The sequence below is a fragment of the Gopherus evgoodei genome, chromosome 2 (assembly GCF_007399415.2).
Source record: "Gopherus evgoodei ecotype Sinaloan lineage chromosome 2, rGopEvg1_v1.p, whole genome shotgun sequence".
Lineage (NCBI taxonomy): Eukaryota > Metazoa > Chordata > Testudines > Testudinidae > Gopherus > Gopherus evgoodei.
The window spans coordinates 234,173,358-234,240,266 of NC_044323.1; the positions used below are offsets into that span (position 1 = coordinate 234,173,358).

Genomic DNA, 66,909 nt, shown 5'->3' on the forward strand with positions numbered 1-66,909 from the left:
CCAAGACTTCAAGTTGACCTTAATAAATAAAAATCCACATACAATTTTCCCCCTAGGAAGAATGAAGAAAGAACCACATTACATATGCTAGTCACATTGCCTAATGTATCACTGAGAAGTGCTTAGATACCATGGTGATGGGCACAGAATAAAAACCTTCAGAGAAGAGATCAAAAGCCCTTTGAAATTTCTACCTACATTTACTGCTGGTAAGATAAATGGTGGTGTCCAAAGTGTCTGAAATACCCTAATTAGACAATATGGAAAGGTATTGAGGGATCAGAACCACCATTTAGGGGAAATCATGGAGAGTGGAGTGGCTGTTGCCACAGATTCTTCCCTCCATAGAGCTTTAACAGCACAAGTGTCTGATTTGAGAAGAAAAGACTGTTACTCACCTTTGTAACTGTTGTTCTTCGAGATGTGTTGCTCATATCCATTCCAATTAGGTGTGCGCAAGCCGTGTGCACATTCGCTGGAAGATTTTTACCCTAGCAACACTTGGTGGGTCAGCTGCATCACCCCCTGGAGTGGCGCCGCTATGGCAGTGAATATATACCCCTGCCAACCCAACCGCCCTTCAGTTCCTTCTTGCCGGCTACTCCGACAGTGGGGAAGGAGGGCGGGTTTGGAATGGATATGAGCAACACATCTCGAAGAACAACAGTTACAAACGTGAGTAACCGTCTTTTCTTCTTCGAGTGCTTGCTCATATTGATTCCAATTAGATGACTCCCAAGCCTTACCTAGGCGGTGGGGTCGGAGTGAGAAGTCGCAGAATGTAGAACTGCTGAGCCAAATGCTGCGTCATCTCTGGACTGTTGTACCAATGCGTAATGTGATGCAAAGATGTGGACCGAGGACCAGGTAGCTGCATGACATATCTCCTGGATGGGTACATGAGCCAGGAAGGCGGCAGATGAAGCGTGAGCCCTAGTAGAATGTGTGGTGAGGTGGCTCATTGGAACATGAGCCAAGCCATAGCAGGTGCGACGTCACCCAAGATGAAATCCTCTGGGAGGAGACAGGTAGGCCTTTCATTCGATCTGCTACCACGATGAAGAGTTGGGGTGTTTTACGAAAGGGCTTTGTTGGCTCGATATAAAAAACGAGAGCCCTACAGATGTCTAGGGAGTGCAGTTGCTGCTCTCGGCGTGAAGAGTGTGGCTTCAGGAAGAAGACTGGAAGGAAGATATCTTGGTTGATATGGAAGGCCGATACCACTTTAGGGAGGAAGGCCGGATGTGGTCGCAGCTGTACCTTGTCCTTGTGAAACACTGTATACGGGGGGTCAACTGTGAGAGTGCGAAGTTCGGAGACTCGTCTTGCCGATGTAATGGCTATGAGGAATGCTCTCTTCCAGGACAGGTACAGCAGCGAGCAGGTTGCCAGCGGCTCAAAGGAAGCAGCCATAAGTTTGGCTAGAACAAGGTTGAGGTCCCAGGTTGGGGCGGGGTGGCAGACTTGTGGGTATAAACGATCCAAGCCCTTGAGGAACCTCGAAACCATGGGGTGAGAGAAGACCGAGCGGCCGTTCTCCCCTGGGTGGAAGGCAGAGATGGCTGCCAAGTGCGCCTTTATTGATGAAACAGCTAGGCCTTGTTGTTTTAGGGACCAGAGATAGTCCAAGATGGTAGGAACCGGTGTCTCGGTAGGAACAGTGTTACGCTGCTCGCACCAGCAGGAGAAACGCCTCCACTTGGCTATATACGTTAACCTAGTGGAAGGTTTCCTACTACCCAGGAGTACTTGTTGTACCGAGGCAGAGCAGCGTAGCTCGGATTGGCTTAACCATGCAGCAACCATGCTGTAAGGTGAAGACACTGCAGGTCTGGGTGGTGAAGTCTGCTGTGGTCCTGAGTTATGAGATCCGGCCAAAGAGGTAGGGGGATTGGGTTGGCCAGCGAGAGGTCGAGCAACATGGTGTACCAGTGTTGCCTCGGCCACGCTGGAGCGATCAAGATCAGGTGGGCTCTGTATCTGCGGAGCTTGAGCAAGACCCTGTGGACCAGCGGGAATGATGGAAAGGCATAAAGGAGATGTCTCGTCCACGGTATCAGGAACGCGTCTGATATGGAGCCCGGGGAGTGACCCTGGAAGGAGCAGAACACATGGCATTTCCTGTTCTTGTGGGAGGCAAGGAGGTCTATGCAGGGAGAACCCCATTTCCGGAAAACAGAATGGATAACATCCGGGCGAATCGACCACTCGTGAGACAGGAAGGATCTGCTGAGGTGATCCGCCAGAGTGTTCTGAACCCCTGGGAGAAAAGATGCTACCAGGTTGATAGAGTGAGCTATGCAAAAGTCCCAGAGCTGGATGGCTTCCTGACAAAGGGGGGAGGAATGTGCGTCGCCCTGCTTGTTTATGTAAAACATGGCCGTAATGTTGTCTGTGAACACTGAGACACAACGGCCTTGTATATGGCTCTTGAAACACCTGGCACGTGAGGCAGACTGCCCTCAGCTCCCGTATATTGATGGGCAAGGTCAGTTCTTGAGCTGATCAAAGGCCTTGAGCGCGGAGATCCTCGAAATGGGCTCCCCAACCCAGAGATGACGTGTCCGTGGTCAGGGCCATTGAAGGTTGAGGCGGGTGGAAAGGCATCCCTGCGCAGACCAGGGCGGGCGATAGCCACCAGTTCAGGGAGTTTACGATGCTCGAGAGGGATCATGAGGATCATGTCTATGCTGTTTCTGCCCGGGTGGTATAGCGAGTTGAGCCAAGATTGAAGGGGACAGAGGCGTAGTCTGGCGTGTTTGGTCACGAACGTGCAGGCCGCCATGTGACCTAGGAGGCCGAGACAAGTGCGAGCCAAAGTTGTTGGGAAGTTTTGCAGGCCTTGGATAATTGATACTATCACCTGAAACCGGGGGTGTGGTAAGCAGACTCTGGCTAGAGTGGAGTCCAGGATGGCCCCAATGAAGTCTATTCTCTGAGTGGGAACCAGAGTGGATTTTTCTATATTGATTATCAGGCCTAGCTGCCTGAATAGGTCCTTGATGATGCCCACATGATGGGTGACTTGTGTCTCGGAGGTCCCTCGAATGAGCCAATCGTCGAGATACGGGAAGATGTGTACTCAGCGACGATGGAGGGAGGCGGCAACTACACCATGCATTTTGTGAATACTCGTGGGGCCGTAGAAAGGCCAAATGGAAGGACCGTAAATTGAAAATGTTGATGGTTGATCACAAAATGGAGGTACCGTCTGTGTGGTGGGTAAATAGTGGTGTGAAAATACACGTCCTTCATATCGAGGGTGGCATACCAGTCTCCGGGATCAAAGGATAGGATGATGGTCCCCAGGGACACCATGCATAACTTCAACTTTATCATGAATTTGTTGAGTCCTCGCGGTCTAGGATAGGTCTCAGACCTCCCTTTGCTTTGGGGATTAGGAAATAGCGGGAATAAAACCCCTTGCCCCTCAAGTCTTTTGGTACCTCCTCTATAGCTCCCATGGTTAGGAGTGTCTCTACCTCTTGCAAGAGGAATTGCTCGTGAGAGGGGTCCCTGAAGAGGGACGAGGGGGGGGAAGAGAGGGAGGTGAAATAAATTGGAGGTGGTATCCCAATTCTACTGTGCGTAGGACCCAACGATCCGATGTGAGTCGGGTCCACGCAGGGAGGAAATGAGAGAGGTGGTTGTAAAAAGGCAGAAAAGGATCCTGGGAAAGAACTGGTATGCCATCCTCGGGCATCCCTTCAAAAGTTCGATTTGGGTCCCACGGGTGGTTTTGGTGGGGCTCTGATTTTGACCCCCTTGGGGCCCAGACTGCCTTCTGCGATTCCCCTGGCCTAGTGCTGTCACGGCCTAGGCGGGTGGTAAGCTCGCTGAAGCTGAGCACGGAAGGACCTGCGCTGAGTTACCAGAGTGTGCATTCCCAGCGAGCGCATGATCATCCTGTTGTCCTTTAGGCTCTGCAGCCTAGGGTCAGTCTTTTCAGAAAATAGGCCTTGGCCCTCAAAGGACAAGTCTTGTATAGTCTGTTGTAACACAAGTGGGAGGCCTGACACTTGAAGCCATGATATTCTCCTCATGGCCACTCCTGAGGCCAGAGTTCTGGCTGCTGAGTCGGCTGCGTCCAGTGAGACTTGGAGAGAGGTTCTTGCCACCTTCTTTCCTTCCTCCAAGAGGGCTGCAAACTCCTGGCGGTAGTCTTGGGGAAGTAGCTCCGTGAATTTGCCCACCGCCATCCAGGTGTTGTAGTTGTATAGGCTAAGTAGGGCTTGCTGGTTCGCCACCCTGAGTTGGAGGCCTCCAACAGAGTATACCTTGCGGCCCAATAAGTCCATGCGCCTAGCCTCCTTAGATTTTGGAGCAGGAGCTTGCTGGCCATGGTGCTCCCTCTCGTTAACCGATTGCATGACCAGGGAGGAGGGTGCACGTACAAATACTCGTACCCTTTCGAGGGTACCATGTACTTCCGCTCAACTCCCCTGGCCGTGGGCGGAATAGAGGCTGGAGATTGCCAGATGGTATCGGCCGGCGCTTGCCTGAATCGTACGAATAAAGGGCAAGTCTACTCTTGTGGTGGTGTCAGCTGATAAAATATCCACCATAGGGTCTTCTATCTCTGGGACCTCCTCCACCTGAAGATTCATATCCTGGGCCACCCGCCTCAGAAGATCCTGATGGGCCCTCAGGTCAATTGGGGGAGGGCCAGAGGAGGATGTCCCCACCACTGCCTCATCTGGAGAGGAGGAAGAGAAGAGGCCAGGTACAAGAGGGTCCTGCGTGGGCTCTTGTTCTTGGGCGGTGTCAGGTTCAGATGGGACCTGAGAGTCTGTCGGTGGAACAGACGCTTCATCCGTACCTGCAGGAGGGGGGGGCTTACAGTTGCCTCTGGCATCCGATGTTCAGATGGCACGGAGCGTGGGGCTTCTGGGTGTGCACCTTGGGCTTGGTGATATGCCCAAGGTGTCCAGAACGACCACTGATGAGGCCCTTCTTCTTGACCTTGGGTCTCCTGGAAGACTCGACTGGGCATGTCTGAGTCACGGTCCTGTGCATAGGAAGCACTGTCCACATGAGATGACACTGAGGTGTGTCTAGACGGCCAAGGAGGAACTGAGAAACTCTGAGAAGGGACCACATCTCTAAACAATCTCTCTTGGTGCGGCAGCGGGAAGCGGTATTGGGCGCCATAACGGTACTGTGAACAAGACCGGGACCTGCGACCATAATGGTGCTGGGAGGTCGACCGGGATCTCAAGGCTCGTTGCCTGGAGCGGCTGCAAGAGGTGCGGTGCCGGGAACGGTGCTAGGAGCTGGATCGGTACCAGGAGTGCCAGGCCAGCGAATGGGACGCTGAGTGGTGCCGTGAGTGCAACCGGTACCGTGATGCAGAGCGGTGCCAGGACTGCGAATGGCATCGGGACCAGGATCGACGACGGAACCAAGAATGCTGGTGGGACCAAGATCTTGATCGGTGTCTCTCAGCGGCGCCGACGGAGGGTGGCCTCAGCAGGGCAGGTTTGTCAATAGACTGAATAACCCGCACCGGCGGTGCCAGGGATTGAGACAGTGCAGACTCCATCATTGCAATCAAGTCCCTCGCCGTGGAGAAGGTTTCAGGCATGGATAGGATAGTGAGCTCAACCATAGCACGCGCTGGGGAGCTTTCAGGCACTGGACTCAACGGTCCTTGCGGGACTGGAATCGACAGTGCTGAAGCTGGCAGTGCTGCGGCAGGTGTTGGTGCCGGGCGGTCCGACTTAGGTGGGTGCTCCGACTGTGGTGCAGGTGGCACCGAAGCAGCAGGAGTCTTATGATGCTTCTTGACCCGTGGTGACAGGGAACGGTGCCGAGCTGACATCGGTGCCAGTGATGGTCGGTGCTGAGAGGCCTTAGCAGTACCGGGCGATCTGGAGCCGAAAGAGCACTTCTCCCTGATACAGACTGTTCAGCGCTCGGTGCTGAGGGCATTGGACTAAGAGCTGCCTCCATCAGGAGCTGTTTGAGGCGAAAGTCCTGCACTTTCTTCATCCTTGGCTTAAAGGCCTTACAGATCCGGCACTTATCTGAGAGATGGGATTCCCTAAGGCACTTAAGGCAGGAGTTGTGGGGATCTCCCGTTGGCATTGGCTTATGGCAGGCCGAGCACAGTTTGAAGCCCGGTAACCCGGGCGTGAGCCCCGGTACCGGGTGGGGGGAAGGGGCTAATTCCCGATCCCCTTGCTACTATATACACTAAATATATTATAGAAACAACTAAAACTAACTACAACTATAGAGATTATAACTATATACACAACTATTAATAAGGAACTACGAGTAGCTAGGGAAGTGGAGATCAGCTAAGCCGCGCTCCACTGTTCCAACGACTGATACAGGCGGTAAGAAGGAACTGAAGGGCAGTTGGGTCAGCAGGAGTATATATTCACCGCCATAGCAGCGCCACTTCAGGTAGTGACCCAGCCGACTCCCCGAGTGTTGCTAGGGTAAAAATCTTCCAGTGAACGTGCACACGGCGTGCGCGCATCTAATTGGAATCGATATGAGCAAGCACTCTGTCAAGGTTCCTTCCCCACTCTGAACTTTAGGGTACAGATGTGGGAACCTGCATGGACACTTCTAAGCTTAATTACCAGCTTAGATCTGGTATCGCTGCCACCACCCAGATCTTCTATCTGGAACACCCCCTTTCCTCCCAAAACCTTCCCCTCCCAGGCTAGCCTTGAGAGACATTTTCACCAAGTTTCTGGTGAACACCGATCCAACCCCTTGGATCTTAACACAAGGAGAATTTAATCATCCCCCCTCCTTTCCCCCACCAATTCCTGGTGAGTCCAGATCCAATCCCTTTGGATCTAAAAACAAGGAAAAATCAATCAGGTATTAAGAAAAAGGCTTTTAATTAAAGAAAAGAAAGGTAAAAGAAAACCCTCTGGGAGAGATTAGCATACCAACTACTCTCACAGACGACAGATTCAAAACACAAAGGAGGTTCCCCTGGGCACAAATTTAGTTACACAAAAAATACCCAAATACCCAATTTTGATCATTTCCTTAATGGTACCAAGACATGTTACAAAGAAAAAAAAACATAAACATAGTTATCCCTTTCTAAAACTTACTACTCTGATAAGAGGCTGGTTCCTTGATCTTTTTCACTCCGGCTGAAACAGAAACTCTAAACAATGGAAAACTTCCCTCCTTCCTTTTGAAACATCTTGTTCCCCCATTGGTTCCTCTGGTCAGGTGTCAGCTAGGCTAGGTGACCTTCTTAACCCTTTACAGGTAAAAGAGGCATTAACCCTTAACTATCTGTTTATGACACACTCGAAGAAGAAAACTAGCTTTTGAGCAAGTCTGTTTTGAAATGCAGCATACAGTGATAATTCACTAGGAAACATGTAGTCAGGCATACCAGTAAATGAATTTTTTCACCCTTGGCTTGAGTCTTCTGGGAAAAGTGAAGAAACCTAGGCCCTTTACATGGGAGATTGCCCAGTCCAGTAATTAAAGCACAGAACTGGGAGTCAGAACTAGCTTAATCTTTGATAATCTCTAAGGTTTCTGTGTGATCTTGGGTGAATTTCTTTAGGTACCTCAGTACCTCCATCAGTAAAATGAGGATAATACAAAAAGATGATTGTAAAGGACTTGGAGATCCTCAAATGGAAGGTGCTACATTAAAAAATAAAAGTATTATTGCATACTGGACCATTTCCCTATTCTGGGTATTTATGGTATGTTTATGACTATGCTATCTGAGCACCTGGTTACAAGATCAGTCAAGATTAAGGTGACAGCTGAAGAAGGCAGTGACCCCACAGAGGTATTATGGAAGGTTTTTGCCATGTTGAGTTCTGCTTTGTTTCATGTCATGCATTTAAGAGAGCCTTTTGGGGAGTCTGTGCAAATTTTCACCATTTATTGCTCATATTAAAAAATGTTTTCTATATATTAAAATTGGTGCTAGACCTATTTTCATTATCACTCCCTGGAAATCCGTAAGTATTGTATGTCATACTAGCATAAGCACTGAGTATTGGCTACAGCCATTTGTATTAGCCCAATATTAAAATTAGGATAATGTTGTAAATTATTTAGATGTGGAGGCATTTATAACTCTCTAACAAAACAAAAACTATTCTGGGCAGGGACCATGTCCCTCCTTCTGTTTGTACACTGCTCGCTCCAGATTGTAGCCTTTGGGAACAACCCCAATAAAAACAACCTGTACCATGTACTTACAAAAAGAAATGTGGTACAAGTTGGATATCCATTCACAGCTGTTTTTCAAGGTATATCTTCAACCATCCCCACTGACTAATTCAGCTGATCTCAGATTTGGCAGAGGGGCTCAGGCTCACTTCTGCTCACTCAGGGCTTGTCTACACACAGAGAATTGCGCTGGTTAACTTAAATCTGTTTAAAAATGGATTTAATTTATTAAACACAAACCCTTGTGTTGACACCTATATCACTTTAAACACGGCTTATATAACTTGCACCTTAAAAGGCAGATATAAACTGATACAAATGTTAGCACACAAAGTTATACTGGTTTAAAATCATGCTTTTAATTAGACTGCTGCAAGTTTGTGTGTAAATTAGACATAATATCAATGGTGTTTGCTCTATGTAAACTAAGAAATAAGGACAGATGTATTTCATTCTTGTTTTAACTTAATGGAAGGCTACTACACTAAGTTTTAGAACAGAGATTTAAACAGCAAGTCTCACCCTTATTCTAGTCAGATACTGAACCTCACCGAGGCAGTGACCCTCCAACTAAATAATGTGCACTTAACTATCCCTGGAGAGTCACAGCCATCATCCATGTGAAAGGGATTGGGGGTATTTTCTTCTCCCTCATTTGTTTTCAATGCTGTTTTAATAAATTTTTGTTTGCATTTCTGGACACCAAAAGGTAGTTAGAAATAGGAGAGGATGCATGATTCAGGCCTCCGCAAGGGGAATATAGCAAAGGCTGCTGCTGCTGCTGCTAATTTTTATTAGATGTATTTGTAAACTCCACCAGTTGACAGCTGGAGAGTTGTTCAGGGGCAAAAAGGAGAACCCACATTTTATTTTTCTGTGTACACAGTTATAGAATATTTCACACCTGCCAGTTTATATCTGTCCAGGTATTCAATATTCACTTTCGAATTAGCCCCACACACTCCTCTCCTCCTCAGCTTACATACCCTATGGCAAAACTATGCAACATCAGCTATTTTTGTATAAAACAAGCCATAGGTGTTTGGGGAGTGGGGAAGCAACAGCCTATATTGTACTTCATTGTGCTGTAAACATGCTATACCATTTGACAGCTATCTACATGGAGGCACATTTATGGGTCTTGATTTTGCCTCTACCTATCCTATCAGCATTTATTCTCATTACAAAAGAATATGGTAGTGATTACTACGCTACGCTCTACATAGGGCTACACTTTGAGACAACCCAGGCTCTTTAACTACTACAGAAGGTAGCAGCCTGATTGGTAAGTAGTGCTTTCCCAGGGGAGTACATGACACCTATACTCCTCAGTACTTTTCCAAGGCCCCTGATTTTTCAAGCTTTTTATTTTTATTTTAACTCCTTAATCCAGCTTTGAAGGACTTTCTTATCCCTGATTTAGGTCCAAGGCAGTACAGGCAACAACTCGTGACTTCTAAAAGTTGGCAACTTTACTCATTTCTTGCATTTTGCCAAAACTAGGGATTGGAAAGACTATCCAAACCTTTTATGAATTAAATGTGTTCTTTTCTGATTTCCTGTGTCTGCTCCTGAGCTTCTCCCCATTATCAAAATCCTGGTTTAAAACGAAAAATGAGTTCCTTGAGCCCATGTCCTTACACTAGCATGTGCCTGATTACTCTTTACAAAAATGAAGGTTACTTACTTGTAACCGGAGTTCTTTGAGATGACTCAACATATTCACACTTACACATTTTAGCCACCTGGTGCAGCTCACAGGTTGAACCTACTTCTAGCAATGCCCGTTAGAACACTTGTGCACCCACTCCTGTCCCTGTCCCCTCACATCCCCAAATGTTCTGAGACTCGGCTATATTATGGGCAGTGCATACTCTACTACCTCAGCTCCTTCCACTGCCAACCCAGAAAAACCACAATAAGACTTTGAGAAAGAGGGGCATGTTGGTGGGAAGTGTGAATATGCAGTCATCTCAGAGAACTCTTGGTACTAGTAATGTTATTTCTTCTTTGAGTGGCTCTGCATATTCACACTTATGGATAGTTTGGCAAGCAGTGCTGAAAACTCAGGAGGGAAAGAGTTCTAATTAAATGACTGAACCAACAGTTGACCAAATTTAGCAACTGCTCTTGAAGGTAAATCCAAAGCATAATGCTTAGTAAAGATATGTATTGACTTCCAAGTTAGCAGCCTTACAGATTTCTTCAGTAGGAACATGCTGCTATTTGCTGAGACCTTACAAGAGTAGGCACAGGGACAGCTACTAAGTTGTTATAGTCAATGACATTGTTTAACCCATCTGGAAATAATCTGACCAGATATAGTATAGAAACAAAGTGAGGGAGGCAGTATCTTTTATTGGACCAACTTCTAGTGGTGAAAGAGAAGCTTTCGAGCTCTCTTCTTCAGGTCAGTGAAAAGTACTCAGTGTCATAGCTAATACCAGGTGGACCAAATTGGTTAGCATAACTAGTTAATACATATTATAAGAGACCATTGAAAGTGAAGGAGCCCTCTGCAGTTAACTCCTCTCCAGTCACAGGACAAAAAAAGGAGGGCTAGTGGATTACAGATTGTTGTAATAAGCCATAAATCCAGTGTCTTTGTTAAGATCACAATGTTTAGTGTCTTGCAAAGTTATGAATTTAAGCTCCCAGGCTTGTCTTTTGACAGTGTTGTGCAGGTTTCCTTTGAGGAAGACAACTGAGAGGTTGGATATGGAGTGATCAATTTGTGAAAAGTGTTCATCCACTTGTAACAGGATCTTTTATCATTTTTCTGTGTGAGTTCATTCAAGAACATAGTGATTGTCTAGTTTCATCCACATAATTGTAGCAGGGGCATTTAGTCCACTGGATGAGGTACATCACATGTGACAGGCATGTGTAGGACCCTTTTCAAAAGACAAGCCTGGGAGTTTAAATTCATAACTCTGCTAGACATTAAAAATCATGCTCTTAATGAAGAGACTGGATTTATGGCTTATTATAACAATCTAACTTACTAACGCTCCAGAGGTGTTAACTGCAGAGGGCCACTTAACATATATTTTAAGAGATCATTCAAGGTGAACTACTTATGCTAAACAATCTGTTTTACCTTGTACTTGGCTGTGAGAGTGAGTACCCTTCTCAGACCTGATGAAGAGCTCTATGTAGCTCAAAAGCACGTCTCTTTCACCAACTGAAGTTGGTCCCATAAAAGATATTACCTCACCCACCTTGTGTCTCTAATATCTTGGGACCAACACAGCTACAACACCACAGCAACCAGATATACTATGATGCATATGATTCTTAGCATAAGAAACTTAGATGATTCCTTAGAATTCTAGTTCTATTTAGACAACATGCTAGAATTTTTCTATCATCTAAAACAACAAAGATTCCCATGTATTAGTATGCAGCTTTGGGAAAAATACCAGTAAATTAATAGTCTAATATGAAACTCACACTGTTTGTGGTAAAAAACCTTGGATCAGGTCTAAGAACCCCCTTGTTTGTATGGAAAATAGTAAATGGCAGATTAACCATCAAAGAATGCAATTTGCTCACCCTTCTGGCTGATGTTACAGCAATAACAAACACCTTTTTAATAGATAATTATAATAAAGAACACTCTGCCTAGGGTTCAAAACATGGCTTCATAAATATAGATAAAACCAAATTAAGGTTCCATTTGGAACCAGATTCCTCAAAGGGAGATACATGTTAGACAACCCCTTCATTAACCTTTGAACTATATCACATAAACAAAGATTAAAACATGATAAACTAAAAGAGCTATCCAATGAATTCTTAAGAATTAGATAATACTTCAGACTTTAAAATCATTAAATACTATAAAAACACAGGAACTGAAGCTTTAACTGGTTAATCAGATTTTCCCCACATCCAAGAAACAAATTTACTCCATTTCAAATAATACATTCTTGCAGACTATTTCCTAGAACTGAACAATACATTTTGAACCAGCAAGGAATAGGATTATTCAAAATCAGGCAAAGTCCGATAGATCAAGCTGTCCTATGGAAAGACTATGGATCTGGATGAAGGACCCTGCTCACTGCTGAAATATCAGGTGTAGAGACAAAGGGAGATACTTGCAGATTCTGTCTGACATCTGAAGCAGGTCCATGTACTCCTACTATGTTGGCCAACCCGGGACAATCAGGATAATCCTTTCTCTGTCATGATTCATCTTCTTCCCTGCTTTCTGAATTAATGGAAAAGGAGGGAAAAGCATGTAGATGGCCCTTTCCCCAATGCAGCAAGAAAGCATCTGAGATGGACTGATTGTCCCTTATTGCTCTTGAACAGCACACATGACACTTTGTATTGAACTTGGTTGCAGCCAAGTTTTCACTGGGCTGACCCCAGCTGGAAAAAAATTAATCCTTCAGGAACCATTCATGCATCTGAGAACTGTCCCTACTGAAATGACAGCTAACATATTGTTCTCCTCTGCTAAATGCAGGGCTACCAGATAAGACATTGTTAAGAATGCACCAGTGCCATAAGTTGACTGCCTCTGCACATAACATGGAAGAATGAACATCTCCTTCCTTGTTTATGTAATACATAGCAGTTGTATTGTTCACTGTTGTCTGAAAAACCTTCCCCTTTAGGTGAGGAAAAAAAGATCTGAGAGCCTAATAAATGGCTCCTAATTAAATAAATATATGTACTTTTCTTGAGACCTTCAGTGGGCTCGAACTGTAAAATGATGTGGATGAGTTCCTGTATCCCTTGCTGGATACATTGGAAATTATTATGACAGATGGAAAAGAGAGATTGAAAAGATATGTCTGAGACCATCTGATCTGTCTGTCCACCATATCAACAAATTTAGAACATCCTGAGACATGAGTGATAAACATCTGAAGCCTGTTCATATGGGTTCTGTAAACTTGTGACATCCAAATGCTGCATTAATCTCATTCTGAGGTGTGCAAACAGAGTAATGTAAGTAGTCACTGACATAAGACTTATTAGACCCAAAAACACGTTGGGTGAAACACACCGAATCTTTGAAACAGGCGGTTTTATGTCCGAAAAAAATCTTTCTTCCCAAAGGAAAACTCTTCCAGCTCCTGAGTCCAGTATACAGCCTATTCAATGAGTTCTCTCAGTCAAGCAGAGATTTGACTTTTGACATTCAGAAACAGTCCCAAAGCCATAAAAAGGGACATTGTAAATTTGATGTGAAATAGGAGATCCTTCTGTGAAGGAGACTTTAGCAGACAATCATCCAAATATGGGTAAACAAAGATACTCTGTTCTCTTAAATGTGCTGCTTCTACTACAGAAAGGTACTTTGTAAAGACTCAATGTTGTAGAAACATAAAATAGTAGGACTTTATCCTGAAAACATCTTTGCAAAATTACAAAACAAAAAGATACTTCTGATTATTTGGCTGGACAGAAATATGGAAATATGCATCCTCTAAACTGAGAGTTGTAAACCAATCATAACTGGACAGTGAGGGAATTATGGAGGCTAGAGTTAGCATTCAAAACCAAAAATTTCTGAAACAACCTGTTCAATCTTTTGAAATCTAAAATTGGATGGAACCCACCCCATTTTTCTTCTATACCAGGTAGTACCCTGACTAAAACCTTTGACTCAACAGATGTTTGAATACCTCTCAACAGCACCTATCAGGAGCAATTTCTGAAATTCTGATAGAAGAATAACCTCATGAGAAGGTTCCCTGAAGATGGTAGGATAAGGAAAATTGAAAGGGGGTAACTTTGACTTGTATTGCATCGTCCTTTTCTATAACTTCTAGGATCCTCATGTCTGATGCAGTAAGCATGCACCAATAAAATCAGCTGGCATGTCTCCAAACGAAGAAAGGGATGCATTCTCACTAATTGGTCAACAACTGTTGATCCTCACCTCAAATTTGAGGCCTTGTATTCAGCAAAGATGAAGAGGAAGGAACAGATTGTTTTGTTTTAGGTCTGGACTGGAGTTATTTATTTTTATGCTGAGACCGTGATGAAGATGTGGTGTGTAGATGTTCTCCTTCCATCAATAATGCATTTGCCAAACTCCTTTTATTTAAGAGTTCTGTACAAATAGAGCCATCTTCTCCCACAGATGGAATTGGTAATGGGCTATCACCCTTCTGGTAATTAGTCACACTAATTTGAAGAGATGAGGAAGAACAAAAATCTCTCCCCTCCCTAGAGCATCGATATTATTTTCTTCCCTTCTCTGTCCACAGTTGAATGGGCCTCACCAGACTGGAGCCTATTATTGGCAGCAGCATCCACTAGAGAGTTTGGCACAGGGTGAGAATGAAAATACAATAACCCTTATAAAGGTATCTGATACAACTTTTCAGCTTTCTAGATACAGGCTGACAAGAAGCATGGGTAGCCCAAATAGCTTCAGCAGGCTGCAAAAGACCATCCAGCACAGATGGTAACACTAATCACCTGAAAATAGCACCAAAAACATTGAATACTAGATGTGATGTCTTTGCAGCAACAAATGAAGGTAAGTTCAAAGTGGATGGCACAGAATCCACAAAGGTCACAGAACTGCAAAATGGTCTCAAAAGGAGATGACACAGAAGCAATACCCATATGTTCAAAGTCTGTATCCATCTGATAGCTCCTCTCGTTGAACTGTATCTCCTCCTCCTCTTTATGCTGAGAATCAGGCACTATTGCTGAGCTGTACATGCACTCTAATGGGCACTGCTGGGAGACGGTTCTACCATTTGGCTGCACCAGGTAGCACAAAATCTATGCTAATATGCACAATCACTCAAAGAAGAATACTGTTTAAATAAAAGCACATTCAAAAAAAATATTTGCCACACGAAGGGCATAATATACTAAAGAAATGGTTGAGCATGGGTCATTTGATATTATGATAAGGCATTTGTGTTTCGCTCTTTTGAAATCCAAAAATAAAGAACATGAGCTTTTGGAAATAGAAAACCCAAGAACATAACAGAAGGCAATTGTCATTACTACATCTCAAAAACTACAGAACACAGGAGTATGTTTAGATTAGTTATATTACCCTTTATTATTTTACAATATATTTCAAAAACTCGTACAGATGCCTTAACTGTTCTACAAGACCTGCAATACTGTCAAAAAATAGCATACCTAAAGATTGAACACACAAACTGTAATATCTACTTGTACTGAACCATTAATATCCAAAGGGGTATACTAATTTAATAAGTAGATGTGCAGTAATGCAAAATGCAAACACATGTTAACAGAAAAAAGTAAACTTTGCATTCATGGCTATAGAACAGAGGGCTTTTGAAACACATTTGGTACTGTAACATTCTAGATAGCAATATCAGTAATATTACATATTTAAAGCAATACATGCCCTGGAAAGCTTGTATTTTCAATCTGTGCGTGTAAACCTGAATCAAAATGAGCTAGATACATTAAAAAACAGACAGAGACATCTAGTCTGCAAGTAAGCTTTTTCGTCCCCAAATGACACTGAATTTGAGTGGGCCAACTCTGACTTTTGTTACTGTTGCTATTTTACACCATTCTTTCCTGTACACTGTGCATTAATATGACAGCCTGTGAATGATTTTTATTCTCTGACTATGACACTGGGGAGTGACTTTTATGGACCAAATGTTTGTCTCACTCTCCAAATTGAAAAATGTAGTCAATGTTATAGCATGGATGTCATCACAAAAACCACGTTTTTTCGTCAGTTTTATAATAGCATTACATATTTTTAGCTGTATTCCTGTGAGGCAACAAAGCAGTACTGTAGTTTTCAGAACACTGGAAAATGCTTACTAATATTCCAATATCTAATTTCATAGATTCTACCTACTTTTGTTATCTTTTCTGGTCACGAAACAGATAGATGTTAATGACCAAGACATCTTTAAACTTACACTGTCTGCAAGCAACAAGGCAAAGCCAATTGTTCAGGTATGGTTTTTGTCTTATCCAAGATGATATGCTTTCATGGGAAAATCATGAAAGGCAATATGAGGAAACAACTACCGATCAGATTTCTACTAAGCAATAAAAGTTGAAAGACAAAATTTATGAGAGTGGCACTGTGGTGGAACAGGCATTCAATTTGTTTTATTTTTCAAGTTTATAAAGTTTCAGTTAACACTATATACACTTACAGTGGACACTATAACTGAGTAAGGCCAACAACCCACCTTCTATCTCAGAAGAAACTGCAATAAACCATCACCTGAGCAGATCACAGCTGTGGGACTATGATCTTCTTAACCAGCCTAAATGGCAGTCTGTAGCATCTGGTACTATATACACAAAGTCACTCATACCCATCATTGAAATGATTTTCCTACAGCAGTTTATTCACTGTATAACATATGCATACATATTTCTTTCTGATCATTTAATCCCTTATCTCTCATAGCTCACCAGTGGTTTAAGGGCTGAAAAATATTTCTATGAACATGAGGGGTTATAAAGTTCCAATGTGTAGCAATTTTATTTTAACACAGAAAATTAACATGAAATGCTGGTTCTGAACATGATTGGCAAAAATAAAAGGCAAAACAAAGGCAGGGTATATTTTCATCTGGAATCAATGTCTAGAAAACCAAAAGAAATAAATCTGAAATAAGGCAAAACAAAAAAGGCATTTTGATTCATGCACAACTAGTAGTAATAAGAATTTCCTTTCAGAGGTCCTGAGACTTGAGTTGAATGGGTTCTCCCTATCGCTTGCTTCATGTGAAGTCAAACTTAAAGCTCCATAAGCATAAATGTTTGGTTTTTAATAATGGACCCATTTAAAAAAAGGAGACAATAAAATGTACATGAAAACAAACAAAAGCGACTTGATCTGAGGCCTCTGTCCTTTGACCCGCCTAACAGGCTAAATGGCCAATAAAATGTAAAATGCAGCATACATTTGTGTAATCTAAAATCTTTTCATGATAATTTATTGCAAATTGCACTTGGCAGTTCACCACACCAGTGGAAAACTGGCCACCCTGTCGGTTGTTCATGCAGTCCTTTAACCCCAAACGCAAGTCACCAGTAGAAAGATCTGGACAGAAAGTTGGCTGCTGTGCTGAGCCAGCTGGCTGCACCTTCTGGGTGTGACCCAACCCGGGATACTGCTTTGTCTTGTTCCTTTGTAGGGCTTTCATCCTCTGGCAAATAGTCAGGAAGATCTGTATTTTGCTCTACTTCTACTGGAGTATCTTGGAATGGAACCAGCACCTGATGAATAGAAGAGTTCAAGAAAATGTCAAATGATGTGAATCAAAATGAATTAAAAAAAAAAAGATAAGGACCTCATCCTGAGAGGCAATGAACACCTCTCAGGGTCACTCCCTAAATAACTGCCATGGTAGATATTAGGTATTGTCAAATCATTTTTTATTTAGACCGTATGCAAGAAAAGTACAGGTTTAAGGTAAAACAATACCACCAAAAAGTCAGACCATCTCTCCCTACAGCTGCGAAATAAAGCCACATCATTCGTTTCTGTCAAGAAGGCAAATCTCTGTTTCCAGACTCATCTCTCCACGTCAGGAGATTCTACTGTCAGAAAGAGACGGCTGTCCTGTACAGTTACATCCCTTGCCAATAGTTCAACAGTAATTTCTAGCAATACTACTATATGGATACACTTTAACCTCTTTACGTTGTGTATGAATCTCTGACAAGTACAACGATGTATGTTCCTTAGGGACAGAAACGATTGGCATGGTAGTACAGGTATCAAAGATCCAAGCCAGATCCACCTCTATTTAGAATGAACTGTATCTCACCTCCTCTCCACTTTCACTTTTCACAACTTGCTGTGCTTTCATAACTTTGGTTGATGCTATTGCTGTTGCCAAAGCCTACAAGGGGGAGAAAATACATGGAAAATAAAGGCAGACTTTAGTGTTATAGAACTGCAACAGATGCATAGGCCTTAAAGCAAGCACAGTTGTAAGTACTTACTTCTGCTTTTAAGTCTGAGCGAATTCGTACCACACATCTTTGAACCGCCATTTGAAATGTAAAGCTAATAACTCCTTTAATTTTCAGCAAGGCTTCTTCACAAAGATTCCTTCGAGACTAAAAAAAATAAAGTATTAACATGCAAAGGCGATATAAAAATACTAACCATTGATGCTATGACAAACTACTGCATTTTTTAAGACAGCTGGTAAATAAGGTAATTTTGCAAAAGAAAAAAATAGTGCAGGTTACAATTATTTTTAATACACATATACTGACATTTAATATTGCTACAAATCTTGTCATAACAAAATTTACAACATTTTTGCTTACATTTTAAAAGTCAAATAAGGATGGAATCAACTGTAAATAATCAGGAAAAAGTGCTGAAAAGCAAAGAATGTTTTTCTCCGTATGATCAGCTAAACAGTCCCCTGAGGTTAAGTCCGGATTGAGTGGAGTGCTCATTGATGTGTAGTTAGTGTTTAAGTTGCTATTTATCAGACACCTTGTATCCAAACTGACTGAATGCATCAAAGCAGCTGTTGTATCCTTCAGCTACCTCATCTGTGGCAGCTCATGGGCATCAAAGCACAGCATAATCTTAACTCTGATTTCAAGGGAAAAAATGTTCGGTTAAAAAAAACAATGGAATGTTATGTTTAAAGCAAGTGACAATGCCTACCGTGCAATAAATATTACATTGACCTATACTGGTTGCATCTATTCCACTTGTTTTATTACTTTTTCAATATTTAGAAAACAAGATGGTTATTACAAAGAGAGTAAAATATCTATTGGAAGACTGCTATCACAAACAAAAAAAGCTACATTGTAGTGGGTTACCAGATTTTATTTTTATATTATATCTACACACACACACACACAAATACACACACACCCCTTGACAGTCTTATAGACTCAAGTGTTAGGTTCAAAATCAGATTTCTTTATGGCTTAGTATTTAATTTTAATTGAAAAGTGCTGTGAGGTCTTTGAAAGAAAGGCACTATATAAGCATATTAATATTATTATACAGTAATAATTGAGTTACTGCTCAATACTTAGACAATAGTGGTTTCAATACAGAAAGAAACATTCATTTCATTGATCTGCTAACAAACTGGTTCGGCTAGATCAGGGGTGGCCAACCTGCAGCTCCGGAGCCACATGTGGCTCTTCAGAAGTTAATATGCTGCTCCTTGTATAGGCACCAACTCTGGGGCTGGAGCTACAGGCGCCAACTTTTCAAAATGCTGGGGGGGGGGGGGGGAGGGAGTGCTCACTGCTCAACCCCTGGCTCTGCCACAGGCCCTGCCCCCATTCCCCTGCCCCCACTCCCCTTCCCGCCCCCACTCCCTCCCCTGAGCCTGCAGTGCCCTTGCTCCTCTCCCTCCTGCCCCCAAGTCTCCTGCACACCACAAAATAGCTGATTGGGAGGTGCAGGGAGGAAGGAGGAGGCGCTGATCAGCAGGACTGCCAGTGGGTGGGAGGTGCTGGAAGCAGGGTGGGGGAGCTGATGACATATTACTGTGGCTCTCTGGCAATGTACATTGGTAAACTGGCTCCTTCTCATGCTCAGGTTGACCACCCCTGGGCTAGACTACATAGGAGGCAAAACTCAGTTTACTTCCATGCACGTATGAATGTCAGAACATTTTGGACTATATTAAAGAACATTAATAATTAGAATTGTAGCAATATAGCAGGCCTAGGCTAAATATCTTTACACAAAACTGTGTGTGTGTGAAAGAGATAAGGCAAACAGCACTGTACAAGTGAAAAACAAATAAAACCACCTCTGGCCACAAGGACGGAAGGCACAAGAGGGTGAGAGGCAACATGCTTTAGTAGACTAAACAAGGGATGATTGCATGGATACATACATCAACTGACACAGTCTCCCCTTTTGAGAGCTTGATCAAATCATACAATCTGTGCCTCTGTTTCCCTAAATAGGATAATACCTATTCCACAGATAGTTTACTACTTTAAGTTGTAAAACACTATATGAATGCTAGCTAAGCCTCACCAGAGTGTGTACAAATCCCCTTCACTAGCTGGAAACTTGGCAACCTCCATCTATTTGGACAGCTGTCCTTTGCATTGACAACTATGAACAAACCTCAGCTGGCCAATCCTTCTGTCACAGCATGGAACCTAGGGGTGGGGAAAACAAAACCTAAAGGTAACTCAGGTATCCATGTTTTACATAATGAGTCAGTTAAGTCTGAGATGCATATCAAAGACTCATCTTGCCAACTGTTCCTAAAACCATCAGGCCAACTCTGCGTACTGTGAAGTAATTATTGTAGATGAGTCATTTACAGTTGGTGGGGGAGTGGGAGAGATAACAAAAACTGGGATCAAAAGTGCTAAGGTTTCCTCTAGTGTAGTGTTCTTAAAAATTAATAAAAAAGATTCTGATTATTTGGAGCTGACAAAAAAATCCTGCCAACTCTGGCTAAATTTATACAGAATACCCATTTGTTACCACTATAAAGTCTTATTGGGAAGATTAGACCACAGTAGATCAATCAACAGACTTCCGTAGTACTACACTTTGTTTTTTGATAGAGATCATTATCAAATTCTATAGAACGTAGCTTTATTTTGAATGAACTGATCAAGAACTACCTGAGGTCTCCAACAAGACATGAAAGATTTACAGGATTTCCAATTACTCCTACAGAACATGAACTGCTAAAAAGACTTAAATAGATCAACTCTGACATGAATTCATAGGCCCAAAAAAACATGAAAGTCGATTCAAAACTTTGAATTCCTGCAGATGTGTTTGATAGATTGAGATAGTGCTTAAGTTTAAAAAGAAAAATAATTTAATAAAAACAGACTCTTATTTATTTCACAGGAATACACAGAGGTAGGTGATGGATCATCACTGCAGACAAGAGTCAATTATTGGGGCAGGGAAGAGGCATCGGAGACATAAGTTGTTTGGTTTGCTTTAATTTTGGCAGGGATGAAGTTAGTTATTTGACAGCAATAATGTTTCACAGGCCTGGAAAAAAAAGCCAAGGGCAGCCATGTATACATACACATACACGAAGTTACACACTTAAAGATTAGGTCTCAGGTAAGTGCTATATAAAGCTAAGTTATTGTTATTGTTCACATCCTCTGCCATTTTATAGTTCCCAACTTATTCTAACACTTAAAACTGCTTTGTAGGGATGTTTTACTGCTGCTGTGTTATACCAGGCACCTAGACTATCACTAGGGTTTCTTTGATAGTCTCATAAAACTCAGAAGTATGTATATTAGCTAATCCAACCAGCACACTGCCAGATTCTTCTTTTCCTTTAATAATGAGCTGAGAAAACATACTGGTGTACTCCAGGCAACCGGAGAAGCCTGAAGTTCTGCTTTCTGGATTCAAACATCTAAATACTTTGTTATACACTTTTTACTATGATGGCAATGAATATCTTTGCAATTTCAATTTTTAAGTGCAGGGCCGTCTGGGGGCAGGAAGGGGAGGGAGGAAGCAAGAGGGGCAATTTGCCTCAGGCCTCCATGAGAATTTTTCGGGGCCCCTGGAGCGGGGTCCTTCACTCGCTCTGGGGGCCCCAGAAAACTCTTGCAGGGACCGGGCCCCCGGAGCTTCTTCCGCTCCGGGTCATCGACAATTCGGTAGCAGATCAGGGGATCTGTCGCCGAAGTGCCCCGAAGACCTGTGGCGGTGGGTCCTGGGGCAGGTCTTTGGAGGCGGGGCCCCCCCGCCGCCAAAGACTCCAGGCCTTCTGAATCCTCTGGGCAGCCCTATTTAAGCATTGTGGAAAAAAGCTGCATTAGCTCCATTTGTCAGGGAACACAAATAAATGGTCTTCAGACCTGCTGGCCTCAGTCCATTTACAGGACTGCATGTACTTGAATTGGCAGACAAAGGAGAAGTGGATAGAGTTTATCTGGGTTTTAGAGAAGTTTTAGAGACTCTGATGCACAAATGAGCTACAATGTTAGTAAACTTCATAGGAGCATACTATTGGAATGGATTAAAAACTGGTTTGAAGATATAAAAGCAAGTGGTGCTGATAGAGTTTTGCTTGTCTATATCACAAACAAGTGAAGGGTTCCAAGATAAGTATTAATTTCTTTACTACCCATATAAATGACTTGGCATACAATCTAATTTCAAAAGGAGCTAAATGTACTCACAAGAAAACATGAGGAGGGAATGCTATTGATAAACTAGGTTCCCAGACAGGCTTACTTGGCAAAATGTAAAGTAACAAAACAAAGGATCAGGTTTGATCATTTAAAATGGGTACAAAGCTGAAGATACAGAGACCTGAGGGCACTTGTGAAGAACATGCTTAAACAATCTACATGCTGTTTGGCAGCCGTAAAAAGGCAAACATAGCCCTGGGGTGTTGTACACAGGGGTATGCTGGATAAATCTGTAGAAGTCATTTTGACATTACATAAAGATGCAGTGAGATCTCACTATCTCAAGTGCCAGTCTGGTCACTATAGTAGAAAACATCTCGGACTACAAAAAGATGTAGCACAAGGGAGTTAACAAAATTCAACTTTCCTTACATTAGAGTTATAATAGCAGATTAGTCAGTGTCTAGCATCTCTCATGCTGTACAGGCAATTGTGAAAAGTAAGGAATGGTTCTGATTCCAATTCTCTGATCACAGAGCGATATCATGAATTGAGATAGATAAAAGGCAGTACCTCATTTATTCTAAAGGTGACTGAAACAGGAAACAAAACTGGCAAAGATGGAAATGGAATTATTTAAAAATACAAAGTTACAAAGCAACTAGCCATTAATATTTCTTGTATTAAGCATCTTGGGTGAATTTAAATTATATATCAATATTTCAAAATATGATTCACAGGAGTTGCTGGCATACATGAAAGTAACACAAGCATTCCTTGAATGCCCTTCTTTTTTGGTGCAAAGTATGTTTTGAATATAATACGCATGCACATTATCACAGTATTTTCCTATCATTTCCAGTCTGATTCCTAATGATTACAAAGTACTTAAGATTTACTTACTGAATCATCAAGGCCATCTATATGTAAAACCACTGTTTTAGCACGTTTATTTGTACTGCCCAGGAAAAACTGAGCTTTCCGCCGGCAAGAATTCATTTCATTCACACCGTCCATGTCTGCCATGTTGGAAGCTTGAAGGATGTCATAGATTTCAGAAGCTAAAAGTTTAGTCTCTCCTGGTGTAGTAGTCCTTAAAGAAAAAATAATAAATTGAGATTTATAACTATCTATTTTCACAGTGTTATTTCAAATAGCTGCCACATTTATGACTCGGTATCTTAAATGATCAGCACACTACAGAAGCATTTTATATAGCTAATATGCAGTTAGAAGAAAAGATTTCTTAATTAAAAATAATAAAAATAAAAAAGAGAGAGGGTCTACCAAATCCACTTCCATCATCCATAGGCCAATGCTATTACCTTAAACTGAAGCCAGAACATGTGTCTATGTTAATTTTATACCTGTGAGCTTATTTTTAAATGATGTATCAGAACTCTTTTAGTTTTTATTTCTCTCTCTGCTATGTGTCATATCTATTTAGAAATCTGCAAACACAACAATTAAACTGATTGACAAACTTTGATACTCCCTCTCCCCACAATATGTTGATTAGGATACACAATGCAACCATGTTGTGTTCTAATTCCCTATTTGCTTAATAGCATCATTGATTAATCTCAGTTCCCAGAGCTATGTTGCAGCACCAGCTATGTCAACAAGAAAGCAAATGCAGCTGTAGATGTGACCTAAACAGTTGCACCTTTAATCTTCTGTAGACCCTTGTAGGAGAGGCTATCAAAATGCCTTAGAGATAAGTATCACATCTCTTGCCTACCTTGCGGGGTACCATTCCCATTTTACAATTTACATTTTAAATAGAAACACAGAGACTGAGTAACGAGTCAAAAAGTTATGCAGAAAGTCAACAGCAGAGCAGGGACTAAAACCCACAAGTTCAGACTCCCAGGTCTCTGCTCTAACCACCATTTCACACCCCTTCTTGACTGTCGATCTTTAAAAATTGCATTGTGGGGATATTCCCTATTAAATAAGTTAAAAGTAGGTCAAAATTGGTGGTATAAGCTACATGGTCGTATTCCTTTAAAGGAAATGGATTGAGATATTAGACTGGACATCTTTCTTTTTTTTTTTTAATACTTAATCACAACTGAATTTAATGGGCTAAATTAATCACTGAAGTAATTTCAATGAGCTCAATGAAGGGCAAGACTTAACTCATCATTAATAAACTATAATATTTGGAATGAATAAAAACACTACAGCAACATCATACAATTCATCTTATAGTGGGCAATCAGTTCTGCTTGTAGGCATAAATATACTGGAGTAAATAGCTACGTTTTGCCTTTGAAGCTTTCCTCCTTACTATTTCATCCCAATAACTAGACTGGGTCAAACATCACCTCCATCCTAATTTCATATAATAGAAGAATAATGCTGGAGCAAAAATCTTAGTCAATTCCCTCCCTCTGGATCTCCTAATGAGTCTTGTCTTCTCTTCCCTGTGACTGTCTTTTAGATGGTAAACTCTTTAGAGAAGAACTGCCATATTTGAGTGTATGTACAATGCTCAGCAGGCCTGCGCTTAAAGTGATACTGTGAGGTTTGTCCTAAAGATGATAAAAAACAAGACACTGGGGCCTGAACCAGTACAGCATTTAAGCAATAACTTAAAATTAGGCATGTGCTCAAGTCCATCCCTCTACAGGGAAGCACATACTTAAGTCAATCGGGGTCATATAAAAAAAGCACACTTTTTTTCATAATACTCAAATTCATTGGATAAAATGTGTACACGTGGTTCACAGCTTGAAGTTGAAAGATGGCGTCTATATTTAGGTGCTAAGATTTGACAGCAGTGCCATGTGAGCTGATGCCTCAAGGAAAGATAAGATAACTTTCAAGAAAATGACAGCGTAATAGGGCGCCATAACACTAAAAGCCATTTGTTATGTTAAATTGTGTCGATCGAAATTAAAAGACATAGAAGCAAAGTTTTCTATAATACCTATTTCCTTTCAAATACAATTTGTTTTTCCGGTAAACTTAACTGGTCAACTCACAATCAGTATAACTTTTTCCCAAAAGCTTTTTCCTAAATGCAGTAACTCCTCACTTAACGTCATCCTAGTTAACATTTTGTTATGTCGCTGATCAATTAGAGAACACACTCATTAATGTTGTGCAATGTTTGCTTATAACTTTGTTTGGCTGTGGGGGCTTGGACCTAGAGTGGGTCAGCAGCTCCCCTCCACCCCCATTAGTGCCTCCTACCAGCCAGCAGCCCTGTGGATCAGCACCTCCCGCCTGCAGCAATCAGCCATTTCACAGAGTTCAGGAGGCTCTGGGGGAGAAGCAAGGACGAGGCACGCAGTTTTCCTCCCCACCCGGCCACAGCCTCCTGAACGCCCCGAAACAGCTGATTGCTGCGGGCGGGAGGCGTGGGGAGGAGCGAGAATGTGGCATGCTCGGGGGGAGGAGCAGGTAGAGCAGGGGTGGGAAAAGGCAGGGCAAGCTTGGGTGGAGCAGGAGCTGGAAGAGTTGGAGGTTGAGCACGCCCCAGCACTTTGGAAAAAACAGCAAGGGGAGCAGCTGGATGATCCACCTTCTTTCATCCTCTGACTCCACCACCTCAACTACTCTTCACAATCATGGTCGCTGAATACAGCATTGAATTGTTTGTTTAAAATTTATACCTGTATTATATTGTTTGTTTAAAACTGTTTAAAATTTATACTGTAAATGTATATAATGTCTTTTCTCTGGCTAAATTTTTTTCCCAGGAACCTAATCCCCCCAATTTACATTAATTCTTATGGGGAAATTGGATTAGCTTAACGTCATTTGGCTTAAAGCTGCATTTTTCAAGAACATAACTACAACGTTAAGCGAGGAGTTACTGTACAAGTTTCTTATCTTAGCCTTAGAGTACATCATGGAACACAAAATAATCAGTTCAGAAGAGACAAAGACCACAATAATAAAAGTTACTTTAAAAAAATCCCACTAAAAACATTAGTCATAAAAAGGCACAGAAAAACTTAAAATTCAAAGTTGAATGGTATGCTATCTAATAATGAAATGGGACTTAATGTATGATGTAACAGTAAGCTGCATATACGTTTAGTGCTCCCAATATCACAGCTGGCAGGAATTCTGGTATAATTCCAGCTATCTTCATATAACTTCATTATTAAAATAACCTGCTAATTTGACAGTGGAAAAAGCAAAACCTGCTATTTTTTACAGACACATTAAAAAAGTATTCTCTAGGTTGTCCCCCAAACAATCCTTTTTAAAAAAGTAATAAAACTGCTATGGAAAAACATTGAACAGATGTCTGGTTTGCAATTTCAGACAATTTATTATCATTAACTTCTACTCATCGCTCTGCAGGGGAACACAAACCATCTTCCCATTCAAGGTAATGGGAGTTGGGATTGGGTACCAGAGTCTCTGTTCACACAAAGATGATAAAACATGAGAGTTACTATTTTTCAGAAAAAGTTTAGACACAATTTTAATAATGAACTGTAAATCAGTGCATTAAGAAGGCTTATTAGTATAAATTGCAGATAACTAATATTCTAAAAATGTAAAGGGTTTGTAGCAGGTTTCCCGCAAAACCTAAGTATTACTCGATGGAGCCAGTTGCTCACAAGATTCAGCTAACATCACATATGTCCTATAACTGTAGCAATAATAACAAATAGTTAAAGAGAGACAAACTGAAGTGATACCACCGTAATATAAAAACAGAGACACAAACCAGAAATAGGAATATCAGTCAAAGTAAAGTTATATGAAGTATCCATCTATATAATGCAATACTGCCAATACTTACAATAACTAAGTTATAAACAAAAAACAGCATTATGCCAAATACGTTACAATTTCTAATGTGCTGGCAAAATAGAGTGAAATCTAAGCCTTGCACCAACCCGTTGCTGTTTCAGTTAAAAGGGACTAATAATATAACATCATCACATAATTAATTAAGGATGAAAGTATGAAAAACTAATACAATCATTAAAACTTTCAACACTTTTTGGCAGAAAAACAGGATCTGGGAAATACACTCCATAAATTATAAAACCAGCACCATATTTAAAACTTCTATGTTTTCTGTTTGTATGGAGCCTAGCACACTGTGGGTGCTACCGGAAAAATAAAAATAAAAAACAAAAATGTAAACCACTAATACACAGTATAAATACAGTAAAATGTAAACAGGCAAGACAGTCTAGCAAAGACTAAAATACAATTAAGTTAAATCAAAGCTCTAGCAGTACCGCCAACACTGGATCAAAGTAGCATGTGACATGTCAGGAGAGGATGTGTGAGATAGATCCTGTGTACTGTATTTGCAACTAAGCTATTTTTTTAAACCCCAGAGCGATGGTGTATGCCAGAGATGGGCAAACTACAGCCATCCTGTCCGGCCTCTGAGCTCCTGGCCTGGGAGGCTAACCCCGGTCCCTCCCCTGCTGTTCTTTCTCCCCCCGCAGCCTCAGCTCACCGCACCATCAGCGCAATGCTCTGGGCAGCAGAGCAGTGAGCTCCCGGGGCAGCACAGCTGCAGAGCTAAGGCCTGACCCTGTGCTCTTTGCTGTGCAGCATGGCTGCCTGTCCTGGTGCAGTCGCACCACCAGCCACCGATGCGCCAGACAGCGCAGTAAGGGGGCAGGGAGCGGGGGAGGGGAGGGGTAAGGGGGATAGAGGGCAGGGGAGTTTGGGGTGGTGGTCAGGGGTGGAGATGGGGATAGGAGTTGGTGCAGTCAGAGGGCGAGGAACAGTCAGGAAGGAGAGGAGAGGTTGGATGGGGCGGCGGGGGACAGTTAGGGATGAGGTGGGGATAGGGGTTGGTGCGGTCAGAGGGCGAGGAACAGTCAGGAAGGAGAGGAGGGGTTGGATGGGGTGGTGGGGGACAGTTAGGGGCAGGAGGCCTTGGGGCGGGCAGGGAGAAGGAGTGGTTGGATGGGGCAGGAGTCCTGGTGGGGCAGTCGGGGGGGGGTTGGATGGGATGGGGGCGGGCGGGGGACAGAGAACGGGGGGGGGGTGGATGTGGCAGGATTCCCAGTGGGGGCTGTCAAGAGGTGAGCAGCAGGGGGAGGAAAGATGTCGGATGGGGGTGGGGGCCGGACCACGCCTGGCTGTTTGGGGAGGCACAGCCTCCCCTAACCAGCCCTCCAAACAATTTCAGAAACCCGATGCGGCCCTCAGGCCTAAAAGGTTGCCCATCCCTGGTGTATGCGCTCAACTGAATTTGTACAGTTCATCACAGGGTTCTTATCTTTCACATTGTGACGGGCTGTATCTAATTCACCCAAATTTTTCAAAGCCATTCATTCTACAGACGGATGCCTCAGAAGTGGGGTTTGGGGCCATACTGTCACAGGAGCTGGATGGGGAGGAATGTCCCATGCTCTACCTGAGCCGGAAGCTGTTCTCCCAGGAGACTACATATGCCACCATTGAGAAGGAGGGCTTAGCAGCAAAGTGGGCAATTGAGGCCCTAAGGTATTACCTACTAGGGGGCCCCTTTCACCTCATCACAGACCACGCACAGATCAACACCATGAAGGACTCGAATATCCAGATTATGTGATGGTCAACCTCTCCTTCCAGCACTATGCATTCACAGTACTACACCATATAAGTAGAACTCATGCTAATGCAGGCTGCCTTTCCTGAATAGGAGGGGAGGATGAAGGAGAAGGACCCTCGCTGGGTCCTTGCTTGAGGGATAAGGTGTGTGGCAGGGTGTACCTACCGCACACAGATCCCACTCGGGTTAACCACCAAAGAGGCCACGCCCCCTTGCCACTGCCAGGCATGCTCAACCAGGAGACAGGATATAAAAGGGAGTAGTCTAGCTCAGTCTGGGCTGGCTGAGGAGGAGAGTGCACACACATTGCAGGCTCCTGCCAGAGAGTTGCAGGGGCTATCGATCATGGAGGCCAAGCTGCTGGGATCAACGGTAGAACCACTAGACCCTAGAGGATGAGAGTGAATCGGAAGGCTGACACCCCGAGGAGAACTCACAAAGCAGGAATCAAGGGTAGGAAGCAACCATGGGAACACAACTGTTAAAACAGGAAACTGATCCAAACTGCAGAATCCTGGTTTCACAGGGCCCTGGGTCAGTACCTGGTGGAGAAGGGTGGGCCAGGGTCCCACTACCCACCTCGGGGTGCAGGCACTACTCAAGGGCTTCAGCTGCGAGGCCACACAGCCCTGTGGGCTAAGGCAGCCCCATGGGCTCTGTTTACAGGGCCATGCTGTCCTGCTTTATAGGCTAGGACAGCTGGATCTACTCTAGCCACTTGAGCTGTAACCCATTATTTGTCGCATACAACCTGACACCTCGTATTAGGGTGTATCTACCCCATGACACACCAAATATTTAAGAGGTCAAAAACAGTGAGTAAATTTGAAATATAGAGCAAGTAACTGATTCTACAAACATTGCTGTCAATGGAATAACATAGTAATCAAAGCTATTCCAATGAGAAGTGTCTGGAGAACTGGATCCTAACATTTTAAAGATAAGTTTCATTTAATGTAACCCCCTCCTTTGCTATTCCATGAGTTTACATATTCATGGAAAACAGCACCTGTTATCAGTCCAAGGGAAACTGTTTACGTTCATAGTACTGAACTGACTGAATTACTGTCTTAACCCTAAAACGAGAGCTAACAACTGTGGTTTCTGCACAGGTCGATTTACAATCCATGTTACATATGGTCTGAGGAATCTTACTGAAAAGTCTGAAGCACTGATATAAAAACCTCACATTTATCACTGAATGCTTCAGCTGAAATCAGTAAAGAAATCATAACATGAAAGGACTCAGTAAAGCATTCTCTCAATACATCTATTTGGAGAAACCCATTCTTACAATGAACCTCAAGAGTCTTTCCAAACAATGTTTGGGAAAGTGTTTGTTTTGGTAGAAGTCAACATTTCCTGAGGGTCACAATGAGTATTTTTATATTGAAATACAGTAATTAGAGACCTCAGGAATGGAGGTTGTTCATAAATCTGAAATGTTCATAATTCTGAAAAAAGTTATGGTTGTTCTTTCAAAAGTTTACAACTGAATATTGACATAATACAGCTTTGAAACTTTACTATGCAGAAGAAGAATGCTGCTTTCACTTTTTTTTTAAAATAGTTTACATTTAACACACAGTACTGTATTTGCTTTTTCGTTTGTTTGTTGGTGGGGGGGGGAAGGGTGGTGTCTGTGCAGCTGCCTGATTGTGTACTTCTGGTTCCAAATGAGGTGTCGTAACTCTAGTGCTCATAACTCTGAGGTTCTAATGTATAAATATGCTTGATAGAAGCACTCTCCAGTTAAATATATGTATATAAATGTATAAACCAGCACTTCAAATAAGGGTTATAACTTTTTTTTATTAAAATAATATAGAAATCTTTCTATATACACTTTAAATATATGCTTATATCAAGTATACCCAACAGTTCCTCAATCTATTCATTTTCAGATGGCCAATTTCTCGTAAGCTTCACTATTCTTATGTTCAAGATAGTTTCAGTCAGTAGGATCATTTTGATCAGCACTAAGGTGCACAAGACTGAATACTCCAGGGCATATTGATGGCAAATCAGCTAAATAGGGAAAAGTTGCCAACCCTTGTTTCTAGAAATGGATCTGTCACTAACATCAGCTTGGTGAAAACTTACAGTACAGATGACAATCCAAAAGGCAGAGCACAATACTGAAAAAGACGTGCAACACAAAACCAAAAGGTATTACTTCAGCCTGGGGATTATGTAAAAAGTAAGCAAGTGTTTTGGAGGCTAAAATATTATTTGGTATAATTGCTAAGGACATTGAATTGGTGGACTCCATCTGGGGTCCAAATGGAACTCTAAGATAGGACAATCATTTTGAGATCTGTTTTTGATCAACAAAATTGATCAGGATTCTGAGAGTTGCTCATCATTGTCTCTACTGCTGAACAGATATTGAATAATCTCTTTATATTGGATTTCTTCTCCAGGAGACAAGGAAGCAGGACAGCAGGGAAAGATGCAGGAAGTAACTGCTTTTGAAAACTGATCTAACTCTTCTGTCTTAAGAAATGACCCTTCAACTAGTGTTGAAAGCAAAGAAATACGTCTTCAATTTGAAGTATCCTCAGGATAATAAAATAGTCAAAAGGATGTTATGAAGGCCAAGGCTAAAACAGGTTCAAAAAAGAAATAAATACGTTCATGGAAGATATGTCCATCAATGGCTATCAGCCAGGATGGGTAGGAATGGCGTACCTAGCCTCTGTTTGCCAGAAGCTGGGAATGAGCGACAGGGGATAGATCACTTGATGATTACCTGTTCAGTTCATTCTCTCTGGGGCACCTGGCATTGGCCACTGTCGGAAGACAGGATACTGGGCTAGACGGACCTTTGGCTGACCCAGTATGGCTGTTTTTATGTTATGACTTTTGATAGGACTGGAGATGGACACTGCCACCACAAGCAGTACCTCCGACCTGATAGAATAAAAAGCTCCTATTCCTTTCTGATATATCAAAAGATGAGGTATACTTGAAGTCTCGCTGGGCATGAAAATAAGAACGGGAAATGAAAGCTTCCAACTTTTCCTGGGTGATAGGCACATTATTCACCTTTTTATTTTCTTCAAGTCCTAGTCTAAAGGTTCCCTGAAGAACTGGCTGCCACTATATGGGAGGGTCATGATGTCAAATTTAGCACAACTCAATGATACAGTTATGACTTGATGTGGGCTATCAATGATACAGTCATGATGGTGGGCTATCATGTGCCCAGCAATAAATCAGGTGGATACATGGATTCCATCCTGCAAGCCATCAGGGTACTCTACAAAGGGAAAGAGCCTCTTAGGACTGTAAAGAGCAGCTTTTCAAGAGGGTTGATCTCAGCAACCAAGCATCCGTTAGAAAAGAACAACTTTTAATCCCTAACTGCAGTGGGCTAGTGTAAAGAAGGAAGGAAAATATATATTTTGTAGTTTAACTAAAACAAAGGAGCTTTTAGCAACCATGGAATGCTTTGAAAATGGAGGAGTGGGGTGAGAATGTAACAAGGTCTTGAAAATAATGGGTTTAAAAGGCTAGAAGGAATATGGCATCTAGCAAGACAAGTTTTGGGAAGAATGCTGACATTAAAAGGTAACTGATAAGATAGGAGGAAAAGTCCTTGAAAAACAAACACTCTAAATTATAGAAGATGGTCATGAACTGATTAAAAGGAGTTCAGTAATGTACTGATAGTGTCCTTTAACATACTGATGTTATCTTGAAGAAAGCGACCCAGTTATAACTCTTGTCTAGTCCAGGCCTCAGAAAAGAATCCAACCCCAGAGTGCCCAAATCTGTTTCATAGCTAAGGTCAGCAATTGGCAATGACATCACTTGTTTGTTAAGTATCAGAGGGGTAGCCATGTTAGTCTGAATCTGTAAAAGCAGCAAAGAATCCTGTGGCACCTTATAGACTAACAGACGTTCTGGAGCCTAAGCTTTCGTGGGTGAATACATGCATCCAATGAAGTGGGTATTCACCCAAGAAAGCTCATGCTCCAAACCTGTTAGTCTATAAGGTGCCACAGGATTCTTTGCTGCTTTTACTTGTTTGTTAAAGAGTGAACTCTTGAAGGGTTTAAGCACTCAAGTCTAGCCCTTTGAGTATCTTGATCAAATGCTTATGAATGATTGTCACTGTATGGAGGTAGGCACTACTTATTATATAGGATTTTTAGACATGTTTGTATAGATTTCATTTGAACTTTGGATTTAATAAAACAATTTATGGTTCAACTAGTTTTTGCTGATATCCTGTATTGATAATTCCAGTGTCTGGATTCATATTGGTGACCTACAGGCAAAAGTCTCTGAAGCTCATTAGCAATGCCCAGAGCCATCCAGTGCCCTAATAAGTGCTACTATTATACCTTCAGGAGTGAAGTTTTCTGGAAAGAATATTTATTAAATCAAGATCTGACCTTTCCAGAGCTTACCCGGGCAGGGTCTGCACACACCACCACCATCTCCATACACTGCTTTCAGTCTTCTTCAAACATATCTTTACGCTCTCCCCCGACCCTGTTCTTAAAAGCACTGCACTCATTAACCAAAAACACACTAAAAACAATTAACTCAACATTCAAATATGTTTTGCAATGCAAAATTATTTTAAAAACTATACCAAAATCCTCATACTAGCATATATATTTTTTCCCCACGTGAGTCTGTCATAAACGTGTACTGCCAACTGCCTGTGTTGTTCCTTTTTCACAGATAAGTGACTTTGATCTCCGACACTATCAACCTTTTCTGGGTACCAAATTCACTAAAAAAGAATCAGCTGCCCCTTTTTAAAAAAGTATCGTGGTAACCTTTGTTCTCTCAGTCAGCATATCACAGAAGCAGTGTTGCCAACTCATGATTTTGTCATGAGTCTCATGATAATTCTTTCAGCATGGTAGCCGTGTTAGTTTGTATCAGCAAAAACAACTAGGAGTCCTTGGGGCACCTTAGGAAACTAACAAATTTATTTGGGCATATGCTTTCATGAGCTAAAACTCATTTCACCAGATGCATGGAGTGAAAAATACAATAAGCAGAATATGTATTATAGCACATGAAAAGACGGGAGTTCCCTTACCAAGTGGGGAGGTCAGTACTAACAAGCCAATTCAGTTAAGGTGGAAGTGGCCTATTCTCAACAGCTGACAAGAAGGGGTTAATACCAAGGGAGGGAAAATTACTTTTGTAGTGCTAATGAGGCCAATGCAATCAAGGTGGCCCATTTCCAAAAGCTGTCAACATGGTGCGAGTATCAGTAGAGGGAAAATTATTTTTTGTAGTGACCTATCCACTCCCAGTCTTTATTCAGGCCTAATTTGATGGTGTCCAGTTTGCAAATTAATTTCAATTCTGCAGTTTCTCGGTGGAGTCTGTTTTTGAAGTTTTTTTGTTGAAGAAATGCCACTTTTAAGTCTCTTATTGAGTGTCCAGGGAGATTGAGGTGTTCTCCTACTGGTTTTTGAATGTTACAGTTCTTGACATCTGATTTGTGTCCATTTATTCTTTTGCGTAGAGACTATCCTGTTTGGCCAATGTATATGGCAGAGGGGGACTGCTGGCACATATGTATTCTATATTTTTTACTCCATGCATCTGATGAAATGGATTTTAGCCCAGGAAAGCTTATACCCAAATACATTTGTTAGTCTCTAAAGGTACCACAAGGATTCCTTGTTGTTCTTTATGATAATTATTGTTTTTCTTAAAGCCCCAGCTCCTGGAGTCAAGTGGATATGTGATGATTTCAGCCTTCATTCTTAAAGAAAAAGTAAGTTTCTAGCCCTTGCGGCTGTGAAGAAATCTTCAAAATGTGACCTTATTTCACCCTAAAGGCTCAAAAAGCTGAAGGCAAATAAAAAGAACACCAAATCTATTATTTTGACATAATCTCATGATTTTCGGTGAGCCTGGCAATACTGCAGAAGAACCTGCCTGCTTCAGCATTTTGTCTTGTAAACTGAACAGCTACCAAGGAAGGACACTGTATTTCTAGAATGTATTTGACATATGCTGACTGCAAGGTTTAATTAGTGTTAAAGACACTCTGTGTTCCTGTTATTAAACCTTCCTCTCTGCCAAGCTACATGAGTCTTCTTTTCTCTTCCACATTCCAATGTTGAGTGCGCAACCTTCCTTCCCCCGACACAGACAGACATAATGGATGCAGGTTTTGGAGATGCAAATAAGTCTTTTCCCTGGAATGCCTTTTAAAGTGAATCTTGACACATTAAATTCAGTACATTAGCAAAATGTTTCTTATATGATCAGCAATGAAAAGAGTTATTTAAATTGTTTGGTATCAGCTTTTACACTATAGAGATGAATGGATTGTTCATATACATCAAAACTATTTCTTCAGTCTATCCCTGAAGATTAGGTAAAACAGTATTGCACTGATTACATGTAGAAAGAAAACTTCACAGATAGAAGCGGCAGACACTTGTTGTGATGTAAAATGAAAGATTAAATGCTGAAGAACACACTGAAAATTCCAAATTACATGGAGATCCCCTAAATTAAGCTACTGGTTGGCCCTTGTCATCCGAGTTCCTAAAACACAGATAGAAATAAACTTGTTGATGATTTCAATTATACCAGTTCAGATTTAGTACTTTCTCACAATACATTTAAAATCTCACTTTTCTATTTTAAGATTATATTTAACCGCTTCACAAAATTATTTGATTGTGACCAAAGGATTACGTTTAGGCTGCTAGTCCATTTTGCAATTCTGTAGTCCTCTTTACATTTAAATATGAAGGCACAGAGCTCAAACTAAACAATATTAGCTTTTCTCTGCAATAAGCGAAGAATAATGTCCACTTTTTTCAGTAACCAACACAGAAAAAAGTCTTTATTAATGTAGCATCATATGGCTTGATAAAATGGCTGAGCACCAGCTGTTTTGACCATAGGCAGTGGATCCTCACAAACTGTTCCATTTTCAGATTTTGCGCAGTGATCACCTCTAAGTTTCAAACCTTGCTAATTTTTCCATTTATTTTGAGATGCATAATTCAAGATATGGACAATAATGAAGGCAACTCAGATCTGTTATAATAATCCTTGCAAATACAAATAAACCTATTTTAATCTTTACGAAGATATTAAATGAAGATCTGAAATTTCAACCGTCTGCCATTTTAATGTGATTGTTCTTGCAGTCAATCTTTTATCCATCCATCCTTTTCTTTTTCAAATCCCTACTCAAAAACCACACTCCTTCCATGAACGCTCCTAGATTTGGCTATCAAACCCTGAACTGTTAGGATTAACATAACACCTGTTGCACTACCAGGAATCTTCACTGCTTGGCTATTCAGTCAGTTACATATATAACTTTAGCTCTGTCATGTGTCTGCTTGAATTGTAAATGTGCTAGGGCAGAGAGTGCGATTTTTGTATGTTCTGCAGAAGCACTGAATGCAGACATAGCACACTGACAAGACATACTACAAAAACAACACTCTCCATATCTCCAAGGAGAGATACTGAACAAACTGATGCCACATATATTGCATGATATTTCACTGGGCTTTTGCAACTGAACTTTAGCTTTGCAAAACAGTTTTTAAAAGTCTAGCTATAAAATCTACTCTACAATGCTGACAGAAACAGAAGTATTAGATTCACTCTTCAAAACAGTTGTTCATTTCAGATTCAGTGAGGTTACTCTGCTTATGGTAAGACAGACTAGTCATAGCAGCATCCTGGGAATACTTGACCAGACATTAAATAAATGCATCTTAGGCATACCGCTGGATGAAAGGAGCCTTACCTGAATTGATTTTGCCAATGATATAGCACTAGTTGTTGAAATAATGCACAAGCTGGTTGTGGCACTTTACCATGTGAAAAGTCCATGAGCAAAAGTCTGCCTGAAAAATAATTAGGGCAAAACCACAATTCTTTTGGTCAGCGAATTTTGAACATGTGACCACACAGTTGAGAGTGCCAGTAATTTCACCTACCTGAGCTCTGTTACGGATAACACTGAGAAAGAATTGAAAGCTGCATTGCAAAACCCTTGTTAATAGGACAATTCATCAACAGTGTCTTTGCAAACTAAAGATTTTTATAAGCAGAGGACAAAATTGAGAATAATTCAAGGCTTCGGTAGTCAAGACTGAAAAGAAGTTGGACACTATTTAGATGAAGCATCTCTGAGTGATTTAAAACATTCTGTGGTTCAAATTTATGCCACATGCAGAGATCCATCTTCTAACAAAACAAGTCCAGTTCTCACTTGCCCAAGGCTCTCTAATGTGGTACGGTCATTTGCTAGGAAAGTCTACCAACTTCCCTGCAAGAATCATCTTTGACTTTGACCCAATTAAAGCATGATGGAAAAAGACCTGCCAGAAAACCTAAAACATGATGGTTGGAAGACATCGCCACACACCTGTTCCCTGCAAACAAACAATCTACAAGTACAATCTCGTAATGAACCAGTTTATGATGAGACAGATCATCATAGAAATGCCTAACACGTTTGCTGTCCTCTATACTGTCCAGACAGCCTGAGAGCCAACTAGCTTGGAACATAACTAAATTTTAAGTCTTGAAAAACACTCTTTTTAATCTAATACCTGCCATACTCAGTAGGCCTAAAATTTGACTTACTAGAGGTGGTTCCAATTGAAGACCAAACAAGTATACAGAGTGTCTTTCCAGCTCCTTGCTGTGACCAACTATTATTAACAGTTATGCTGCGACAGTACCTAAAGGCCTACTAGACAGGCTCTTCCATTTTGGAAAATGATTGTCTCATCCACTTATTTGGGACAGAGATGAACAAACAGCTTAGAGTGCGGACCACGAAAGGCAGAGTAATACGAATAGGGCAGTAGTTCTCAAAACTTTTGTACTGGTGATACCTTTCACATAGCAAGCCTCTGAGTGTGATGCCCCTTATACATTAAAAACACTTTTTTTATATATTTAACACCATTATAAATGTTGGAGGCAAAGCGGGGTTTAGAGTGGAGGCTGACAACTCATGATCCCCCATGATTCCCTGAGGGGTCCCAACCCCCCAGTTTGAGAACCCCTGGAACAGGGTTTGCACATCTACATTATGCTTGTACAAGGTGATATGTTGTAATTACAAAACTTCAGCTTCAAGCATTTCAGAGAGTAGGTGCTTCATCAGTTTCCATATTCACAAGAATACCGATGATGGAGATTTACAAAAATGCAAGCACCCACACAGAAAATGCAACAGTTTGTTAGTATATGCCCACAACCACTGCACAGTTTTGCTTTATCACCAACTAATATTTCAACTTTACTGTTTCTCTGCCCACAGCGTTCTCCTGTTTTCACAAAATCAAGAGGAAGACATTATACAATGAACATAAATAAAACCAGTGTGATTCTGCACCTCTTACTGTATTCGTTTCAGCAAATATTATGTGAATTACTTTGATTTTTTTTTAAGCTAAACATAATACATCTAAGCGTTGCCAGTTCCAGAGAATAAATTAAATTTTCAAAAGCCATAGGTAATTAAGACTACCCAAAATTAAAATTGAATAAGAAGTCAGGAATTACAGAAGTGCATGCATTTCACCATATCTGCAAGGGACTCTATGTAATTAAACACATATTAATTGCCCCAATCTTCTTAGGCAAGTAATAAATTGGAAGAGCTGATTAATACGCTGGATTTAGTTCGGCTTGTTAAACCTGACACCCTGGCAAAGGAAGACTATCTTGAAAAGCTCTTTTAGCTAAGTAATTGGAATTTTACTCTCAGCGATTTGCCATTCTGTAATAAGAGCTATTTGGGATATTGATTCCCCACCAGTATTTTTTTTAATACGTCAGTTATATTGTAAGAGTACCATCATGATGCTCATACAGCTTATGAAACAATTGTGACCTTTAATCTTTACTGTCCATCAAGAGTCACTTTCATTCTGAACATAAAATGAGTATATTTTCTTGTAGGCTATAAATCCTAATTAATTCTAGAAGTTATTAATAACATTTTATAAAGTCCAAGTAGACACATTAAGTTCCCCAGACCATGAAGCCAATGACTACATCAGTATGTAACATTAAAGAGCTGCTGATGCCTCCTGGAAAACTCTGAAACACTTCGTTTTGAGACAATTCTCCATTCCCCACCCTTTTAAATTATTATTATTATTACTATTTTAAACACATACACACACTCTCTCTCTCTCTCTCTCTCTCTACTTGGTAGAGATTGGTAAAGCTTTCCAGGACAGGAATCATGTCTTCCTATGTATATGCATAATGTACAACACAAGGGGGCCCTGGTCCTGATGAGGACACTACCACAACAAAGAATAAACAAACTGAACAGAAACAAGATTTTCATTTAAAAGCGTTTGCTCCAGCTGTTTATTAATCACCTGAAAAGACCTCGATTTCCAATTATAACAAAACTGGTTGCTGACGTAAGAACATCACCACAAAGAATTAGGGTTACAAGGGCTGGATTCTCATCTCACTATGCTAATTTAAGTCCATTAAAATGAAGTTACTCTTGATTTACACAAGCATAAGAGAGTGGAAAATCAAGCCACAGTGTAGAACAATCAGCAGGAATAGAAGAACTACTGAGAAGCTAAAATATTGTTTTCATATAAATCTTGCTAATACAGAAGAATGTAGAAAATAAGGGACATGTAGACAGAAGTGTTTCTAAATAAAATGGTTCTTCATAAGTCTTCTATGAAAACATGCAGTTTTAACCTGGATTTCCCACATGTTATTGCAACAAGCAGTATTTTATAACAACCATCTTATGAAATATCCCAGAAAGCTTTATAAAAATATTCCAAATCAAAGTAAGTCTGAAAGAACCTAATAAACCCCAAACATGTCAACCCAGTGGAATAGTAAAGTTGAGTTTAAAGACATTTAGTGTTTCTGCTGACACAGGACTCTAGAGCTGAATGACTTTAGTCCCAAACATTTACTATTATTTCTATGCTAGCAAGAGACTAGCAATTATGTACAGTGCGAAACAAAATAATAGCGAACCTAAAACTCCTTTCCAGTTCCTTAATTGTGATGTAATATTAATAGTGAATCAGTACACTAGCCAGTTTAAGCAGTGGAATAACCTTAACAATTGAGATATAATGCCTATTATTAAAAAAAAACAACTTCAAAATCTGAGCAGAGAATTCTAGAGGCCCCATAATTTGTGCAGTGAAGCATAAAACAGGCCTCTAAGCAAAGAATGACAGTAAGCAAACTTGGATGTCTTACAAGCACACGAGTGCACACTTGCAAAAATATTTTTCTACCCATTTTTTGTGATCCACTGATACCAAGGTAGACTGTACAATCCTAATCAAGATTTCTCTTGCCCTCTCAGAGTTCCCAGGAGTTAGATGTCCTGTTTCTCTTCAGATGAGCACTTCCCTGGCTTGAAATGAACCTTTATTTAGATGGTAACTTGTGCCAAAGAATTGACAACCTTTTATTCCATGTTTGCACCTACACCGGGGGGCTCCTAGGCGCTACCACAATACAAATAAATAACCAACCACCAACTTAGAAATGTTTAACCTTTGAACTTAATGATTTGGAATTTTGCAGAACACATTAATTTGCTGAGTTGGGGAGGGATCGCGGAACAGAAGGTGATGAGGAAGTGTGTTTCTAGGGTCTGGATGTCTCTGATGCAAATTTCAGAGGGAGATTTAAAGGGCCCAGAGGTCTGGCCGCTGTGGGGAGCCCTGGGCCCTTTAAATCACTGTCAGAGCCCTGCCGCTGCAACCCCGGGGCTCCAGCAGCGGGGCTTGGGTGGTGATTTAAAGGGCCCAGGGCTCCGCACAGCCAGAGCCTCTGGCTCTTTAAATCACCACTGGAGCCTTGCCGCCGCTACCCCAATATAATGGGGTTTCACCTATAACGCAGTAGGGATTTTTGGCTCCTGAGGACCATGTTATATCAGGTTAGAGATGTATTACCACATCAAGACAGTTCTTCAAAGCTTTTTAAAAACCAAAGTAGCGCTTATGAAAGGTTCTGATTTCACAACCATGGTCACCTGTAGTTCTGTTCTACAAAAGAGTATTTGCAGTGCACATGCTTAAGTGTCTTCCTAAATTGTGGCATGAGTCAGCCAAAACTCAAAAGATTTTGGAAAAGTATGCCAATTTGAGAGGCATCGAGATGAGAACTAATTGGACAGAATTCAAAATATAGCTCTGACAAATTCTAAGGACAGTGAGAAGTGATTGGGTTTTTTTGTTTTATTCCTTTTGTTTTTAATAGCCACTGTCTTCCTCTACACCATTTTTATTGGAGATGGTGTACAGATGTAGAGTGTTTAACACCCATTAAACGTGATTTTTTTTTAAAGGAATAATAATGCCCTTAACGTCCGACAAAACTTGTAAAATTGGATCCCATTAAGTTTGCGCAAAACTACAGTTTCCAAAACAAAGGATTAAATGGATATGGAAAATCTTTTGTACTTGTGTTAGGATCTCAAATACCTTTTGTTTAATTTAAATGTAAATAGTTTGTTAAAAGGATGTAAAGAAGCATATGACTCAGACACGTGCTGTTCTGGAGAGGGGTGTTATTTAAAAGCCGTTTGGAAATAAAAGATATAAGGCTTTAGCTGCCCAAAGTAGAATACAAAATTAGTAAATTTGCAGGTATAATGACATATGTCTGATTATTTAAAAAAATAAGAAATTGATAATACCACTGAGAAATAGATACATTGAAATAACTGTAGAACAGAATGAAATTGTGCAGAGTTGTTGTCGTTGTTTGTAGATTTTCCTAACTTTAGTATTCAGTGTTTGTATAGTGAAATAGTCTTAAATATGTTTGCACAGCACCCAGCTTAAAATTTAGTTGGGGCCTTTGGTTGCTACTGTAATGCAAGTGATATAATAAAAGGCATATCTATCCATTAGCTAATGTCAGAAATTTTTCTTTCAAAAAGGAATTAGCTACTAGTATATCTGCCACATTTAGTTAAAGCAGGTGATTGTCATCCATAAAATACCACTAAGTGGGTGGGAATTTAGTGTGGGGAGAGGAGTAATCAGTGTTTCAAGATTACAATTCAAAATATAACTAAGGATAAAAACAAAACATGATGTTACCGTGAAATGTCATTGTATAATCAAAACGGTGTATAAAAGTTGTCTAAAGAAATGAAATCTTAAAGCCAGGAAAAATTGTCCACTATTAATTTGTCATTAAAATTCAAGGACAGAAAGGTTCAGGTTCAGGATCTTGCAGACAGTTGCAAAAAAAAAAAAAAAAAAAAAAGGGGGGGGGGGGGTGAGTCACCGGAAAACTTGCAGAATTTTTTTTTTCCTGGGTAGCCTGGTGGCAAGGCAAGGAAAATGCATCTGATTTGGATTGTTACAGCATTTGGAAATTGTATTATCATGAAAATTGAAATACAGAGCATCTTCAAACAAGGTTGCCTGTCATTATCTCTCTCTTACCAGGAACTGAAACTGCACTGCTGACACAAAATGCTGAAGCCAAAGTTGTTTTTTTTTCTATTGCCTGGAGAAATGTGGAGAAAGATAATAGATGAAACATTATTTTGTCACTGAACTACGGTAGGCTTAGCTGTAGGAGGAAAGGCCTAAAGAGGAAATAGATAGGTCTCTATCTTCTGCAGCTTTTACTTGGTGATATTGAGACTGTAACTCTGGGTATGTTTTCAGTTTCCTGGAAGTTCTTTCTAATTTAAGGAAGTTATCTCATCCTGCTAGCAGCTGAACATTTTAAAAAGTGAAAGAGATTACCTTGGTCCCAGTGGCACAGGTGCTCCTTCATGGATTGGGTCAGAACGGTGCTAGAACTCTACATATTCCTTCCCCAAATCTCAGACCACTTTAGAGAATCAAACAGATTCTCTAAAGTTCCAGGATGAATACTGTGGTCAACAACTCTGTTCCTGAGGCACAATGGAACTTTCTGCTATACGGGTAAAGCTAATCGGTACAGGGGAGACAGTCATCCCATAGGTTGGTCCATGACCACAAACTAACTTCCACAGAAATAAAGGACTATCACAAATCTCACCACCTTCTGCTTCAAGTGCAAGGCACATTTCAACCTTGATTTCTCAAGAACATAACAGCAGCTACACAAAAACCCACTCAAACAAGACATGACATTGCACACACAAGTCTCCCTCTGGGGAGGCTATGAGGGAAAGAACAAACCACAAGTGACACATGTTAATCAAGTCACTTAATTCACTACTGGAAGGCACTTGGATACTACAGTGGTGAAAGCGATGTAAGAACCTATACTGTACAGAACAGAATTCTGAGCAGTTGAAACCTCCCTCAAAAGGCAAGCTCCTTTCAACTGGGCATTTGTAGTGTACTGACATTTAACTGATCTGCTATACTGAATAAAATTCAAACTAGTAATAGCTTTAAACCATAAAATCCAAAGAGGAACAAATGCATGCTATACTGTCATGAAATTCATTACCTAAATTCAGTGGCAGAGTTTTATTTGATATTAACTTGTTTTTACACAAAAGAATATGGCCTGTCTGTTTTTCAGATCTGGCAGCCCCTACAGACTTACCTTTGTATTACAATTTGTAAGCTCGGCATCATACCCAGTTCACTTTTCATCTTTTCTCTGTTGGCCCGGCATTCTGCCAAATACCTGAGAGCCTAAAAGAAAAGAAGGACAATAGGCATCAGAAGCTGCTTCTGTTATTTCATCATTATTTTCTATTTCTGACATTTCAAATAATTAACTATTTAACAATTCATAGTTTCTAAAAAAAAAGAGAAAAAAGTGTTGGGATAGTTAGAATATGCAATTTCAGTGCTGCAGCTCCACCTCAAAGACATTTGCCTCATTGTGCCAGGTGCAAAAAAGAAGCAGCAATTACATGCACAAGATGCCTCTTTAGAATATTCAGACAGTACCTGGAACAAAAGATTGCCACAGCTACCACCCTCTTTTGTGAGTATTATGGAAAGTCTCAACATTGTTAATAGGGTAAACTTCAACTATTATTTGCATTTGTGAATCTCAGAACGATACAATACCCATTCTGGAAGCAGGGTCCCAAGAAAAGAAAATCTTCCTGAGACACTCAAAGTTTGCATTTAACAGTTCTTATACTGATTATTCCCATGGGTCTCCTCTTTCATGGAATACAGAAACAGCTGACCAATCTCGTGAAAACCTTATGCCAATCTCGTGAAAACCATCTCTCTGTTTGGTATGTATTTTTGAACACTGGATCCAATCAATTCCAAAAATTTCAAAGAATGTTCTAGGCATCAGTGTACAGAACCCTGTTTGTTTCGGTTTTTTTGGGGATGGGGTTGGAGGGGAGAAACTGGTGAACAAATGACCATCTGTTTAGCACGGCTACAGCTTTAAAGCACCTCTGAAATCATCTATAGATCTATCAACTAGTTGAGAGCAGCCATTAAAACCTTCAGGTATAACAATACCCCATCTCATTTCCCCCGACCCCCAATAGAGTTTAACATGTTGATGCCCCGAATGATTTCTCTCTCAGACAAATAATAATGGCGGGGAGAGGATGGGGAATGTGTGCATAGACTCTAGCATGGGGGAAAGGGAGAATGGAGAAAATGGGGGTGCACACAGGACCCCTGGCAGTGACAGGGGAAGTTAGGGTACCCTGGTATGTGGGGAGGGTGGCACCCAGAGTCCCTAGCATACAGGTGAATAGGGAAATGGGGGACACACAGAGATCCTGCCATGGAGAGAGAAGTAGGAATGGGGGGCCCAGAGACCCTGCCATTGGAGCAGAATGGGGGGAAAGAGAAATGAGAGAGGAAGCGGGGAAAGGGATGCACATAGAAACCCTGGTCTGACAGGGAAAATGGGAGACCCTGGTCTGACAGGCACACAGAAACCCTGGTCTGACTGGGAAAATGGGAGACCTGGTCTGAGAGGGAAAATGGGAGACCCATGCTGCACCTCATGCTCTGGAAAAGCTCCCTATAGATATTTGCAAAATTAACTCATTATTCTTCTTCAAAACCCTCCTTTAAACTCCAGCTTGCTCAGAGGCCTACACAAACTTTTGACCACCAGTTATCACGCTGACCAATACTGTCTCATTGTTTTGTTGTATTCCCCAATTTGGCTGTACCCAGCTGTTATCTCTTATCATACACTTACATTACAAGCTCATTGGGGTAGGGATTGTCTTTCTGTTCTATATTTGTACAGCGTTCGGTATTATGGGGACGTAGTCCATGCCTGCGACTCCTGGCTGCTATGATAATACAAATGATAAACAACAGTAATAATGGTGGAGGGGTGAAATGAAGGACAGACTCCCTGGTGAGAGGAAATTAGGGGACCTTGGTACAGGTGGAAGGGAAGAATGGGGGCACACAGAACCCCTATCATGAGAGAGATAGGGAAGAGTTTCAGGGAACCCCTGAAATAAAGGGGGATGGAAGGGTGGCACACAAGAAGCCTAGGGGGGCATCGAGGAGTGCAAAGAGCCCCTGGTGTATGCTATAAGCTCCCCCCTAAAGAAGTGCATGACCCCCTAGTGTAGCTATCAGAAAATGTGCCTGTTGGTGCAGGGGACTAGGAATCAAGGCTCACAGGTTCTATGGAGGAAACATTGGTAATGTCACTTGGCTTCTCTGTCCTTATTTCCATTTTATAAACGACAACACAGCTTAAGTATTTCACAGGGGTGCTGAAGACTTGTTGTAAGACTGCATGTGCAACACCTTAACTCAGGCATTTCCTCACTTGTGCAAACTTACCCACTGAACCGTACTTTGATTAAAATCTGTTAAGGATATGCTACAGTATTTATGGCATTCCTTATAGATCTGTTATTTTCTCTTAACAAAAAAAAAGTATAATCTGAAATTGTTTGGCATGGGGGATCTCCTCTTTGTTTAATGTGTTCCTTGAACAGCAAGATAAGGATGGCTGTGGAACCCTTCTTGGGCACCTACATCTTTTGCCACTGCAACATAAAAAGCAAAATTTTCAGAGTTGCAGAAATATGGATGCAATGCACCACCAGTTTTCAGTTGTGCAAGCCAAAACACTTTGAACAAGGCAGGGCACCACAGGATCTCTGCCTCATTCAACGTGACAGCTTCAACTAAATTTGAACTTCTAGAACACAACCAAATTAACTACAATATATGAACAAGGCAGCTTATCCTCCACACTGGAGAACCGCTGTAAGAAATACTACTAGCATGTTAATCTATTGCCCAAGTGCAGTGTGCAATTTTTAAAGGCTCAAAACTCAATGAAAACAAAAATAACTAACTTTCACCAGAACACTCAAAGAGGCTTCCTCTCTAAGAAGCTTCTGCTCCCAGACACTTCACCATTGTAGCCATAAAAAATCCAATTTAAAGAAAAAACTCCTAATGAGAGAAAGTAGTTCATGTATCTACTTTCTGAACACTCAACAGCAGCTCTACTGTTTATACTCATACTTTAAGAAAAGAACCAACATTTCAGAATAATAGTTTGACTCCAAACATAGATTCATCAAGGAAATCCTTGAGTAGCCTTAATCATTGCTGTTGCTAGGGCTCCACTTCTAATAAAGAGTGATTTTGTAAGATTTTGTGCATGCCACAAAGAGGATGTTGTAGATGTTGAAGCCTCAAACTGAAGAAATAAATCAAAAGAAGAGCAGTACAATGTGCCACAATGAACAGAATAGATATTGCTCTTTTATCAAAAAGCTGTTGAAACAAAAAGAGGAGTATTGAAGTGGGCTGGAAATATCAGGCAAAAGAACTCCAAGTCTCAATCTATTTGTATTACATAGTTTCTCCATTTTTTTGGCCAACAGCGAAAAGTGAAAACTGTATCTTGTTCATGAGATTCCTGGATATTATATATAATGTTCATCTGATGTGTTTGGCATCATTGTTCACGATGCCATAACTTTAACAGCAATTTCATTTTTATTAAACTACCTAGAGGGCAGATTGCTAATTACTCTCCTAAAAACAGGAAAAAAAGGAAAATCTGAAAAAGATTTTTAAGAAGAAGACTGCAGCAAAGCTTCAGAGGAACCTTACAGCTAATGATTAGATAGCTTTAATCTACTTTTTATCCAAATGGAGCTTCAAGATTGCTGTTCCCCAAGCCTATGATATGAACTTGTTTGCCGCCCAAGGTTTTGTTTTCCCGTCTTTACAGACGAACTTTTCTTCAAAATTTGATACTGATAACTAGGGGTTTCCAAGAATTGAATATTGGCACTGCTTTGTTTGCAACACCACTTTCTTGGTTAAAATCTCAAATTTCTCAGTTGATGAGATATATTATATTTCCAGTGTTACCTTTTTGGGGGGAGGACGGAGGTGGCTCCCAAGGTCAATATAGTATTGTGATTGAAGGTTTCCTCTAAAACACAGCTTACCTACCTGCATTCCAGGACCACACATGATATATTGATAACTGAGATGTACTCAGATAGCTGAGGACCTTGCACTAGTACCCAGGGTGTTACATAATTACTTCTGTGATAATAAATTGTGGAAGTTTACTCATTCCCTAAATGGAATCATATAACAGGTCTGTTGCTCAATGAACACCTCACAACAGTGTGCCTAGTCCCTTTCTTATTTTTATGGTAGCTATATATTGTTCTTTCCAAACATGTGCTTCTAACATTTATTCTTAAATCCTACCTTTATTTTTGGCATGTTTTATAGTTAGAATGCAAGGCCACTTTATTGCCATCTGATTAATCTAAAAAGTCCTGTAACGTCTCTGGTTCTAAATTTATGTTTAATTACACCTTTGCTATCCTGCCAAAATGTAGACTCATATACTTTTATCATTCTCTACTAATCATTTCCACTTATAGTCTGAGTTTCCCTGCACCACCATTCAAACACTTCTAGAAGTCTGTCTAAACAGTCATTGGAATTAAAGACCTGAGTACAGTATTTCCACGTTGAGAAAAACAACCATCTATTTGCAAAGCAATAGATTGTTTTGCTTATATTAACCTCTCCTTTGGCTCACTATTCAATATCAGATTTTCAGCTCAAACCACACCTTGTATAATACAACATGATTTGATACAAACAGAGCTGTAAACAGAGGAATTTGAGTGGGAGTTCGGGGGCAGACTAAGAGAGGCAGGCAGAGGATCAGACAGCTAGTGAAGGGAGTGTGCAGTGTTCTAGCACTGTTTTGGTGCTTGTTGGGGGTTTGTTTTGCTGTGGGTGGTGGTGTTTTGGTTTGGTTTGTGTTTCCCAGATTTATAGGATTTAAGTGAGAAGGCTATGACAGATATAGAGGCAGCAGTGGTAGTGATGCAAGCAGCAGAAGACACAATGAAGATGACTGGATGTGGAAGCTGTGACATGTACATGATCCTGGAGGAGGCATCTGATAGGAGTTTCGTCTGCACGAAGTGCCGCCTGATAGAGCTAATGGAAGAAAAGATCCGAGGACTGGAGATGCAGGTGGAAACTCTGGTTGAGTTTAGAAGGGGGTTTGAGCGGATGATAGAGCAAAGACCTGAGGAGTCTGAATGGAAAAAAAAAAAAAAAAGTCAGACTTGCAGATGGAAGCAGGACCAAAGAACTCTGAGGGGAAACTGCTGGGTGAGGAAAGTGGATGGTGGAAGCATGTGACTAAGAGACCCAGGCAGAGGAAGAGATGGGCCAGTGAAGGAGAAATAGAGCTCAGGAACAGGTTTGAGGAGTTGGAAAATAAAGAAGGGGCACAGCAGGTAGTCACTGAAAGTGAGATGGCACAGAAGAAGAGAACAGCAGCTAGAAGAGGGGAAGAGTCAATGGAGATAACACTACCAAACATGAGCCTCAGGAGGATACGGGGTGGGTTGCAGAGGATTGTAAGGGTGAATAGGAATCAAGAGGACTTGCAGCCAGAGGGAACAGGCGATAGACCGGAGAATCGCACCGTCACCAGGAAAAGGCAGGTCTACGTGATTGGAGACTCCTTATTGAGAAGGATATATAGGCCTGTAACCAGAGATGATCCAGAGAACAGAAAGGTGTGCTGTCTGCTGGGTGCTAAGAAATGGGATGTGGATCTGAGGCTGAAGAGGATCCTAACGGGAGCGGGAAAGAATCCACTCATTGTCCTTCATATGGGAATGAATGATACAGCTAGATTCTCGCTGGAATGTATCAAGGGAGACTATGCCAGGCTGGGGAAGATGCTTAAGGAAATCGAGGCTCAGGTGATCTTCAGTGGGATTCTGCCCACTCCTAGAGAAGGCAATAAAGATATGACAAGATTACGATGATCAACAGATGACTCAGGCAGTGGTGCTATAAGGATGGCTTTGGGATGTATGGCCACCGGGAGGGATTCATGGACAGAAGACTGTTCTCTCAGGATGGACTTCACCTGAGTAGGGAGGGAAATAGACTTCCAGGATGGAGGCTGGCACAACTGGTTAAGAGAGCTTTAAACTAGGAATTGCGGGGAGATGGTTGGGAGATGTCCAGGTAATCTCCACACTGGATTTTACCATTGATAGGGAAGAAAATGAAGAAAGAAAGGATATAACCATGGGTAGGAGAATGGACATATGGAGGAAGGGTAGTGTAGATACCATTCTAATAAGTGATACTGACGGTAGAATGTCTGGGCCTAATTCGGTAAAATATGTGAGTGAAGCCAAATAGCAAGTATTAAGATGTTTGTATACCAATGAGAGGAGCCTAGGTAACAAAATGGAGGAACTAGAGTTACTGGTGCAGGAAGCGAAACCGGATACTATAGGGATAACAGAAACAAGGTGGAATAGTAGTCATGACTGGAGTAGAGATATTGAAGGGTACGTGTTGTTTAGGAAAGACAGAAATAAAGGCAAAGGTGGTGGAGTAGCATTGTATATCACTGATAAGGTAGACTGTAAAGAAATAAGAAGGGATGGAAAGGATAAGACAGTCTGTCTGGGCAAAAATCACATTGGGGAAAAAAGCTACTACAGCCTCCCGAGACAGTGCTTGGGGTGTGCGATAGATCTGGATATGGAGAGAGTCCCTTTTAATGTTTTTAATGAAGTAAATAGTAATAGGAATTGTGTGATCACGGGAGACTTTAACTTCCCAGATATAGACTGGAGGACAAGTGCTAGTAGTAATAATAGGGCTCAGATTTTCCTAGATGCGATATCTGATGGATTCCTTCACCAAGTAGTTGCTGAACCAACAAGAGGGGATGCCATTTTAGATTTGGTTTTGGTGAATAGTGAGGACCTCATAGAAGAAATGATTGTAGGGGACAACCTTGGTTCAAGCAATCATGAGCTAATTCAATTTAAACTAAATGGATGGATAAACAAAAACAGATCTGTGACTAGGGTTTTTTATTTCAAAAGATCTAACTTAAAAAAATTAAGGAAATTAGTTAGGGAAGTTGATTGGACAGAAGAACTTGGGGATCTAAAGGTGGAGGAGGCCTGGAATTACTTCAAGTCATAGTTGCAGAAACTATCAGAAGCCTACATCCTAAGAAAGGGGGAAAAAATCGTAGGGGGGAGTTGTAAATCAAGCTAGATGAGCAAGCATCTCAGAGAGCTGATTAAGAAAAAGCAGAAGGCCTACAAGGAGTGGAAGATGAGAGTGATCAGCAAGGAAAGCTACCTTATTGAGATCAGAACATATAGGGATAAAGTGGGAAAGGCCAAAAGTCATGTAGAATTGGAACTTGCAAAGGGAATTAAAACCAATAGTAAAAGGATCTATAGCCATATAAATAAGAAGAAAACAAAGAAAGAAGAAGTGGGACTGCTAAACACTGAGGATGAAGTGGAGGTTAAGGATAATCTAGGTATGGCCCAGTATCTACACAAATACTTTGCCTGAGCCTCATTAAAGACTGATGAAGAGCTTAGGGATAATGGTAGGATGACAAATGAGAAAGAGGATATGGAGGTAGATATTACCGCATCGGAGGTAGAAGCCAATCTCGAACATCTTAATGGGACTAAATCGGGGGGGCGGGGAGATAATCTTCATCCAAGAATGTTAAAGGAACTGGAACATGAAATTGCAAGCCCATTAGCAAGAATTTGTAATGAATCTGTAAACTCAGGGGTTGTACTGTATGACTGGAGAATTGCTAACATAGTTCCTATCTTTAAGAAAGGGAAAAAATGTGATCCAGGCAACCATAGGCCTGCTAGTTTGACATCTGTAGTATGCGAGGTCTTGGAAAAAAATTTGAAGGTGAAAGTAGTTAAGGACATTGAGGTTAATGGTAATTGAGACAAATTACAACATGGTTTTACAAAAGATAGATTGTGCCAAACCAACCTGATCCCCTTCTTTGAGAAGGTAACAGATTTTTTAGACAAAGGAAACACAGTGGATCTAATTTACCTCAATTTCAGTAAGCATTTGATATGGTTCCACATGGGGAATTATTAGCTAAATTGGAAAAGATGGGGATCAATAGAAAACTGAAAGGTGGATAAGGAACTGACGAAAGTCGTACTGAAAGGTGAACTGTCAGGCTGGAGAGAGGTTACTAATGGAGTTCCTCAGCGATTGGTTTTGGGACCAATCTTATTTAATATTTTTAATACTGACCTTGGCACAAAAAGTGGGAATGTGCTAATAAAGTCTGCGACTGACACAAAGCTGGGAGGTATTGCCAACACAGAGAAAGACCGGGATATCATACAGGAAGATCTGGATGACCTCATAAACTGGAGTAATAGTATTGAATGACATTTAATAATGAAAAGTGCAAGGTCATCCATTTAGGGATTAATAACAAGAATTATTGTTATAAGCTGGGGACGCATCAGTTGGAAGTAACAGAGGAGGAGAAGGACCTCGGAGTATTGGTTGATCACAGGATGACTATGAGCCACCAATGTAATATGGCCATGAAAAAAACTAATGCAGTCTTGGAAATACGTCAGGTGAGGTATTTCCAGTAGAGATAAGGAGGTGTTAGTACCTTTATACAAGGCACTGGTGAGACCTCATCTGAAATACTGTGTACAGTTCTGTCTCTCATGTTTAAGAAGGATGAATTCAAACTGGAACAGGTGCAGAGAAGGGCTACTAGGATGATCCAAGGAATAGAAAACCTGTCTTATGAAAGGAGATTCAAAGAGCTTGGCTTGTTTGCCTAACCAATAGAAGGCTGAGTGGAGATATGATTGCTCTCTACAAATATATCAGAGGAATAAATAGCAGGGAGGGTAAGCTCAGTACCAATGTGGACACAAGAATAAATGGATATAAACTGGCTATCAGGAAGTTTAGACTTGAAATTAGATAAAGGTTTCTAACCATCAGAGGAGTGAAGTTCTGGATCAGCCTTCCAAGGGGAGTAGTGGGGGCAAAAGACACATCTGGCTTCAAGACTAAGCTTGATAAGCTGATGGAGGGGATGGTATAATGAGATTGGTCTTTGACTATTAGCGGTAAATATGCCCAATGGCTTGTGATGGGATGTTAGATGGTGTGGGATCTGAGTTACTACAGAGAATTCTTTCCTGGGTGTCTGGCTGGTGAGTCTTGCTCACATGCTCAGTGTCATAAACAGATAGTTAAGGGTTAACGTCTCTTTTACCTGTAAAGGGTTAACAAACAGTGAACCTGAAACACCTGACCAGAGGACCAATCAGGAAACAAGATACTTTCAAATCTCGGTGGAGGGAAGCTTTTGTTTGTGTTTTTTGGGTTTTGCGTTGTTCTCTCTGGGTCCTGAAAGGGACCAGACGTGCAACCAGGTTTCTTGCCAATCTCCCTGCTACAGTCTTTATATATTCAGAATAGTGAGTATTAAGTAGAATAGGCGGTTATAGTCTTTTGATTGTTTTCTGTATTTGAAAATGTGTATTTTGCTGGACAGATTTTGATTGGTATTTGTGCTGGGGGGAGACTTCTTTCTAGTGATTATAAGCTGAAAGACCCTGTAATATTCCATCTTGATTTTACAGAGATTTCTTACTTTTTTCTTTCTTTTATTAAAAAGTTTTCTTTTTAAAAGACTTGAATAATTGTTTTCCCTTGTTAAGGCTCAAAGGAACTGAGTCTGTACTCACCAGGGAATTGGTGGGAGAAGGGAAGGAGGAGGAGGGGGAGGAAAGGTGAATTTCCTCTGTGTTTTAGATTCACGGAGCTTGAATCTGTCTATTTCTCCAGGATAGCCCAGGAAGGGAAAGCCTGGGAGGGTGGGAGAAAGGGGGAAAAAATCTGATTTCTCTGTGTCGTGATTCAAGGAGTTTGAATCACGGTGATCTCCTAGTGTACCCAGGGCGGGAAAGATCTGGGAGGAAGAAAGGAGGGGGAAGGGAAATGGTTTATTCCCCTTTGTTGTGAGACTGAAGGAATTTGGGTCTTGGGGTCCCCAGGGAAGGTTTTTGGGGGGGCCAGAGTGCCCCAAAACACTATATTTTTGGGTGGTGGCAGCCTATCAGATCTAAGCTGGTAATTAAGCTTAGAGGAATTCATGCTGGTACCCCATCTTTTGGACTCTAAGGTTCAGATTGGGGACTTATACCATGACACTCAGGGTTTAGCTGATCGCCATATTTGGGGTCAGGAAGGAATTTTCCTCCAGGGCAGATTGGCAGAGGCCCTGGGGAGGGTTTCGCCTTCCTCTGCAGCGCAGGGCACGGGTCACTTGCTGGAAGATTCTCTGCACCCTGAAGTCTTCAAACAATGATTTGAGGACTTCAGTGGCTCAGACACCGGTTTGATACAGGAGCGCGTGGGTGAGATTCTGTGGCCTGCGGTGTACAGGAGGTCAGACTAGATGATCATAATGGTCCCTTCTGATCTTAAAGTCTATGAATCTATGATGCAAATGGGAGCTGCTGGATGCTCAATCAGCACTTTCAAAAATGAGATCATTTAGGGTCTGATCCAAAACCCACTGAAGTCAGATGAAAGACTCAGGCTGAATTTCACAGATCAGGCCCAACTCAGCACGTGACAAACATTAAGCACACCAGTAGCCTAATTGAAGGTAGGCATACAAGGTTTAAGTAACCTTCCTGATTTAGGACTTTACTTAGTCACCTCAATGTGGATTTAATTTTTGAAAGATCTTAGTTCAAGTTTTAAAAAAGGATTAGATTCACCTAGTTAACCATAAAGTTTCTGATTTTTGTAACGTAGAATCAAGTAGGGACTCAAGATACCACTTATTTTAAGCTCTTCACTCTTGGGTTTCTGTATTTCAATAACATCTACATTTATACAGCTTCTTCCATCTGAGGATATCAAGCCACTTTACAGATATTAACACACTAATAGGTACAATACTCCTATGAAGTAGCTACACTCCCCGCCTTTGACAGTGTTTTGAACATCAGGCGCTAAGATTGTATTTGTATTAAAAACTTAGTGGCATAAAATCTTTGTGACTTCAAACAGAAATTGCTTCAGTGTTAACAATGAAAAGTTCTTTAGACTTTTAATACACACAATTAGAGTGATTTTTTAAAATATATGCAGGCCAATTTTTTTTTGAAGAAACAGAACCCAAACTTACTCTCCAAAGACAATATTATGGAACCTGCAAGTGGAATTTTCAAAAGCACTTAATGGGACTTGTGGTCCTAAGTTACCTGACTTCAAATTGAAAAACCTTGATGGAGAACATAGCACATGCATCTGACAAAGTGAGTATTCACCCACGAAAGCTTATGCTCCAATACTTCTGTTAGTCTATAAGGTGCCACAGGACTCTGTTGCTTCTTATAGCAGGTGGAAGCATTTCAGATTTCTTGACTTGTGGAAATTCACTATATTTGAGGTGAAGTTTGTTGCAAATAAACACAGATAAATATAGCCTGTGCTGTATCAATTTTGTGTTTAAGTTTGTGTTGTTTTTACAATAAGGATGTTAATGAGGCCATGGACTTCTTTTCAGCACAGGTGAGCTTTTAAAGTGCTGAACTTTAGTAGGAAAAGAAATCTATGTAAAATCTGAAACTCTACTAACAATTAGGAAAACTAAACAAATAATTTAAAAAACCCCATCCATTTTAGGAATTTAAACCTATAAAATGGGAAGACAGGAAAAAGCTAGCACTATATACATAATATAATATGAAGTAAAATTTAAAAACTTATTTAAATAAAAAATGATGATTAAAAAAACCTCAATTTTTATTCACCCACTTCCAATTAAGAGAAAAGGCATTATGTCAGTGTAGTATTTATATTAAGAGTCACATTGTCCACATTCATCACATACAAAGTCTGAAAAGAAGCAGGCATACAGTTATATGTGACAAGCTACATTACAGTTTTTCCCTCTGCATATACAAAGTTAGAGGGTTATCTTTCAAAACACGCAGACACACACAAACAATAAATTAATCTATAAAAACTTTCCAATTTCAGAATGATTTTGTCACTCGTTAATTGTTGAAATGGGAGTGGCAGAAAATTAAGCACAACAGTGACAATAATTTGACATGAGATACAAGCAGCAAACAAGCAAATAAAAAGCCCACTGATTTAAAAAAAAATAGATTACTTACTAGTAACGCTGAGTGAACAACTGGAGGGCTGGGATGATCCATAAACAAAATAAGGCCTGGCAGACATCCCCGATCCTGAACGATGGCTCGTCTATTTAAGGGGTCAGCTGCCAGGTCTCGCAGCTGGTTAACTACTGCAAGCGCATCAGGCTCCTCACTCATAGTGGAGTTCATTTTCCTATGCCAACACCTGTTACAGAATTTTTTTATTAGTAACACTTCATTATTAATGAATCTCTGATTAAACTGTAGTCATTACAGACTGGAACACTATGTCTTGTTCTTAGGGGCATACAGACAAATAGATCTCACAAGATGTGGCTCTATACCTGTGAAACTGGAAATTTAAGAGTCCACATATAGAGAATGACAATTTTTATTGTCTACAATTATCTACTGGTTCAATCTTCATGTATAAAATTTTTTGGCCTGACAACCTTTACAGAAGATACATAGGCAGTATTGTCAAATACTGCTTAGACCAATTTTATGGTCATAGATGAAGAACCAACAGTTTATTAATGATGACATTGCCTATGGAAACCTAAAACATATCATCTCAATTCTGTATTATATCTCAAGTAAATCTGTAAAGAAACATACAATCCATGTTTCCATAATAAATGTTTTAAACTGCAAGTTTCAGCTTTCATATTAATCTCTTACACACAACAAAAGTGTACCAAACCCCCCCTCAAAATTTGTATCCATGTCATCAGGCACTTCTAATGTTTACTTCATGCTGGAATTACATATCAAATATGTATAACCCAGGACAAATTCAAGGCCCTTACAAAGTATCTTTGGTATTCTCTCTCTACTGAATACTTCTGGTATTCTCCATCTTAAAATAAATAAATACGGTATGGAATTATCTTGCTCCTACCAAAGACAAGGGGAACCAGTTTGATTTCAAATGCAGCAGATGTTGGGCTCTTGGGCGGACAGCACTGGATTCAAAAGCTGCCTAAAGAGAGAACCAGTTACATCCTAGATAGCAACAGCACAAATTTCCCTACAGGATGCCTCTCAATAGTGGGGCGAAAAGTTAGTCAAGATCAAAGGACAGATCCTCAATTGTTCTGAGACTGGTAAGTAGAGAATAGACTACGGACCTGATCGTGCCAGAACTAACTCAAGTACTTAACTTTAATGCTCATGAATATGATTAAAGTAACATTGTCAGCTTGACTTTTCTTTTTAAATGAATTGATTTTTTATTAAAAAAAGTTTCTAATAGATCACTCTTTAAACAGTATATCCTATTTAAAAAAAATACATTGAAGAAAAATTGTATAAAGTTTCTTCTGCTCTCATCTTGAAGTTTATAAAGACCTTTTCAGAAAAAAAGAAACACTCTGTGGAGGAAACAGTGAAACTGATATGAGGGTGGATTTGATTTAAATCAAATCACAAGTCAGGAAGACTTAATCATGGATTTCTACATAAAAGTACATTCTTGTTGATTGTTATAACCTTAATACATATTCTTCCAAACTCAGAGATAAATGTAGGTTTCATTTTTAGAAAGCAGACAATATACATTTTTTAAGTGATTTATTTCGAAAACTTTTCAGATTTGTCTTACAGCTATATCAGAAAATGAATGATTGTTTGGTTATTTCATTTACCAAAGGTAATTGAAGCAGATATTTATGAAGTCATTGGGAAGTGAACTATCTCCAATTCAACAGGTTAAACATTAATATTTGGAGGATTTTCTTGCTATGCTGTATTAGGAGAACACCACCAGACAGACATTTAAATTGTTTTATTTAACTAAAACAGCAACATTATGCATTCTGGATTGTTTTCATCAACAGCAAACATATAATATTTTAACAAAACAAGCATATGAATTTTTGAATTTCGTTAAAACATTCAAGTTTTTTTAAAATCAGGTTTGTTTTTGTTAAAATTGTTTTTAACTAAGTTAAATGAAACATTTTAGATCTATTCCACCCCCAACAATCTTCTATTCATTAAACTTTTTGAAACTTTGCACTTTTAGAGAGAGGTAAGGGATTGACTCTATGTGCACAAATTTGCAGAGGGACAATAGGGTTGAGATCTGTTATTTCTCACCTCTATATGTTATTTATTTGTTAACAGCAAAAATGTTTTAAAATAAACATGTTATCTCTGGAGACACAAATCCACAGTTTAAGAACTGCAAAACTAAGCATCACCGTTGGTATCTTCTAGACTGAGCACTGAGTCCCATTGAGTAGATAGAAAGATTAACCTAAATAATCTATACAGAAGCTTCTGGAACCCCGTAAATTTTGGTTCCTAATCCACGAACTATTGGAACTCATTTACAAAACTTTTCGAAAACATTACATGAATATTGTCTCATACTATAGAATTAGAATTTATAATCCCCATTCCATAATGAGATATCTTTGAGCTATAATGTATCTTAATTAAAACTATCTTTAGATAGGTTTTTTCCTTAAAAAGCATTTTATCAAAAAATCCAATTTAAATTAAAAAAATCCATTTTATATTTTTTTTAAATTATTGATTTGTATCCACCCTGAAAGTCATTAAATGCTCAGAACACACACATACACACACACACACACACACACACACACACAAAAGTCAGGTTTTACTTGTAAGTATAGTAGGTTCAAAAGTTAAAAACATAAGAACAGTCATACTGGATCAGACCAAAGATCCATCTAGCCCAGTATCCTGTCTTCTGACAGTGGCCAATGCCAGGTGCTTCAGAAGGAATGAATAGAACAGGTAATAATCAAGTAATCCATCCCCTGTCACTCATTCCCAGCTTCTGACAAACAGGCCAGGGACACCATTCCACCCCCTCCTGGTTAATTACCATTGATGGACTTATCCTCCATGAATTTACCTAGTTCTTTTTTGAACCCTGTTATAGACTTGGCCTTCACAATAATCCTCTGCCAAAGAGTTCCACAGGTTGACTGTGTGTTGTGTGAAGCAACACTTCCTTTCGTCTGTTTTAACCTTCCCTTTTAACCCATAACTGCTTACTTTGCTTAAGATAGTGTTTCTCAACCAGGGCTCCAGGGGCCCTCAAGGGGCTGTAAGCAGGTTTCAGGTGGTCTGCCAATCAGGGCCGGCATTAGACTTGCTGAAGCCCAGGGCAGAAAGCCAAAGCCCCATCACGTGGGCAACCAAGCTTTGCAGGGCCTCCTGTGGTGTGGAGCCCCAGGCAACTGTCCTGCTTGCCATCCTCTAATGCTGGCCCTGGCTTTTATATGCAGAAAAACAGTTGTGGCACAGATGGACTGTGGAGTTTTTGTAGAATGTCCTCAAAAAGAAAAAGGTTGAAAACCTTTGGTGAGGGATCTTGTCAAAGGCTTTCTAAAAATCTAAGTACACTATATCCACTGGATCCCCCTTGTCCACATGCTTGTTGACCCTCACAAGAATTTTAGCAGATTGGTGAGGCATGATTTCCCTTTACAAAAACCAGGTTGACTCTTCTCCAACAAATCAAGTTCACCTATGTGTCTGATAATTCTGTTCTTTCCAATAGTTTCAACCAGTTTGCCAGGTACTGAAGTTTTCAGACCACTGTGAGTTTCAGTGTGATGGTGTCCGTTTATGTTACTAATATTTCCCTCACACAGAGTGTTAAAATAAAGAACCGGTGTGAGTTACCAGCCTCAAGGTTAAATTTTCATTAACACATAAGATCTATACAGATCAAATAAGCAGCTACAATTTCATATAATAATTAGCATTTTACATTTGCAACGTATTCTGCACACAATTTTCACAAAATCCCTGTAAACCAGTTAACTATTATCATTCCCATTTTACAGATGGCAAAACAGGCACAGATACTTTAAGTAGCTTACCTAAAACCAGACATCAAGTCAATTACAGAGCTAAGATTGTAAACAGAGTGCTTTATTTCCAGTTCCATGCTCAATGCATCAGATCATTCATACCCTTTTATTATATATTACAAATAATTATTTTATTGGACCAGCTTCTGTTGGTGAAAGAGACAAGCTTTTGAACGTACACAGAGCTCTTCTTTCAGGTCTAAGCAACTAACTCAGGCCTGAAGAAGAGCTCTGAGTAAGCTCAAAAATTTGTTTCTCTCACCAACAGAAGCTAGTCCAATAAAAGACAATACCTCACCCACCTTATCTTTCTAACTTACTGGGACCAACAAGGCTACAACAACACTGTTATTTTTATGCAATGTTTTTAATTAAAAAAAGGCAAAGTCATGTTTCTAGCCCCCCCCCCACCCCAAAATAGCAAGAATTTAGGGATTAAGTTAGACAAATTGACTGGACATCATAACGTCTACATTATTTTCACATCTTTTACATGGATTTTCTATGTGACCTCAGAACAATCTCACTCTGTTTTAGTTTCCTCATCATCCATACATTGGGTATATTTACTGACCTCACACGGGTTTTGTGAGAATACATTTGTGTTTGTAAAGGGCTTTGAAATCATTGGTTAAGAGTATCCAGAATGTAGTGTTAATATTCATATTCAGAGAAAAGCATGTTTCAGGAACTCATCCCCTGACACTGTTTTTTTAAAAAAACCCTCATAACTGCAGTAATGTAGAAACTAGTAAGGTTGTTGCATATAAGCACCCAATTTACAAAAGCAGCAACAGATGATTTAGTCCAGAATAACCCCCGTTACTTTCTTCCCTCTTCGCTAGTGGGAGAAAAAGTGTTGCTCGATGGAGCAAAAAAACCCTCTAGGATTTGTATAGCTCTTGCCACTGGAACTAGTTGGTTAACTCAGCAGCCCCCACCCAACCCTTAAACCACAGATTATGCGCCCCCGTCCATACCACGCTGCACAACGGCCAATCCACCCCCTGTGGCGATCACTCTCCCCACACCCCTCCCAGCCTGAAAAGTGTGTGCTCGGGCCACAGCCTTGAGACCCACTGCTCCCGCCTCACCGCCTCCAGCTACCTCCTCGGCCAACCCGCTCCTTGGGCCACTCCACTTCCCCTTGCGCCTGCCCTCTGCCCCCACCAGCTGCTTCACCCTCTTCTCAGGACCCGACTCAAGCTCCTGCCTTGCTCCGCCGGCATAAGGCGCCTTCCCCAGCCGCGATAGCGGGGCGCGAGCTCGGCCCACTTACCGGGGCAGGGAGGTTTCACAGGCCCGGGCGGCTCAGCATCGTGCCGGGGCCGGGCTTTGCGTCGCCGAGGCCTGGTAACGGGGGACAATAGGGGGGAAGGGAATTCAGACCCTTTACACACACAGCGCCCACCGGGACCACCTACCGCACCCCGATTGGCTGAGGCGCACAGCGCCCCTCCGCCATTCACGCCAAACGTTGTTACACCACACTCTGATTGGCCGCTCCCAGGGCATTGTGGGTACAGCAGGGCCAGCCCAGGAGAACCACACGTTCCAATGCCTGTGCCTGGCGCGCGTTGGCTCCCGCTGGAGAACTGCATGATGGGATATGTACTCTCGGTGGAGCTATCGCTCTAACGGGAGCGCGGCATGTGCCACAGTGTAGTTTGTTGGCCATTCTGATCCAGCGGTGCCTTGCGTTTGCCTGCCTGTCCTCCACTGACCACTTGCTCGCACTGGAACATTGCATGCTGGGATCCGCAATCTCTGTGAACCCTCAGGGACATTGCATGCTGGTACCTGTAATCTCTGCATGCTTAAACCCCTGAAGTTTCTACAAGTGGATTTCACCTAGGCAGTAGTGGGCTACTGTGAATAACCTTGATATGCACGGGAAGTTACTTTTACCGAAAATGTAATGCAGGGCAATTTGTGGTACAAAAGGCTTCAATACTGTCAACCTTTACATATGTTGAAGAGGATGTGTTGTTCCCATTAAAGTGACTTAATTGTGATCATAGCACAGCTTCCAGGTAGGGGAAAGCATTCAGTGTCCCTTAGCTCTACAGAAGGTGAAACAACATCCCTGGTTTCATAACTAATCCTGACACAAAGAATGCACTGCAAAACTAGAACAGATCTGGTCATCTAGAATCCTGTCAGAGATGCAATGTGCAAAACTACCTAATTTTAAGATCTGTCACTTTGCGGATCTAAGGAAAAATAATGTGATTGAAATGCCTCTTTAAAGACTACTGTCAACTAAACAAACAAAACTTTGCAGACAAATATCTTTACCTGTGTTTCTATATTTTAAAGATAAATAATTTTACAAATCTTGTTTACACTATTTATGCTTTTTGATTGCTTCTGCACTTCTCTCAGCTTGTACAATGAAAAGTTTCAAATTTGAAACTGACAAGAAACAATAACCATTGCAGGTGAATGTTAATTTTTTTAAAGAAAAGTTTGCATTTTTGTTTGATTTTTTTTTAATTTGTGGAAACATTTGTAATTTTTTTAGGTTTTATAAAATCTTGTTTTATCAGCATTTAAATTTGCAGCTAAATTTAAATTGACTGTTTAATCCCATGTCATTGTGTTCCAAATTTTGGAAAGCTGAACCTCTCTCCTTATTTTGGAAAATGAAACCAATTATGCCCCTCTTGCAACCTTGGTTTGTGATGATAGAGGCCTACCCATCTTAATGTATACATCTTCTGCACCCTCACAGCTAGCTAGAACTTCATGGAAAAACTTACGTAGATTTTCATAATATCGTAGATAGTTCTTTTCTTGAGCAGTGAAATTTTTAGAATACTGACATATAAAGTATCACTGGCATTTAAGTTAGCACCTATTGGAAAGAATGGAGCAGTCCACACATTAAGACTCTCTGCAAAACTATATGGATATCCACTTAAAATTTTGAAAATTTTCCTTGCAAACCCTGACAGCTGGAGACCATTCTTTGTAATGACAGTTGAGACTCTGAACAAGTAAGGGATCTGTGTGTCCACCTCCTGCACCTATTAGCCCTCTCTCTCTCTCTCTCTCTCTGTCTAGTGGTATATTTTGAAAAATATTGCTTTACTCACAGTTCAGTGTGTTCGGTTTGAGAATTCCAGCAATACTATTAAACTGCATTTTTTGTCTTATGAGTGGTGTCTGAACAGAGTAACTTACACAATAACCTATGAAAACGCCAATTTGAAGAGACAAATAGGGATGCATTTTTCAATTCAATTAAAATAAAGTGGTCCAAGAGAGCTGTCACAGTTTCAGGGTGAACTGCACCTTTGATTCCCACCCCCACCTTCCTCCAGGGCACCTACTTAAGATTTCAGGTTCCAGCCATCACCTCTCTCAGGCAGAGACCCACATCTCTCCATTGGACCAGGGCTTTAGACTTGCAATGCCTCTGCACCTCAGTGATTTCCCCAGCAGTTCTGACCAAGTTCCAGCACCTGTAGTTAACCTTTCTCCAGGACCTACAAGAATGTATGTACACCAGTTACCAGCCAACCTTCACAAGCACAATACATTTATTCTTACAGTCAAATCAATACAGAGAAAACATATAAAAAACCAGTAAACTGATTTAAACACACTAAATGTACCAGGAGCTATCAATCAGTCTTATGGAGCTTAGTAGGCCACAGTCTTTCCAATCCTTCCCAATCCCCTGGAGTTGCTCCCCTTCCTTGTAAAGAACATTCTGTCTGTGCTGGGTCAAGCTCATCTTTTTATGCCAAAAAACACAGTCTGAAACAATATATGGTGGTACCTCTCTCGAGGCATTTACAACCTGAGTGATTCAAGCACTTGACTGAAGCACCTGGAGGAGAGGAAGAACAGTCAACATGGATTCACCAAGGGAAAGTCATGCCTGATCAAACTGATTGCCTTCTGTGATGACATAACTGGCTCTGTGGATATGGGGAAAGCAGTGGATGTGATATATCTTGACTTTACCAAAGCTTTTGATATGGTCTCCCCAGGGCCGTCCTTAGGATTTATGGTGCTCTAGGCGGGATTATTAAACTGGTACCCCTGTGCCTGACTTGCTCTGAGCAACACAAACATAAGCTTACAGTATTGGAAAACTTGCCACATGCATGTTATTAAAACCAGTTTAAGTTAATGAAGCACACTGTAATGCTGATGGGCTAGCACTAAAGAAGTAGCACTATAGAAAAAATTCTGATTTGACAGAATGGTGCAAATAATATAATTTTTTTAATTTGTCACCATTTTATTGGAAATTTATATGAAGAGGTATTGAAACAAGGATTTGTTTTTAATTAAAAGCAATCTTTCTGGCTTTTTTGGCTGCAAAATCAGTAATAATGTCATCGTATGACAAAGACAAAGTGATGTCTTGTTTGATTGCAAGAATAGCAAGACAAGTCAAGCGTTCCTGACTCATTGTAGAGCGGAGATAGTTTTTAATGAGCTTTAGTTTTGAGAAACTCTGTTCTCCTGATGCTTCTGTTACAGGAATTGTCAGTAGAATACGAGTGGCAATGTACACATTAGGATATATACATATCTCAACAAGTTCGCATGTGGCAACACTGATGACAGTGTACTCAATTCTTCGTACAGTTCAAGTCCATTTAAATCAAAACTATCACCGTGCTTCAGGAGGCTCTCTAGGTTCTTGCACTTTGTCATTAGTTGCTCTTGTTCTTCTCTTTCGTTGAATTTAGTCCTGCTCAGCCTGCTGCCAGCTGAGTGAATGGAACCCCAGGCCGACAGTGGGTTGAGTGGCTCAGCCAGGGTCTCAGCCACCGGCCTGCTTAGCCCCCTGCCAGCCTGGGGCTCCTTGGGGGTCCCCAGGCCAGCAGTGGGTGCTGAGTGGGACCAGCAACTGGGACCTCGACTAGCAATGGGGCAGCACTGGAACCCCAGAGCATCAAAAATCAGCTGGCATGCCACCTTTGGCATATGTGCCATAGGTTGCTGACCCCTGTTCTATACCAGTAGTTCCCAAACTGGGGTTCGCAAACCCCTGGGGGCTTGCAGAACGTTACAGGGGGTTCGCCAGAAAAATTTCACTAATGGCGGCCAGAGGACCCCAGGCATTGGAGACAGCAGGTGGGACGCAGTTGCAGGGTAGACACACCAAGCCCCAGGGAGAGCAGAGCTGGGCAGTTTGGGCTGGGAGCCTGAGTTCTGGCGGTCAGCGTGGGAGATGGCAGCCCAAACTCCAGTGCTCCGCGCGGGGCTGGTAGCCAAGCCCTAGGGAGAGTGGGGCCAGGCAGCTGGGGCTGGCAGCCCAAGTCCTGGCGGTCAGCAAGGGAGCTGGCAGCCTGAACCCCAGTGCTCTGTGCGGGACTGGCAGCCTGAGTAACAGGAAGAGTGGGGCTGGCAGCCTGAGACCTGCCCCCATCAGCGGGGGAGCCGGCAGCCCGAACCCCAGCCTGAGCCCCAGGAAGAGCGGGGGGGGAAGTTGGGGCATCCATCACACTGAGGAAATTTAAACTTAAATCCCTGAAAATATTCATTTTCATGAGGAGGTTCATGACATTTCACAATTTAATGAAAAGGGTTCGCGGGCTGTTAAAGTTTGGGGACCACTGCCCTATACACTAGTAAGGAGATGAGCATATTATCGTTGTTGGAGGGCTCTATTTAGCAGTAACAGGACTATAGGAAAGTCAGTCAACATTTTTTGTTTCTCTGATGAAAACTGGCCCACTCCCTTCCCCATACCAAACTTGTCACAAATAATTGTCAACAACTTAATATTCTGTTTTTGGCTAAGATATTGATTTTTTTTTAATTGAAATTGAATTCAGGATTGTTAGCAAGCATTTTTGGCAAACACATTTGTTAAATGACAATCTAAATGGCAACACAGCACTGCTTTCATGCTTGGCTCAACCCCTAGCCTGCTGGTCCAACAGCTGCAGTAGAAGAGGAGATAGGTGGAAAACTGCAGGACCCCAAAATCCACCTCTTGGGGTGCAGAGTGGCAACAGCAGCAGCAAACCCTCAGGTCCGATCACACGCCAATGGGCACCACCACCAGCCCAATGGACCATGGTGAAGTTAGCACAGCATCTGTTCTCAGGGATGGGGCACCCATGGAGCCACAACAGCTCATCCTGCCCTGTGCAGCTCCGCCTGGGGGAGAGATGCGCTCCCCAACTAGGGTGAGCGGATTCAGATATCCTGATTTTATAGGGCTAGTCCTGATATTTGGAGCTTTGTCTTATATAGGCACCAGGAGTCTATATAAGAAAAAGACCCCAAAATTGGGACTGTCCCTATAAAAGTGGGACATCTGCTCACCCTACCCCAACCCCCGTCCTGATTTTTTTGCACATGCTATCTGGCTATCCCCAGCCCAGTCCTGTGCGACCATTCCAATCCTGGCTGCCTGCCAAGGAAGTGAGTTACTTTCACTTTCATTCCTCAGTAGGCAGCCAGGGATGGGAGGGGGGAGAGAGGGGTGCTCCGTGGGGGGAGGGAGAAAGACAGGGTGCTCCGTGGGCCAGGGGGGGAAGAACGGATGTTATGGAGAACAAAAAAGGATACTGCCAGAGCCGTCGAGCCTGCCTCACCTCATGCCGGGGGAAGGTGTCACACTCTCGGTGAGTTCCTTCCCCCGCCACTTCCCAGAGACCCCAGCAGCCAATCCCCTCCCTCAGACTGTGCTGCATTCATCTCTCTAGGACCCAACAGCCCTGCTTTTACATGCTCCACTGCTTCCCATCTGTTCGGGCTCCTGGCAGAGCGGTGCCCCCAGACCTAGTGGTGCCCTAGGCGGCTGCTTATTCTGCCTATGGCTAAGGACGGCCGTGCTCCCACAGTATTCTTGCCAGCAAGTTAAAAAAGTATGCATTGGACGAATGGACTATAAGGTGGATAGAAAGCTAGCTAGATTGTCAGGCTCAACAGGTAGTGATCAATGGCTCGATGTCTAGTTGGCAGCCAACATCAAGCGGAGTGCCCCAAGGGTCGGTCCTGGGGCCAGTTTTGTTCAACATCTTTATTAATGATCTGGATGATGGGATGAATTGCACCCTCAGCAAGTTCGCAGATGACACTAAACTGGGGAGAGAGGTAGATAAGCTGGAGGGTAGGGATAGGGTCCAGAGTGACCTAGACAAATTGGAGGATTGGGACAAAAGAAATCTGATGAGGATCAACAAGGACAAGTGCAGATTCCTGCACTTAGGAAGGAAGAATCCCATGCACTGCTACAGGCTGGAGACTGACTGGCTAAGCAGCAGTTCTGCAGAAAAGGACCCAGGATTACAGTGGACAAGAAACTTGATATGAGTCAGCAGTGTGCCCTTGTTGCCAAGAAGGCCAACGGCATATTGGGCTGTATTAGTAGGAGCATTGCCAGCAGATCGAAGGAAGTAATTATTCCCCTCTATTTGGCACTGGTGAGGCCACACCTGGAGTATTATGTCCAGTTTTGGTCCCCCCCCCCACTATAGAAGGGTTGTAGACAAATGGAAGAGAGTCTAGCAAAGGGCAACAAAAATGATTAGGGGGCTGGTACACATGACTTAACAAGGAGAGGCTGAGGGAACTGGGGTTATTAGTTTGCAGAAAAGAAGAGTAAGGGGGGATTTGATAGCAGCCTTCAATTACCTGAAGGGGGTTCCAAAGAGGATGGAGCTAGTCTGTTCTCAGTGGTGGCAGATGACAGAACAAGAAGTAAATGTCTCAAGTTGCAGCGGGGGAGGTTTAGGTTGGCTATTAGGGAACACTATTTCACTAGGAGGGTGGTAAAGCACTGGAATGGGTTACCTAGGGAGGTGGTGGGATCTCCATCCTTA

At 41.4% G+C, this 66,909-nt stretch overlaps 1 protein-coding gene across 6 annotated transcripts; it reads right to left on the minus strand.

Moving 5' to 3' along the window:
• Positions 1–15,194: 15,194 nt before the first annotated feature.
• On the minus strand, positions 15,195–60,628 carry ARMC1 (armadillo repeat containing 1). Of its 6 annotated transcripts, XM_030553180.1 has the most exons (8): positions 60,387–60,525; positions 56,152–56,232; positions 55,266–55,455; positions 43,349–43,440; positions 23,161–23,350; positions 18,127–18,243; positions 17,949–18,023; positions 15,195–17,394 (listed from the first exon to the last, which is right to left on the minus strand). In XM_030553180.1, the coding sequence occupies exons 3-8, from the start codon at positions 55,437–55,439 to the stop codon at positions 17,203–17,205; spliced, it is 840 nt and encodes a 279-aa protein (XP_030409040.1). In that variant the 5' UTR covers positions 55,440–55,455; positions 56,152–56,232; positions 60,387–60,525; the 3' UTR covers positions 15,195–17,202. The 6 variants fall into 6 exon arrangements, with proteins under 6 accessions (XP_030409040.1, XP_030409037.1, XP_030409038.1 ...); XM_030553177.1 differs by lacking the exons at positions 56,152–56,232; positions 60,387–60,525 and adding an exon at positions 60,532–60,628; XM_030553178.1 differs by lacking the exon at positions 56,152–56,232.
• Positions 60,629–66,909: the final 6,281 nt, after the last annotated feature.

Bases quoted from the DNA above. Each gene is read 5' to 3' on its own strand.
- ARMC1 (XM_030553176.1), bottom strand. From the start codon at position 60,336: ATGCCGGCGGAGCAAGGCAGGAGCTTGAGTCGGGTCCTGAGAAGAGG. The intron at 55,456-60,289 runs GTGAAGCAGCTG...ATTCTGTAACAG, and splicing joins AGTCGGGTCCTGAGAAGAGG to GTGTTGGCATAGGAAAATGA. The intron at 23,351-43,348 runs GTAAGTCTGTAG...TTTTTCTTTAAG, and splicing joins TTACAAATTGTAATACAAAG to GACTACTACACCAGGAGAGA.